Raw genomic sequence first — 72,089 nt, 5'->3', positions numbered from 1 at the left:
AAACACTCTTATAAACATCTAATTTTATTTATTTTTATTTCAACCATACTACTCACTCTACAAGTGAGGAAGCAAAAGTTTTTAGAGTCAGTGATTCAAATGTCTTTGGATGGTAAGAGAGGCTTAAGACAAGATGTTCTCACTAGGTGGAATTCTACCTTTCTTATGATTGAGAATGCTCTTTACTATCGGCGTGCTTTTTGTTACTTAGAATTGACTGACTCTAATTATAAGAATTGTCCTATTGTTGATGAGTGGAGTAAGGTAGAAAAGATTGAAAAATTCTTGGCTATTTTTTATGATGCTACTTGAATTTGGGTTGAAGTGTATGCACTTCTTTTAGAGTGTAAAGAACCTTTTTTTTTTTTTTTTTGGAAATAGGAGTGTAAAGAACTTATTTCTAGATAGATGTTATATTCTTGAATGTGGGATTGAAGACTTGAAGTGTAAGCACTACTTTTAGAATGTAAAAAAAATTATTTATAGATGGATGTTATATTTAATATTATGCAGGTTGAAATGGATTATGTTACATTTGTGTCAACCCAACACGCCTTATTAACAAGTCGGGTTAGGATTGAAGAATCATGACACAATTATTAAATGGGTTGGGTTTGGGTTGAGCCACTTAGTCAAATACCCCTATCTTGACACGACACGAATCGGACATGCTAACCCGAATTGACACCCGAGTTCTATAACTTAGTCCAATCAATACACATGTTATACATAACGCACAATCCATGACCTTGTCTCCAATTTCACACACCGTCACGTTATATATTGTATAATAAAAACTGTATACTACATATTATGGTTGTGTAAAACAAATACCTTATCCACTTTGTATTTTCTCTTTATAATGTTGTCCATTTATTTTACCCTATTTTTTTAATACCAATCACCAAAAGATTTTTCACCACACAATAAATACATTGAATTAATTATTTAGTTAATTGTACTCTAACTAAACCTTTATTACCAAAATTTTAAGAACATTAAGTTACACTTTTTATAAAAAATCTATAAGGTTTGGCTTACCTCTAGTGCTTTTTTAACTGGAATTTCTTTTTGTTTTAATAAGTAACTGTCACATCATCCACTAATCAAATAAAATGTGGAGATTAAAACTCACTACCACTTGTCATTGTGTATTTAAAACAAAATGAGACCTCCAGTTAAAAAAGTACTAGAGGTAAGCTAAACTCAATTCTATAAACTATTTTAAATTATCTAGCATAATACTTAGTTTTCACAACAAAAATAAAAATTACAAGCTAAATTTATGGAAATAATTTCTTTTTCATTAACTATTTAATTATTAATCTTTTATTTAATTTATATTCGAATTTTAATTAACTCCTGATTTTAACATACAAATTTTAAATAGCTTGTGCAAGATTTTTCTTTAAAATGCTTCTTCTTCTTTTTCTTCTTTCTTGGAGACCCTCCTTAACCCCAAATCAAAGTTGTTCTAATCTTGTTTTGCTATTACAAGTTGGGCTTACATGATAAATGATGATATGCTTACCAATATACATTTGCTTCTTGAGTCGATTTTGAAGTGGTCCAAAGTAGGACGTGATTTATAAAGAAAATAGCATCTGACCACGTGCTCACGCGCGTGCTCAAAGACTCTTTTATTTTTTGGTGAAAGTTAATAATTTGCATCCATTATAAATTGAGATTATTACATTTTTCAATCACAAAAATACCTAGTGGTGTGATGAGTGTTATATGTTTGTACCAAATATTAAAATTATAAACCTTTCTCTATGCATAACACTCATCACACCCCTAAGTATTTTTGTGATTGAAAAATGTAGTAATCCCAATTTATAATGGATGCAAATTATTAACTTTTACCAAAAAATATAAGAGCCTCTAAGCACGCGCGTGAGCGCATGGTCAGAGGCTAGTTTTCTTAAAAGGATTTCCATATAGGATTGTTATGGCATTTGAGATAGTAAGTATACAATGCAGACATTTCCCACATGTCATGTCTTCCCCCAAAAAAAAGCTTTGCAAATCTTTCCCTCATCAATCATCATTTGAATCTCCACTTAGGATTTTAATATGGATATAACAAACTTGTATTACTTTCTATGGGAATGATAAGAATTAAAATTGCAGAAATGTGCAAATTCTAAATAGTTTGTGAGATAATCTAATTGTCTATACTACTATTTAAGGGGTTTTTCTTGTTTGGATCAATTTTTTTTTTGGTACCAAAATACCCCTACATCCTATGTTTAAGTAGAGGCAAAACTTGGTAAAAATGCTTCTTTAACTCCCATGACACTATCTACAAAATAGGAACATGCTCCCAGTACACTCACGTTCTCTCCCCCTCACCACCCGCAATCCCAAAGATGTTGAAACCCATGTATAATTCGTAGCACACAACCAACCAATTTCCCAATCTAAATCTTAAACTCTCTCTCAAAATTGTTACTCACAATCAAACAGTTTCTAGAAATGTTTACACCCAGGCAACAACTCTTGCCTAGATCAACCACTGTTTGACGCAACTTTACAGGTCTTTCCTCTAAAATTGTTTGGTTCTTTTTTTTTTTTTTTCTTTTCTTTTTTGGATTTGATTACTGTGTCTAATTGTTTGGAGTTGAAACTGTATATCCAAGGTAGAGCGCGAGAGAGAGAGAGAGAGAGAGAGAGAGTTGGTTTTCCACAACAGAGAGTATTATCAATATTATTCAATAAAGATGGCTGGACGAAATTAGGGAAGGTAGATGAGAATTATGAAGGTGTGTCACATTCCAACTTAATGGTTGCCAAGGTTTTGTCTCGCCCTTTTGAATTAATGCTATTTAAGAATCATCAATTACTCTACTTATTTTTTAATTTCCTTTTTTTTTTTTTCTTTTTTCTTTTTTTTTTCTTTTTTTACATTGCTAGGTTTTGAAATTACGCCTTTTTCTTATGTGTTCTGTTCTGTTATGGCTAAGCGGGATTGAAATTGTGGGGTTTCTAATCTTTGCTCAAAACTGAATGCTTTAAAATTTGTGAAAATACAACATCTATTTAGACCCCCAAATTAAAATTACGGCTCGATAGATTTTACTCTAACTTTTCTAAGTGTGGAAAAGAGTAAATGCGAGTATATAAACAAACAAGCTACTCTAACCCATATTCATAATAACACAGTAGTAAAATGAAAGGTAAAAGAGTAGGGAGGAAAGATGCAAACACAAAGACAACACAACGATATGTTATCGAATAGGAAACCGAAATCCTCGATGTAAAACCTCTCCGCCACCCTCCAAGTGGTAATCGCTTCACTAGACAATCAATTAAGATACATGGGTTAGCAAGATACATGGGTTAGCAAGAGACCCTCCAAGCCTAATCTACTCGATGTACCTAAGCCTTCCAAACTCTTACTCTAACAAGGCTTCTCAGAACTGTGTCTTGTCTAGCTCTCCGAATCCTGCAACAAGCTCCATGTTGCATCCGCCATCCTTGGCTTCTTCCAATGCTTCCCAACAGTACCAAAACCTCACTGAATACTTTGAAAGATTGTGGTAAGTGTTTAGGCTATCAAACTTTCAAGAATATGAAAATGAAGAGGTAGGAGTTGAGAAAATCCACAAGCAATTGTGTAAAATATTGTGGGTATAACAATCTCTAACTATCAAGGTTTATGGTTAGGGTTTTCTCTCAGAAGCACTCCTTAACATTTGTGGGTAATATGGGTATATATAGTGTGGGTACAGAAAGTATGTATCAGATAAGACAGTCTAGTAAAATAGAATGTTTCGTGAATATCTCGCGGGAAGGCCTTACTTGCAAGCTACTCATGAAACACAACTGTCTCCATCCTGTCCTAACTCCTTGCATTCTAGTTATGTGCAAGACACTGCATCATTTCGCGGGATGCTTAGTCGTAAGCTACCCACGAAAACTCTTCGGTCTTCAATTTGCTTGAGTCTTCACTCTCTCTCTCTCTCTCTCACATACAACTCTTACAATTAAATCCCACAATAAATACAGGGTACAAAAGATTGAATAAAATTACAATCAAATTTGGCACGGAATAAAAGCCAACAAAACACATAGTTGTAAATTATAACTTTACAATCTCCCCCTTTGGCTATTCCGTGACAAAACCCCTAAAACAGATTCTAGACTTAAATGTGAATTTGGGAACAGTGGCAAAACTCACTCACAACTCATTTAGAAGTTGTGAAGCACTTGCACGTATATACCTGTAACCTGAAACACTCACACACAAACAAAACTTTGATTAAGCTTATGACAAATTGAATACATGGTACGTATATGAGCCAGTAAAGTGTGATCAAGTTTGTAAACACTATAAAACATATAAGCATATCTTAATCAAACAAAGTCAGTCATTAAAGAATTACTACAATGAACATTTAACAAGTAAATGCTCATCCGGACATGCAATGCAATGAAGACCAATTAAAATGATCAATTGCATGTTCAACACACAACCAATGCAAAATACACGAAGTATATGCATTTAGGATACAAGATCCTACTAGGGTACAAGTGTGAGGTACTTAAGACATATTATCAACATCTAAAAGTACTTAAAAATGCTACAAAGTATTAAGATAAACACAAATACTGATTATTAAACTAAAATATAAATTCAAAGTACTTAAGCTTTAAAAGAAAGCAATAAAGACTGTAAACAGATAACAATTTCTAGCTTCTCCTCTCCCTATCATTACACTCCCCCTATCAACAACACCATCTCCCCATTTTTGTCATGGAATAGTTAGTCATGTTCTTCTAGCTTCCTTTGAATTTGGTCCAACTGAGTCTGAAGAGATGTGAACTTTGTGTCGAAGTGAATGTGTTGGGAATGCATGATGGTAGTTAGTCCGGATATTTTGGTGTTAATCTCTTGAAATGCAGCCATGATGTTGTCTAGCTATTCATTATAAGCATGGAAGGTCGAGCTTGAACTTCCCAAAGTGGCATGACCTTCTTGCTTGGTACTCTTCTTGGTGTGACTCATACTTGCATGGAGAGTACGGATGTTAATTGGACTTGGCTTTGGGTATGGGCGTTCATCTTCCGAGGGATGCACAACTTTAAGCTTCAAATTTTTGAGATAAGGCGGTAGAAAGGAAGACAGTTCCTTGAAGCAGTCCGTTCAACCGTTTTGTCAAGATGTGGAAAATATGAGAACACTCATCAATCTCTTCGTCAGTGATCAGATCATGCAAGAATAATGCTTAACCAAGATTCATGAACCCAGTGCTTGATAATGGATAGAGGTTGCTAAACATGATCATCGTGAGTAGCTTTAATTCGGGAGATAGAGAGGCCACACTAACTGACTTCCCATTGGATGAGAACTCCAAGTTATCTCCTAAGGCTTCCCGAAGAACCTCCTCATCCGGATTCAGTTCATCATATACCGATGGTATAGGTAATATTGGCCGGTTGATGTGTAGGATTTCAGCTAAGTAGACAGGTGTAACTGAGAACCTCTTCCCTCTAACCCAGCACTTGAGCTCCTCTCCTTCAATAATGGCATTGGCATAAAACTCTTTCACCAAGTTCTCGTATGCATTATCAAGATTGCAGAGAAGAAAACTCCAATCCTTGGTGGCAAATCATTTTGGAATATTTGTGTCAAGGAGAGATGGTTGGTCAAAGATTCTTTCAACCAACAGCAAAGCCTCTCGAAAGCAGTTCTCATAGGTCTAAAATGCAGCATAAGATCTGAACTTTTCATGCTCATACACTCCTGTTGAAGATCGAGTCCTCTTTGACCTAGGTGAAGGGTCATCAACATCAATCACAGGCTCTTTTTCTTTGCTATTGCCTCCTTTCACAGCTATTGTCTTAAACGGAGACATCTGCACATGAAAACAGAAAACAAAGAAACAGGTGCACAAACTTCATTAGATTCAAGTTAGTCCAAAAACATAAGTATAAAAACTTAAAACAGAACAAAAACACAAGTAAAACAACATGCTAAAAGTGCTTAACAGTGTAAACATTAGCAAAATGAATTAATATAGCAACTGTGCATGTGTGTGCATGAGGTGATGTATGGTGTGTGCCTAGTGGGTGCCTAGTGTGTGCATATATGATGCATGGCATGACATTGAGGCACAAATTGGGCAAAATGTGTAAAACACACACCCAATGATCAAAACATGTCAAGCATGTTCAATCAAGGGTAAACCCAAACATCGGAACTCATTTGAGTCCAATTCAACACAAAATGCCACTTGAGCATTTTGACAAGCACTTGACATGCACTACACGAATGAACAATGCATGAACACATAGAAAAATGCCTCAATATATGCTTAATAAGCCACAAGGGGCCAACACAGATACACACAGATCAAATGGGACTCAGCCTAATCAAAGATTTGAAAAAAATTTCACAAAATCATGAACCCCAACCCATTTTTGAAAAATCCCCAATTTTTAGAACCCTAACTTAATTTCTACATAATCTAAGACAAAAATGAAGAAAATGTTTTAGAAAACATACCTTGAAGTTGAAAATTCAGAAAACAAGCTTGAAAGTGAAAGGGTTTGAGTGAAAAATGATTTTGGGTTGAGAGGGGTTTGAGAGAGGTGAGGCGAGAGAAATAGAGAGTTTTTGAAAACCTGTCACATTTGCCTTATAAAACTGAAAACACGCATTTTTCACGGGTTAGGCAGTCGTGAGATTAGTCGCGAAAAGCAGCACTGAAGCACAAAAGCTTTCGCAAGAAGCTTATAGTCGCGAAACAGTCATGAGATAGTCACAATAGCCTCTGTATGAAATTGAAAAATTTCCAGTTTTTGCCTAAAAAACATTTCGCGAGAAGGGTTTAGTAGTGAAATACTCGAGAGACAGTAGCGAGACTCTTTGTATGAAATTGAAAAAAATTTATTTCCCTTAAGCTGGTTTCGCGGGAAGCTCTAAGTCGCGAGCTTCTCGCGAAACTACCTTTGAACCAGTTTTTGGAGAAAAACACAAAAATACATTTTAAACAAAATCTAAAAACACAAAAGTATAAAATCACTTTCAAAAACATAGAAAACACTTAAAAATATTTTTGGGTTTAATCGACAAGTAATTAAGCATACACATCACATTTGAACATGTACAATCACAGAAATGAGATAAGTATTAATTAAATCAAAGTCTTGTATGTTGTGGATGATTACCAAATGTGGAATAATCCTTAGACCAGAGTGAAGTTTCAATGATCAATTCAATCAAGTCATACATAACTAGTACTAAGTCAAGTGGTTTATCTCATTTATAGAAATGAACATATATAACCTCTCATAAGAAAATGATTACAAAACTTAGAAGTTTTTCATTTGGCTTCTGCATAATTCATAACATTTGATCCTTTTTGGATACTAAATTTCTTTTTGAGATCGGTGCTTGAAATTTTTTATATTTCAACATTGAGAGTTAGCCTTTGGCTTTTTGAGCACCATACATTTCAATACAAAAGTTGCTTTCCTTTTTTCCTAGTCAAATACTAGTATGTGCGACAGGTTTTTGTAGCTCATAATCTCTTTTTCATTTTGAGATTTACATTTGGAGAGCTCTATTGCAAAAACATAAAAGTAAAGATGGGAAGATATATAGGTACAAGTCTATGCAAGTATTAAAACCATTAAGACTGTTGACCAATCATTCATGACAAGTTTGAAGATCTATTTACAACAATCACACATAGTTTTCAAGATTTCTCCCACAAAGATATATGTGCATACATAACAAGCTAAACTTGTAAATGCATTACGCCATTAGTACGAAGGTACTAGGCCAAACTCACATGTGATATACACAACATAAGTGATCAAACTTTCTGAAGATTTTTCATGGGTTTTTGAATTTTTTGAACACACTATAAAACAGAACAAGTAAAGTAAGATCAACAAAATTTAAAAACACTAAAAGAAAAAAAAAAAAAAAAGCACAATTTTCAACCCATGCTGGAACGATAACAAACAACACACAACCAATCAAAGTCACAAAGCATAAAAAGTATTAATGTATGGACATGTTGTAATACTTATGCATGAGTACACCTCTTCACCCACACGACACGTGCGTTGAGGGTGATATCCCTAAAGGATTGGATACGAGTGTTGTGGCTTTCAAACCTTCTGTTAAAGCTTGCCAAATAGGTGGTGAATGTATCGATCATTTTCATCACATCCATCACTCCGAAATCACCATCTCGACCTCTTGATTACTCAACAGCCCAATTCCTTTTGTCATTTCTTGGTCCTCTTAACCTCTAATCACTTGCATTCTTCAATGCTCTAAGCTTATGACAATTTGGTCTAGTGTGTCCTTGAAGTCCACAATGATGGCAGAAATGTTTTGCTTTCGGACCTCTTTGTGATTTTGGAAGTGATTTCCCTTTGGGTTCAGACCTGACCACTAATTGGTTACGAGGCTTATTCAACACCTGTTGGTCAGTCACATTCCTCTTCTTTTCCAGCTTCACTTTCTCAACCTTTGTGGTAGCTACCATCGGTTTTTTGGCTTTCACAAACTTTACTTCCTTTGAGATATTGACAGCCGAACTACTTTCTCCAATATATCCCAATCCAGTTTTGTCGGAGAAAGGTTTTTTATGAGAAAGGACTTCATCAAACTTCTTGGAGGAGACTCGCTCTACTTTAGCATTGGCTTGAACCACCTCAAACTCAAGAAATTTTATCTTGGAGTAGGCTTTGGTCAGCTCTCCATTCAGCATCTCTATTTCACATTTAGCCTCCTTATATCGCACGAGAAGACTTCTATAATCTTCCTCTGCCCTCTTCATCTTTTTAATGGCTGTTGATGAAGCGTGACCTCGTCAGTCGAGATGAGCGTGCTCAGATGAATCCAAATTCTCGCCTGGATACCTGTGTAGATGACAAGACTACTTCTGTAGGAGTGGTCACTGGTGTGGTGCCTGCCACAACGTCTCCAATGCCAAAGTCAGAACGAAAGAATATAATCTAAGATGAAAAAGAATACTAAAATGGCAATCACTTATCCTTTTTGAGTGTTTGTGTTTTTTTGTACCTTCTGTTGGCAGTGTGGGGGGCTTTATATATGTTGCCTTGGGTTCTAGTCGTTGTGATGTTAATTTCTTCCTTAGGTAACGCCTCCTGCCTTGTAATGGAGCTTTTATTGTGCTCTCAACGGTCTGTACAGATGGTTTTGTAACCGTCCGAGGTATTATTGGTGGCATTGAATGGTTCCGCTATTCTCGTCAGTGATGTGGATGCTTTTTGGGCTCGTCTTAGGGGTGGCCTCGTTTGTCCTGCTGGATTCATCTCCAATTGATTTTGTTAGTCCCGTCAGCTGTGTTAGCCACTTTTGCATATTCACTGGTCTTCTCAAGGAGGGAATTGTAGGTCTCTTACAGTCCCATTGTTCCTTTATCTTCCTCATCATCAGATTCCTCCGTTTTCTCACCCAAGTTGAACTTGCCAATAACCACCTCATTCAACTTGCCATAGAAGAAGTCGAATGACTCGTCTTCACTCATTTTCAGCTCTTCAAACCGAATGGTTAGCATATGCAACTTAGTGTCTTTCACCTTCTTTGTTCTTTCATACGTGGTCTCCAATATTTGCCACGCCTCCTTGGCAATTGTGATGTGAGATATTCTGTGAAACTTATCTGGAGATACACCACAAAAAATATCACTAAGTGCTTTGCTATTTGCATTAGCCGCCGCAAGAGCCGCCTTATCCCATGTGGATTTAGCAGCCTTCGGCCTAGTCCATCCTACATCTACTGCATCCCAAATAGCCTCATCGATTGAACATAGGAATGCCCTCATTCGGACTTTCCAAAAGGCATAGTTGCTACCATCAAAATTTGGTGGAGCATTTAAAGATTGAGACCAGTCCATCTCAAACGGGGTCAAGGATCGCACTAAGGTAATTAAACCACAACTAGTGCACCTGCTCCGATACCAATTGAATGCTTTAAAATGTGTAAAAACACAAGAGCTATTTAGACTCCTAAATTAAAATTACGGTTTGATAGATTTTACTCTAACTTTTACTAAGTGCGGAAAAGAGTAAATGTGAGCGTAAAAATAAACAAGCTACTCTAACCCATATTCATAATAACACAGTAGTAAAATGAAAGGTAAAAGAATAAGGAGGAAATATGCAAACACAAAGACAACACAGCGATGTGTTGTCAAAGAGAAAACCGAAGTCTTCGACGTAAAACCTCTCCGCCGCCCTCTAAGCGAAAATCGATCCACTAGACAATCAGTTGGGATACATGAGTTAATAAGAGACCCTCCAAGCCTAATCTACCCGATGTACCTAAGCCCTTCAAGTTTCTACTCCAACAAGGCTTCTCAGAACCGTGTCTTGTCTAACTCTCTGGATCCTGCAACAAATTCCATGTTGCATCCGCCATCCTTGGCTTCTTCCAATACTTCCCAGCAACACCAAAACCTCATTGAATACTTTGAAAGGGTGTGGTAAGTGTTTGGACTATCAACCTCTCAAGGATATGAAAATGGAGAGGTAGGAGTTGAGGAAAATCTACTAGCAATTATGTAGAAGATTGTGGGTATAACAATCTCTAACTCTCAAGGTTTGTGGTTAGGGTTTTCTCTCAGAAGCACTCCTTAACATTTGTTGGTAATATGGGTATATATAGTGTGGGTACAGATAGTGTGTATCAAATAGGACAGTCTGGCAAAATAGAATGTTTCGCGAGTGTCTCACGGGAAGGCCTTACCCGCGAGTTACTCGCAAAACACAACTGTCTCCATCCTGTCCTGACTCTTTCCAATCATGTGCAGAACACATGCATCATTTCGCGAGATGCTTAGTCGCGAGCTACTCACGAAAACTCTCCAGTCTTCAATTTGCTTAAGTCTTCACACTTTCTCTCTCTCTCACACACAATCCTTACAATTAAATCCCACAATAAATACAAGGTATAAAAAATTGAATAAAATTATAATCAAATTTGGCACAGAATAAAAGCCAACAAAACACATAGTTATAAATTACAACTTTACAAAAACCATATTGGACCTTTAGGAATGTTAAAAAGGGTTGTTGGGAAAGGAAAAAGTACTGTTGATGGGCTATAGTCATAATGTGTTTGATGTGGAGCATTTGGAATGAGGGAAAAAGCTGATCTCTCAAAGGGATTAAGCTGTCCCTCCTGTAGCTTAAGATTATAGATGTCAGATTTTTTTTTTTTTTTTTCCAGCTCTCAGCACGCAATATTTGATTCTCCTATATATTTCTAGAATTTTCTTAGATCAATATATGATTTAGGTGCTTGATGACAAGTAAAGCCGGATTTTTTTTTTCCAAAGAAAACCATGTGTGATATTGAACATTAGCGAACCAAATACTATATTGCAGATTTTTAGTTAAAAACAATTATCAACAACTAGCCTCTGAACACGCGCTCACGCGTATGCTTAAAGGCTCTTCTATTTTTTGGTAAAAGTTAATAATTTGTATCTATTATAAATTGAGATTACTACATTTTTCAATCACAAAAATACCTAGGAGTGTGATGAGTATTATGCGTTTGTACCAAGTATTAAAATTATTAACCTTTCTCCATGCATAACACTCATTACACTCCTAGATATTTTTGTGATTGAAAAATGTAGTAATCCCAATTTATAATGGATACAAATTATTAAATTTTATCAAAAAATAGAAAAGCCTTTGAGCACGTGCATGGACGCTTGCTCAAAGACTAGTTGTTGATAATTGTTTTTAACTAAAAATTTGCAATATAGTACTTGGTTTGCTAATGTTTAATACCACACATGGTTTTCTTTGGAAATAAAAAATCCGGCTTTACTTGTCATCAAGCACCTAAATCATATACGGACTAAGAAAATTTTGGAAATATATAGGAGAATCAAATATTGCGTGCTGAAAAAAAAAAAAAAATAAATAATCTGACATCTACAATCTTAAGCTACGGGAGGGACAGCTTAATCCCTTCGAGAGATCAGCCTTTTCCCAAATTCCAAATGCTCCACATCAAACACATCATGACTGTAGCCCATCAACAGTACTCTTTCCTTTCCCAACAACCCTTTTTAACATTACTAAAGGTCCAATATGGTTTTGAACGTGCAGAACAAAGCAAACATCATAATCTATACTATTTGTATAGAAAAATAATGGTAAATTGTTGATTTTAAAAACAAAGAGAAATAAGTTGTAATTTATGAAAAACCTACCCTTGCTTGGTAAAGTTTCTACATGCCACACATAATTAATAGAGCTTCAAACACACAAAGTTATAAATATCAAACTGATGTGTCCCCTCCTCCATTTAAATAAGTGTTAAATTATGAAAAACTTACACCCATGTCGATCTCAAATGTCCCCTGCTCCATGTCATCATTGTTTTTGCATTGGTTTAGAGCTTCAAACAGGCAAAAGTCACAAATATCAATCCTCACCAGCCAAATTAAATTGCATTGGTTTAGATTGTAGATAAAATATAGAAGGGAGAATGAGAAGTGAGAAAAGAAAGTTGGCATTACGAAGATTGAAGAGATCAAAGGAATTGCCATCCTAAAAAATAAAACGATTCAGTAGATAACATTGCTCAGTTCTAATTTTTTGTGATGAAGTCATGAAATAACTTCTACCAAAAGTTACAACTAACATTTTGTCATTTCTAAAGAAGGATAAACCTTTGTAATAATCATGCAGCACACAGAAAGGAAAAAAATGAAATGAAAAAGTTTGAGCAAAGATTAGAAACCCCACAATTTGAATCCCGCTTACTAATAACAGAACAGAACACATAAAAAAATTAAAAAATTAAAAAATTAAAAAAAAAAGAGGCATAATTTCAAAACCTAGCAACGTAAAAAAAAAAAAAGGAAATTAAAAAATAAGCTGAGTAATTGATAATTCTTAAATAGCATTAATTCAAAAGGGTGAGACAAAACCTTGGCAACCATGCAGTTGGAATGTGACACACCTTCATAATTCTCATCTACCTTCCCCAATTTTGTCCAGCCATCTTTATTGAATAATATTGATAATACTCTCTATTGTGGAAAACCAACTCTCTGTCTCTTGCCTGGGTGTAAACATTTCTAGAAACTGTTTGATTGTGAGTAACATTTTTGAGAGAGAGTTTAAGATTTAAATTTGGGAAACCGGTTGGTTGTGTGCTACGAATTATACGTGGGTTTCAAAATCTTTGGAATCGTGGGTGGCGAGGGGGAGAGAACGTGAGTGTACTGGAAGCATGTTCCTATTTTGTAGATAAATATCATGGGAATTAAAGAAACATTTTTATTAAGTTTTGCCCTTACTTAAACATAAGATATAGGGGTATTTTGGAAGGAAAAAAATCCGGTCAAGAAGCTTTTAAACAGTAGTATAAATAAATCCCATCCAAATCCCAATGATCTGAGCCTTCCGAGAGTTTGAGGTTGATGTGAGCGCGAAAAAGATGTTAGTTTGGCGTAGCGTAAACATAACAGTTCCTAACAACGTTCATTTTTCTCTTGGGAATTTCATCAAACACCTTCCGTCCTCAACAATTTCCTGTCCGTACAGACTCAGCACCAAAACCCTGGTCACTACCAGTGCCCTTAGCTCCTCTTCCTATTTCGAAACCCTAACTTCCCGCCAAAAAGACCAGCTCAATCTCTACGTCCACACTCTTCTAGAATGGAACCAGGTCTCTCTCTTACCTCTCACTGAATTAACTCTCTGTTTGGTTGCTGAGAAAAATGTAGAATTTATTGATTCATGATTTTAGTCTCATTAAATTTTTGTTTTTCAAGTACCCATCAAAGCTTTAATGATTATTACCTTTTGAGTTTGCAGAAATTGAAAAAAAAAATTCACTTTCTCATAAAAGTAGTTTCTTAGTTCTATGAGTTATTCTCAATGTGCAGAGAATGAATCTTACTGCTGTTAGAGAGGTAAATGAAGTCATGGAAAGGCACATTGAGGATTCACTTTCAATACTACCACCTATAAAGAATTCTTATGTCTCTCACTGTAACAATTCAATCAACAACCTTAATCTTGTTGATGTTGGAAGTGGCGCGGGGCTTCCCGGTCTAATTTTAGCTATTGCTTGTCCAGGTGAATATAATGTATGTTACATTAATGTGGGTTGTTATTAATTTTGTGCAATTTACATTAGCTTGTTCTGTTGTAAAATGATTTTTTTGTTAACATGATTTTGGATGCAAAGATTGGAAGGTAACTCTATTAGAGTCAATGAACAAGCGGTGTGTTTTCTTGGAGCATGTGATAGGTCTTACCGGCTTGTCAAATGTCAAAGTTGTAAGAGGAAGAGCGGAGGTATTGCTTCTGTCTTCCTTTTTCTTCTTCAATGTTTTCATTTTAAAATTTGATACTTAATTAGCATGTTTGTAAAGGTCTTTTCATCCCCTGAGATAACTATTGACTATACCTCTATTCCCCTTCCAAATAATAATACTAGCTGGGGTTTTATGGAAAAAGCCAAAACCCCTAATTGGATTTAAGACGGCAACTTACACGTTACCATGGCATTACCTTACAACTGAGTTAAAAGGACCCTTTTTTCTTGAGTGTGTATTGGCTTATTAAACTATGTGTTGGATGTATTGTTTACAATTCACATTGGATTGCGTTTCTAAGGAAGTACCTATCCACATATATTTTGATTTTCTTTCTGAAGTCTGCACATTCAGATTGTTTATGTTGCTAACCAATTACCTTTTCCTGGCTCCAATACACATTACAAACCTTGTTATAGGACAGAATTTGGGGCAGGATCTTTGCTTCAGAGAGCAATTTGATGTAGCAGTGGCCAGGGCAGTTGCAGAAATGAGAATCTTAGGCAATCTTGAAAACTCCTTTTCTTGGTTTCTTCTATGTATTTTCAAGACTTCAAGTGGTTCAACATCATTGATAAAATTGTTCTGGTTTCTTCATTTTCAGCTGAGTACTGTCTTCCTCTGGTTCGTGTTGGTGGTTTGTTTGTAGCTGCAAAGGGTCATGATCCTCAGGTATGTTTCTACTGTTCACTTATGGAACTTCAGCTACCCAATCATTGCCTTTTACTGAAGATTAATATCAATGGAGGTTGTTGGCTGCAGAAAAGTATTCAAGAGATGGCCCATGGGCCTAGATTCTTAGGCTGTAATTGTTAGTGGCCAGATCAAGATCTTGGGCCTGTCTAATGGTTTCTAGTCAGTTGTATCCTAGTCTCTTCCATGGTCTTATTTTTTAGTTCTAGTTACATTGTTGGTCTTTATGTGTGTTTTTTAGTAGTAGAAGGCTTAGTTCATTAGTCAAATTTTTTCTGAACTTGGAATTGCCTAGGTTTTTTTTGTTTCTTTTGGATAGGTAAATACACAACTCACGCTCGCATGGTATTGAACCCATGACCTCACTTTGCACTCCTTACTTATGGGTGGGGATGATTGCCCAGGTTCTTCTTTTATGACGTGATTTTCAGTCTGCAATAAACTGGACCTGAAAAAAATGTCACCTACTTATAAAGTCCTAGATTCCATCCTTATGTTTCAAGCCAAAAGAATATAAGAATGCCTATATCATAAACAAAAAGAGGCAGGGCTCATGAACCAATTATCGGAAAAACATTCTTACACATGGCATTTGAAGGCCTAGTTCAGTCATCTCCAAAGGAGTCACTGCATATTGTCAATATCTCCACAAAAGCACAAGCAAAAAGTATCAGTTGCTTTTCTTGAAAAAATCCTGAAAATGTTTCTATTCATACACTTCTATCAAATTCAATGAGGACAAACGTTGATTTACTTCAGTTTCTGTGTATTATGCAATGTAATGATTGTGACAATTTAGGGTCTGCAAATGCATTCAAGGAAAAACTGCCTTGAAATGTACATGATAAATTGCCATATTTATTCTCATTAGTGTGAACTATTAACTGGCCAATGAGCTCTAGATATGGCATTCCCTCCTCCATAAAGAACGGGGTGGAGGAAGGTCATGGGTTCAAGACCCTCTAGATGTGTAACTTACCAATGAAAAAAGGCTATCAACTGATCTTTTATATGGTACATTTGGCCAGGAAGAAGTTAGGAATGCAGAAAGAGCAATCCAAATGATGGGTGCTTCCCTGTTGCAACTGTGCTCAGGTCTGTTTGTAATGTTTTCAGTTTGGCATATCATGTGCATGTTAATGATCTAGAAACACACTCATGTCTTAGATGATTGCTTTAATGAAATTGGACATTATTGCCAAGGGTTTGTTTTTCCCCAAAAAGTCTTCTTTTTGTTAACTGCTTGAAATCATGCAATGTTATCTCCTGAACTGACCATGAGGAAGATTCCTATGCGTATCGTGAATTCCAATTATCTCAACAAAAGAAGGGGATTTTTTTTGTTATCTGTTTTGTATTTTGACTTGTTTAAAAAGAAATTTTGTCATTGAATTCAACCTTGCTTGAAGTTATTTACTTCATGCCAAGAAAAAGGTATGAATGTGGGAGACCTTTGTCAAGAAAAAAAAAATTGTAAAGATTGAGGAGGGCGAAGAGCTGTGGGCATGAGAGTTTTTTAAAATAAATTAAAAACGGTTGAAGTTGTGCTCAGATATAGTCTTTGCTTGACTACAACTCTGAGATTGGAGTAGGGAATCAACAGTTTTTATGAAGTTAAAAATGGTGTCATGGAATGTTTGAGGATTGAATGACTCTCAGAAACGTTTGGTAGTTAGAAATTTACTAAGAGATTGGAATTGTGATGTAGTTTGTCTCCAAGAAACTAAACTTGCTAGTATGGACAGATGGCTAGTTTGTAGCTTGTGAAGTTGTCCTTATGTAGATTGGGTGGCTTTGGATGCGAATTACACAGTTGGTGGGGTTTTGATGATGTGGGATAGGAGGGCTTTAGAAAAGTTGGAGGTAATGGTGGGTTTTTTTTCCGTATTGGTTTGGTGTCAGGGTGAGGGGGATGGTTTTATTTGGGCTTGTTCTAGGGTTTATGGACCGAATGATAACAACTTAAGGGAGCAGATGTGGGATGAGCTGATTAGAATTCAGCAACTTTGGGATGTTCCATGGTGTTACATAGGGGATTTCAATATCATTCGCTTCCCAAGTGAACGGTTGGGGGGATCACGCCTTACTCCGGCTATAGAGAATTTTTCTGAGTTCATTGAGGAGCTTAATTTGATAGATTTGCCATTGGAAGGAGGGAGTTATACTTGGTCTAGTGGCTCGGATCAGCCTTCGATGTCTAGGATAGATAGGGCTCTGGTTTCTCATGATTGGGAGGATCACTATCCGGATGTGATCTAGCGGGTTTTACCTCGTCCTATTTCAGACCACTTCCCCATATTAGTGGAGGCCAGGAGGATGTTGAGGGAGAAGAGTCCTTTTAGGTTTGAGAACATGTGGTTAATGATAGATGGGTTCAAAGAGAGGGTTCAGTCTTGGTGGAATCAATACTCCTTCTCAGGTAATCCCAATTTTGTGCTTGCCAAGAAGCTAAAGGCTTTGAAAGGAGACATTATTCAGTGGAACCGAAGTGTGTTTGGAAATGTAGGTCGTCAAAAGAAAGTATTGTTGGAAGCCTTGAAATTATTGGATGCTAAGGAAGGGGAGTATGGCCTTTCTGAAGTGGAGATAGGTGAGAGGGCTGTGATGAGATCTCAAATACAAAACCTTCTTTCTTTGGAAGAAGTTTCGTGGAGACAGAAATTGAGGATGCTTTACATTAAGGAAGGAGACAACAATACCAAGTTCTTCCATAAGGTGGCTAATTCCCGGAGAAGGTATAATCATATTAGTATGCTGGAGGTGGATGGGGTATTTATGAGGACGAGTCAGAGGTGGTGGACCAAGTAATTCAGTTTTATAAAAACTTGTACAAGGAGACAAAGGAGTGGAGGCCTTTTGTAGAAGGATTGGAGTTTGATCAGATCGAGGGGCTGGAGAGGGACTAGCTTGAAAGGAGGTTTGAAAAGGAGGAGATTTTTCGAGCTGTCAAAGAGTTGGAAGGAGATAAAACCCTAGGTCCTGATGATTTTTCTATGGCCTTCTATCATCATTGTTCGAGAGTTGTGGAAAGGGATGTTTTAGCTATGTTTGAAGAGTTTTATCAACACAGTAAGTTTGAAAAATCTCTTAATGCAACTTTTATAGCCCTAATCCCCAAGAAGAATGGTGTCTCTAATATTTGAGATTTCAGACCTATTAGCTTGGTGGGGAGTGTATACAAGATCTTAGCTAAGACTCTGGCAAACCGCTTGAAAGAGGTTTTGGATCAATTGATATCTGAGTCTCAAAACAGTTTTTTGGGCAGTAGACAGATACTTGATTCAGTTCTTATTGCCAATGAGTGTGTTGATAGTAGGGTGAATAGCAAGATTCCGGGGGTTATTTGTAAGCTGGGCATTGAAAAAGCCTATGATCATGTAAGTTGGGAGGCTCTTCTAGATTTGTTGAGGAGAATAGGATTTGGGGCGAGGTGGTGTAAGTGGATCCGTACATGTATATCTACAGTCCAGTTCTCAGTCTTGGTTAATAGGTCTCCAGCTGAGTATTTTGGAAGTTCGAGGGGATTGAGACAAGGGGACCCACTATCTCCTATGTTGTTTCTGGTTATGATGGAGGTTTCCAGTAAGATGATAAAAAGAGCTGAAAGTGCTAGTTTACTTTGAGGTTTCAGGGCTGATGGTAGACAGGGTGGAGGGGTTTGTGTCTCGCATATTTTGTTTGCGGATGGTACGATTCTATTTTGTGATGCAAATGTGGAGCATATTCTACATGTTTGGATGCTCCTTCTTTGTTTACAGGCTGTGATAGGATCAAAGGTTAATGTCTTGAAGAGTGAGATGGTTCCCATTGGGGAGGTTCCTAATATCCATGTCTTGGCAGAGATTTTGGGTTGCCGGATTGGGTCTTTGCCTATGACCTATCTTGGTATGCCTCTAGGGGCGTCCCACAAATCCCCTACTATTTGGAATCCTATCTTGGAGAAAATTGAGCGCAAGTTGGTTGGGTGGAAAAAGATGTATTTGTCAAAAGGTGGAAGACTGACTTTGCTTAGAAGCACATTATCTAGTCTACCAACTTACTTTTTATCTCTTTTTACTATCCCTACGCATGTGACCAATAAAATTGAGAGATTGCAAAGGGATTTCTTATGGGGGGAATCCAAGACTCATTTGGTGGGATAGGATAAGGTGTGTGCACCTCTGGAAAATGGTAGGTTAGGAGTAAGGAAATTAACTACTTTTAATAAAGCCTTACTAGGGAAATGGCTATGGCGGTTTGGGGTTGAGAAGACAAGGCTTTGGAGAAGGGTTGTAGCTCTAAAGTTTGGGGAAGAATGGGGGGATGGACCTCCAAGCTAGATAGAGGAGTTCATGGATGTGGTTTGTGGAGAAGCATCCGAATGGGTTGGGAGGTTTTTAGTAAATATATTCGGTTTGAAGTAGGGGTGGGGAATAGAGTGAAGCTCTGGATAGATCAATGGTGTGGTGATTCTCCACTTCAATTAACCTTTCCGGTTGTGTATGGGGTTGCCTCCAATAAAGAGGCATCAGTGGCCTCTCCTCTGGAACAGTTGGGGATAGGAGATTGGAGAAGCTGGGATGTTCATTTCAGTCGGAGACCAAATGATTGGGAAATGGGTGTTGTGGATGAATTTCTCCATACTTTGGGTTCCAATTTACCTCCAACTGAGGATGGAGACCATATGCAATGGAAGATGACGAAGAATGGAGATTTTAATATCCGATCGTTTTATAATAAGTTAAGAGATCCATTGCCCATTATCTTTCCTTGGAAAGGTGTTTGGAAGGTTAAGGCCCCTCGGCGAGTATCTTTTTTTGTGTGGACGGCTGTATGGGATAAGATTTTTACAAGTGACAATTTGAGGGGTAGAGGGATGGTCTTTGTTGACTGGTGCATTATGTGTCATTGTAATGAGGAGATTGTGGATCATCTACTATTGCATTGTGGTAAGGCTTACCGGTTGTGGAGTTTGGTGTTTAGATCATTTGGGATTGCTTGGGTCTTGCCAAGATCAGTGGCTGATACTCTCTTTGGTTGGTGGAATTGGCTTGGAAAGCACTTGTCTAGTATTTGGAATTTAGCTCCACTGTGCTTAATGTGGTGTCTTTGGAGGGGACAAAATTGGAGGACGTTTGAGGATATGGAAAGTTCCGACAACCAGCTTTTGGCATCGTTTAGTGGCACCCTTTTTGACTGGTCTAGGACTTGGGAACTCACCTCTAGTGATTCTCTACCTATGTTTCTTAGTTCTCTCCTTTGTAATTAGTATCTTTTCTTTCTGTTTTTTTATCTTCGTTCTCTGTACTCTTTTATCGCTGCCTTAAGTCTTTTTGCTTGAGGTAGTGTTCTTGAATATACATCTTTATTACTTATCAAAAAAAAAGAAGATGGCTATTAATTTTGGGCTTGCACGGTCACATGGAAAAATATGCATGGTCATGATGAATAAACCACAATTCTGTCCAAAACAAATTTGATAACATTGCCTTGACGTTAAGGTCATGTCTTCCAAATGCCTCTGGAAAAGTGTAGAATCAAGTGTGAGCATGCTTGTGAACCTGTGTGGAGTTGGTTAAGAAAGCATGCTTGTGAACCTGGCTGATTTTCCCAGGATTACAATCAGAACTCTGCAATTTTTGGGCTTTCTCATAATATCATCATTTACTCTTTGTTACTGGCTATCATATTGACTTCAGTTGTCATTTGTCAACTTAATTGGATGATTGCTTTGTGCAAACCTACCTGTAGACCCACAGTCATTACTCATTTTAACTTTAATTCTTTAAATGTATAAATTTTTTTGCTACAATCTTTAAATGTGTAAATGACCTTGCATTATGGATCAGTTAAATATACTACCTTATTGAAGTGATTGTTACTTTTTATATGTGCCCAGTGGAGTCACACAGCCCATATGGACAGCGGACTGCCATCATATGTTTAAAAGATCACTCCACCCCAAGGAAGTATCCTCGCGATCCAGGCACACCAGCGAAAGAACCACTGTAAATAATTCAGATGCACATTCTGCTGTTATTTTTATTGACAGCTTGTACTTTGAGTTGCCACTTCTTACAAGTGGAAATAAATATATGTAACACTAAACAGAAGCGAACTTACATTTTGATCCACCAAAGTGACCTATCGTGCTTAACGTAATGTGAATTCTTTATTCGTTTATGTTTTTAATTGCTTTTCAGTTATGCTTTTGTGTTTAGTGTGCACTCTTTATTTTTAGTTGCAGAGGGAGGTGTTTTTGGAGAAAAGCAAGTTAAATAAAGCAATAAACTTGCTTGCGCAATGACAATAAATTATTGAGTTCCTTATTGGCTTTTATGGAGTGAGCTCTCTGTTTATGTTCGGATGACAAGTGAGTGTTCTGAATCATGTCTCAAGTGATCCTGCTCTGTACAACAAGAAAAAAAAAAGTTCCGAAGAAAGATGTAAAATAATAGGAAAGTATAAAAAATATTTAAACAAAAAAAAAAGCTGCTTTTTTTGGGATTACATGAGAACAATAATATAAATATAGATTTAGCAGTGCGAAGTTTTTTATAGCATTGTTTGTGAATGCTGGAAAATGTGTGAAAACACGAGCTATTTAGACCCCCAAATTAAAGTTACGGCCCGATTGATTTTACTCTAACTTAATACTAAGTGTGGAATAGAGTAAATGCGAGCGGATAAACAAACAAGCTACTCTAACCCATACTTATTATAATACAATAGTAAAATGAAAGGTAAAAGAGTAGGGAAGAATGCAAACACAAGATAACATGCCGATGTGTTATCGAAAAAGAAACCAAAGAACTCGGTGAAAAACCTCTCTGCCGTCCTCCAAGCAGTAATCGATCCACTAAACAATCAGTTGAGATACATGGATTAACAAGAGACCCTCCAAGCTTAATCTACCCGATGTACCTAAGCCCTCCAAACTCCTACTCTAACAAGACTTCTCGGAACCGTGTCTTATCTAACTTTTCGGATCCCGCAATACGCCTGATTGCATCCGCCAAAGCCTGGCTTCTTCCAATACTTCCTAGCAGCACCAAAACCTCACTTGACACTCTAAAAGGGTGTGGTAAGTGTTTGGGCTATCAACCTCTCAATGGTATGGAAATGGAGAGGTAGGAGTTGAGAAAAATCCACAACCAATTATGTAGAGAAATGTGGGTATAACAATCTCTAACTCTCAAGGTTTGTGGTTAGGGTTCTCTCTGAACCACTCCTCAACATCTGTGGGTAATGTGAGTATATATAATGTAGGTACAGAAAGTGTGTATCAAATAGGACAATCTGGCAAAACATAATGTTTCGCGAGTGTCTCGCGGGAAGGCCTTATCTTACCCGCGAGCTATTCGCGAAACATAGCTGTCTCCATCCTGTCCTGACTCTTCACATTTCAATCATGTACAGGGCACATGCATCATTTCGCGAGATGCTTAGTCACGAACTACTCGCGAAAACTCTTCAATCTTCAATTTGCTTAAGTCTTCACCTTCTCTCTCTCTCTCATACACAACACTTACAATTAAATCTCACATTAAATACAGGGTACAAAATATTGAACATAATTACAATCAAATTTGGCACTAAATTAAAGCCAACAAAATATATAGTCGTAAATTACAACTTTACAATTTGGTCTAATTTATAAAGAGAATCAGGTTCAAATCTTTCTTTCCTGCTTGTTGTAAGTTGTAACCATTGAATTCTTTTATAAAAAATGTGAATTTAAGTGGGTGAAATGTCAGAGAAGTGGGTGAAAAAATGAAATTATTAAACTGATATATCAAAAGCAATGCATGTCAAAAGTGAAAGTAGTAGTACCCGTTTTTTATGCCAAGTTTTAAAACATTTTTTAGAATTTTGAACCGGATAAAACATGTACATACTTCGTACTAATTATATTTTTGATTAATCAGGGAATTTACAAGGACTGTATTTAAAAAAGATTAAAAAAAATATAAAAAAATAAAAAAGAAGAAAAGAAGGATTTTTTTTTTTTATAGATAACAAAAAATTTTATTAAGAAACAAAATAGCCAACCCGAGTGCAGGAATGTACTTCAAGCGCAAAAATCAAGAATCAAAATTACAATGATGAAGAAAAGAGGAATTTTAAAGCTTTTATGCTGTTTTGCTTCATACAGGTGTTCAAAAATACTGTGAATCTTTATGTTGTTGTAAATAAACCTAGATTACAGATACAATAATCAGGTATTCAAAGCCTCAAGTATTAGCTAGCAGAAGTGGTAAGCAAAGTTCTGAACTATTTCTTTTCTATTTTGAAAAATTCCTGGTGGCTAAATTAGCAATATTTTTGTCACTTATTGAATGTCATATTATAGTGTATAAAAATACAACATATATCAGAAGCAACTGTTCTCTATTTCAACTTATTGAATGTCATGAATCATGGTGTGATGAGCTAAGCAACTCCTGATAGTAGTGCTTTAACATTTTGTTTTAGTTTAAACTGTCTTGTTAGATGTATAATCAATTGCTAATATTTGTCTTTAAATCTTCTAAATTCTGGTCTGATTGATAGCTTCTTGGTAAGTTTTAAAGTCAGTCTCTGTGGTAACTATTAAGAACATCTCTCACTCTCTCTCTTGCCCCACATATTTCACATCCACTGATCCACATCATGGTTAAAAGATGCATATATTACTTTTACGATCCTCCTTTAGCCAACAAAATCCACTCCTTAGTCATCTTCCATGACAAAGATCAGTCAACTTGAACATCATGACTAGTAACTTGAACATTTTAATAGTTTGCTTAGTCTTTGTTTATTAAAATTCATCAAGAATCTGATTATTTGTAGCATTGACTTGCCTAAACTAAATGTATTTATATCAAACTTAGGCTAGAAGTATTGATCAGGATAACTGCAATTTCACAGGGTTAGACACATGTACAAAAGGTTTCAGAGTTAGGGAAAGTAGGTTTATCTAGGAGATAATCAAAATCATTATGTTATGCTTTTAATGGTCATCTTTGAGAGAAGTAGATTTTTGAAAACAAAGAAAAATATTAGGTTAGAATAGCGTGGCATAATAACAATGACTGGTACCTAACTCAGCCTCCACTTGTCATTAGTTAAATGGGTCCAACAATTAAATCTACTTTTTTTTTTTTTTTAAAGCATCATATAAGGTTAAGATTTTTAGAATGATCTTCTATAATGCCAGATTGACACGTTCATATCGCACAGAATTAATACTAAATTATTGAGAAAGAAACATGTGAGGTAAGTTAATCTTTTGGCACTTCTAGAAATCCATTTTGCTGTATCAACTTTTTTTTTTCCTCCAATGCAATATCGTACTTTAAAGTCTGTTGTTCAAAGGGGAGCATTTAACTGTTCTTTCATGGGCCTATAAAACTTTAATTGTAAATGAAAGTTTTTCTTTTTCTCTCTCTTTTTTTTAGGTTGAGCGTGATGATAAAATAACCTTTTTTTTTTTTTTTTAATGACAAAGAGTAGCTGAATTATCTGATTTATTTGCTCTGTTTTCCTTTTTTCTTTTGATGTGCCAAGTGCCAACTACATCCTTAGACAAGTCACTTCATTTGTATATGATGTATTTGTTTTTTGGGATAATTTTAAAAAGGAGGATGTATCCAACTACCCTATTTGTAATTCACGAGATTGTATATTCTATTTCGAGTTTACATACCGTCTCTTTCATAGCTGGTGTAGGGTCATAATTTGGGGTCCAAATTTAAAATGTATGGAATCTTGGTCCAATGAGCCCAATATAATTAATTTGTAGAGAATGGGTTGGAAACTCGGGCCTAAACGAATCAGACGAGCGACCAATATGTCTAAGTGATTAAAAAAAGAAAGATAACATCAGTTTACTAGGGAGAGTCACCCTCGGATTTTATCTGAGGAGGAGGTTGATTCTTCATATGTTCTCCATCCTCCCCTTGTTACCAGTCCGGTCCTCTATTTTATACTATTTTCTTCACATCTCCACTGTCCACATGTAGATTTAGATTTATGGTGTTGATACTTGTCCCATCAGCCCCTCTCCAAAGTCGTTGGGAGTGGTTGTAAAGGCTAGAAAGCAGGATTTAGTTAATTGCAGAACACTTAATGCATTGACAGTAGCTTTTTCTTAGATATTTTCATACCTCTCTTTGTCCTTTTCTTTTTTAATACTTATCCTCTTTCATGGAGTGGTCCGATACATCACTTTCAGATGGCTGATCGTCCCCTTTCTCCCCAGACTGACCTGTCCAAGGAGGAGTTTTTCCTTGGACTGGGCCCCTGGCCCAACATATACATTAGTATAGGCTTCCCAGTTTATCACCCCCACAACTGGATTTCACAAATGTGTGAGATCTACCTGCTATGAAAGAAATGATATATACACCTGAAACAAGATATAATTTTTCGTAATCCAGGCTATTAAATTGTCAAGCCCATTAAATTCTTAACCCTAGGTTTAGGTTTAGATGGGAATAAATGGGATGGGAGGGAAGAAAAGGATGGTCCATCTCTCTCTTCAAACGTATGTTATATAACATATCCTTAATTCTTTATTTTTCTTTTTTCATCTATGCACTTGTCGTGGTTAAGCTATAGCTAACAGAATATAATTTCTTTTGTGTCTAGACCTCCAGAATTTATGCACTCTTTAAGAAAGTTATTCTACCTTATAGGATGGTCCTCTCCTCCATTGTAGGTCCAAGCATCCATGTGTGTATGATCATAGCAATGTTATTATATATTTAGGGCTGTGAATGAGTTTAGTTTGAGCCAAGTAGTTGCTTGGCTTCATAAGTTGAATTTTAAGAGAAGACAGCCTAAAGACACACAAAATTTGGACTTTTGTTGAAATAGATTATTAATAGTAATTAAAAAAGTGATTTATGTAGTGTGTCTAAATAAGAACCAATGAAATCTTATCAACTCAACAAATAAAATAAAATAAAAATTTTGTCAAATTTTTTTATACTCACATAGCATTACTCTTTCATTTTTCTCTCAAAAATTTCGAAAAATCTCATTAAAATCGGCTTATACTTGAAATATATGAAATTGACTTGGCTCGAGCCCAACAAAATGTTTAACCAAATATTCTATGTAGCCACTTTTAGTAACCCTCTACCAATGAGATTGCCATCCCACTTTGCACGATCCCCCAGACAAATTAATCATGAGCCAAACCTATCTGCCTCTGATTATTTTATACTCTTAATTCTAAACTTTAAGAGAATATCGCCATTTGCTTTTCTTGAGTGAAAAGATACATAGTTATATACATGCACATGTAGAAGAATCATTCTTTACCATAGGTCTCTTTTGGGCCTATGTTAAGCACTATCTAAAAAAGAACTGTCAAGAATCAAGACTCTTAAAATTTTTTTAACCAAAATTATCATATGATTTGGTAATCTGCTTTTGTTAGTGAATGTCACATAGGCTTGATAAGGAGAAATCCAACAAGTTTCGTTATATTGAGAATTAGTAAAAGTACCACATGCAGTCTTGGTGTGGTGGTCACTCTACAAGTATTAAGTTCTTGTGGGGTGTGGGAGGCAAAGGTAGGGATTTAAATTTCTAAGAATGAACTTCACACACATATATTCTTAGATTAGACTAAAGTAAAATTTCTATCATGTATCCAAAAAAAAAAGAGTAAAAGTTAATATATAAATAAATTCCCTTTTAATTTAAAGTTGCTTAACTGCCTCAAAATATCTAGTTGATTATAATAAAATAAACAAATTAGTTGAACCCTTGATAATTTTGTAAAAATACTTTAAATTCCCTTTAAAATTGTTTAATTTAAACTAGAGCTTTAAATAGCTTTAAACCTTGTATTTACGGTTTAGATTCTTTGGTGCATTGTTCTAGTTTTTAATAGAAATAACAAATTTATAAATGCTCATTTTAAAATGACACTAATTTAAGAGAGAGACTAAATAATGATAATGAAAAAAAAATATCATTATTATTATTAAATAGATAAATATTGGTCATTAGTTGAACTGGCTGGGTTGAAGTATGTAAAAACGGAATAATACTTATATTATGTCATATTTTGTCATTTCTCACATTTTAAACTCTTTTTTATTACCATATTTTATCATTGTTGTTTGCCAAATTCTGTTAAAACTTTTTATTGTAAAAATTCTACGGCTAATAAAGCTTTGATTCCTGCCCCAAAATTACCGCACATTTAGAAATTTTGCTAAAGAGCTTTAGGGGCCCTCTTAAAGTTGAAAAAATAGATTGTGTTTAGATTAACTTCTAGCTAAAAGCTTATTTATTCAAAGTTGGCATAAGAATAATTGTACATAGAAAAAGTGCAGCTATTAAAGAGAAAACGAGACTATTCTAATGCTTAATAGTGGGTTCCAGTTAATTCAATTAGTAAAATCTTTGATGGTTGTATAAGAGAATTGAGATTCAATCCCTGCCTACACTAAAAACTAATTGGTGTCTTGGTCTGATATTAAAGAGCTATCATTGGGAGCGGACGCTATAGTTGAAATTCTCTCCAAAAAAAAAACTTTTAATAGAAATTATGAATTGTAAATATTTCTGGAAAGAGAGAAAGAGGTAATAATAATAATAATGACGATAATGATGATAATGAAATAATTAATAACCATTAATCGAACTAAATGGAATCATGAATGAAAATATAATTCACTTTTATTATGTCTCTTTTGTCATTTTTTCACTCTTAAAAGCTTTTTTTTTTTTTTACCAAATAGGAGTAAGGATTTCAAAACACTTCATCAATATATAGTTTGCCAAGCGCTCTAAACAGCAAAGCTCTTTTCAGTAGGAGTATTCATTTTGCTAATTGGCATTGACAACATCGGCTGAAACCACACCGATCGAGCTGACTGGCAATAGTTCGACTATCAACCATGGGTTTTCAAAACCGTTCGATCATTGATAGCTTGACATGCATATGTGTATATAAGGCAATCTTTTCCTTCTCCCATTGTCGATTCATTCCCGTTCTCATCGATTCTTGGTTGATATTGTCACCTTTGATCGATTGTTCCTCAAGCCAACACCATCACTCTCATCATTATTATCCATCACCGACTCAGTCGCACCACATCGCACTAAACCCATAAAATTGCCCCCGTTGTGATTGGCCAATGACCCTTCCACGATGCGGCTTAATGGGGGGTTTTTGATAAACTCCAAGGGGTACCCTATAGTTAAAACTTTAACTCCTAAGATAATAGCAAACCTATCCTTTATTTCATGAAAAATACTTTATCCACAACATTTTTATAATACTTTCACAACAAATTTTAAGTTGTAAATTGTTATGAGTAAGCAAATAAGTAATTTAAACTGTGAATTCAAATTAGAACTAATAATAACTTATCATGTATGATTTGTTGTGAAAATATTGTACACGTAACACTTCTTTTAATTCGTTATATTTTGAGGGATATTGTTTTTGCTTAGCTGTCCCTGTAAGGAAACAATAGTCTTTCTTTTGAAAATTAGTTGTTCTGTCAATTATTTTGTTTATATAGCTTATTTTAGGGCAATGATTGTAGGGATGATCTAAGAAATCCAACTTTAGGATAAAATAAATATTGAGAATGTGGACAAATTTTAGAAAATGGAAGATATTGAATGTGAACTTCACTGATCCAATGCAGACCTCATTGCCCCCTCTCTCATTGAGTCCCATCATCCAACTAATCCTTGAAAAATAAAGAACAAATGGCATATATTCGTCAACACCATACACGGAGGTAAGGTATGAAAGTCTATGTGTGTGTAGGCAAATAGGGTTTCAAGGTGTACCCCCTGTCTCCCTCTGGTTAAAGAAAGCTTCCATAATGATTTCTTAATTATATATATATATATATGATAAACAAATTATAGGTGCTATTGATCTAGAAAGACAAAGTGAAACAACATGTTGCTACTTATGTAACAGCTACCCGAATTTTTCCCTTAATTAAGTGTCCATTAGTTAATAATTTATTATACATTAAAAAAAGAGGCACTTTGACAAAGAAAATTAACTAGCTCCATCATGGGCCATTAGCTTTAAACTTACATGTATAGTAGACCAATACAATCCATGCCATCCAAGGAAGGATGAAAATAAAATAGAGGAACAAAAAGATACGGGAAAAGTAGAAGAGAAAAGAATAAGTACAACACAATCTTTTTGCACTATGTACATAACCCCGGCTAGAAGAAAAAAAGGATTTGTCCACTAAAGACCAACCACGGAGATGGCCTAGTAGTAGGAAGAACTTGTGACTTACAAGAATCCGAAGTTACTTCTTCAAGTAGTAGCAAGTCACACTATTGCGCGGATAATTCCATATTATTCATGGGTAGAGTTTAATTGAGTTGGGGACAGTAACTACGGGCTCTATTTTCTTGTTTACCAAAAAATAAAAGGATTTGTCCACTAAAGAACAGGAACTAAAACCTGCCAAACTTTAATGTCACAGTCCAAACCACCGCTGTAAACAAGGTAAGCTGCTGTATCAGAAGTGTTGCAATTGTCAATTGCAGCAGTCAAGCACTTGACTGGGCCTGTATGCCCTTCCAACACTGCCACACAACCGTAGTTTCTATCAACGCCTCTCCAAATCCTGACACTTCTATCAGCTGAACCACTACAAACCAAATCAGACACAACAGCCAAGCACAAAATGGAGCTAGTGTGACCTCTAAGCGCACCCATAACATCCATGTTGCCACCACCACCATCACTACTACTCTTCTCCCATACCACTATGGATCTGTCACATGCACCAGAGTACAACAAAGACCCATCATTGCTTAGAGCCAATGTATTGACCCCAGAGTTGTGTTTGATAAGCGTGGCAACTAAACGATGTTTCTCACCTGGGTTTTTCTTCCACACCTTGATTTTCTTGTCAGCTGAGCCAGTATAAACATGTCCATCATCGGCTAATGCCAGTGCGTTTATTGCATCATCATGTGCGTTTGTCACGGATTCTAAGCACTTAAAGTCCGTTGTTCGCCAAATCTTGAGTGTCCTATCCCATGAAACGGAGTAGAGAAGTGACTCATCCTGAGACAAAGCAAGAGAAGACACAGCATCAACATGATGTACCCAAGTGCAACTCTTGTGCCTTCGAATCTGAACCTGGTTCTTAGGCATCAGGAGCTTAAAAGCACGGTCACCAAGTGTTGGGAGTGTAGCCAAGTGCGTGTACTTTTGGTGATCATCAAGTTGTTCATGGTCATTGATTTTCCATACCCGGATTTTATGGTCTTGATGAGCACTATAGAGTTTGTCAGCTTGTACCACTAGGGACTTCACGGCACCTTTCCCAGCAACTACAAAGTTGTTTGTTGAACTTTCTTGGTCTAATTGATCAGAGTCAAAAGGTTTGCGTTTCCATGACCTGATTTCTCCGTCAGAAAAGCCTGCATAGAGGAATTTCCCAGCTAGGGTGAGAGAGGATATGTAAGAGGTTTGGCCTTTGAGAGTGGCGAGGCAGTAGTGGTTTGTGTTGGAAAAACAGTGTTGTTGGGATTGTGAGGTGAGTGAAGGAACTGATTGTAGGCTTGGCTGAGAAAGAAGGGACTTTAACTCTAGTTGATAGTGGTTGGACTCAGATTGAGACTCATTGTTTGAGTGGCTAGACTCAGATTGTTCGCATGCCATGATTCCCATGTCATAGAGAAAGGAAATGAAGGAATTGTTAAATATATAGTAGAGAGACAGAATTGGAGGAACTTTTTTCTTTTTTGTTCTTTATCTTGGAGGAGGAGTGGGGTGCAAAAGATATACAGTTGAATTATAGGTTAGTGTTTAGCATAAAGTGAGATGCAAGAATGGTGAATGGCCCAGTTTTAACTTTCAACTTTCAATTTTCAACTATTCTAATAGTAATATAGGTAGGTGTAGTGTAGGAATTGGTCCTACACAGTCAGAGGGCATCAACCTTTGGTTTTTTTGTTTTGTTTTGTGTTTTTCTTTTCAATTTTTTCTTAGAGAGGATCAACGTTATATGCATTCTTCGAAACTAACATGTACATGTACAGAAAACCTGATTATTCTAGGGAATGGTGGAGGTGTGGATAAGTGAGAGAATAGGTAAGGAAAATGGAAACCAAAAAAAAGGGTGAAAATATTTACTGGTTCTAAAATTTTGGGTTGAGCTCTATTTTAGTTTCTGAAATTTGAAAATTCCTTTTTTTAATCTTCAAAAATTTGTAAATATAACAAGATAGTTCATCCATAAGCAAAAATTATAATAATATTGCTATGGAATGACTAACTTACCAGATTTAAAATTTCAAATTTTTGGCACTAAAATAATATCTGATGCAAATTCAAATTCTAGAGGTCACACTCACACTAGACCCCCAACACACATATAATAACAATAATAATAAAAGGAGGGCACAGTAAACATTTTGTCTATATTTCCACAGTAAAGTATCAGCCAAATTTCCGAGCATAGCAAGCTTGGTCCACAACTATATTATAAAAGTAAAATATGTGACAGCTGGATGTGAAATTAACAATACAAAAGAGAGTATGTGCAAATAATGTATATTAACTATTCATATAAAATTTATATAAATACATATTCAGTAAAAAAATAAATAAATAATGCTATCCACTAAAGAAATCTTTATTTTATGAAAGGTTGAAATAAATATTCAAGCTTCTTCTTAGTTGTTTCAATAGCACAAATCGTTATTAATTCATTAGCAATGGCATTCTTTTTGAACCCTTGTATATGTGGTTTAAATCTCACATCTTACTTTTTTTACTATTGAACTATATATATATATATATATATATATTACATACTTAATTTTATTGGTTAAAAAATTACAACAATTACTCAAATAGGCTTGTCAGCCGATAATCCAGTGCCTAACAAGAACAAAAAGTCCTGAGCTAAACAAACTTGTATAGTTGTGCTTAACAAACACTGAAATTGATTAAAAAAATTCAGAGCTATATATGATTGATTCCGACGGCTTTGATTTTCGAATAAGAAGGTACAAGAAAAGGACAGTCTTGGATATCAAAAGCAAGCATTTATAGAATTGGCACCTGGCATGAGATATTTTGTATGTAATCAATATATATACTATGATCAAACGTTAAAAAAAATAATAAAATAATAAAAATAAATAAATAAAAAACTTCCCTGTTTCAACTACTATTCGACGACAAACGTCACAAACCATGCAGCTTATCTTTGAGTGTCTCTTGCACTCATATATTTTACTCATGATCCACATAAAATACCCTTTTTGGGAAGATTTGATTTGGGTGAGCCTTACTAATCAAACCAAGAACAAAATTAAGGATTTTGATTAGACTTAAATGGGTCTTTTAGTGTGTCTGTCTCAAGACTTATACCATAACTGGCCTTTGCTGCGTTATAAAATTCATTTGCTTTCATTACTATTATACAAACTAATACAATAATGATAAAAGATCCTTTTACACTTGTTTGTATTTACTATTTTATATCAGTATTCACAATTAATGTATAAATGTTTACATTTTAAAACGTGAAACTGGACATAATAAACTAATTGTTCTATGTGAAATGTTATCATTTATAGTGGGGAAGGTTTAACAGGAAAAAATCAAAATCAAAATATCATTATTTAGATTAAACCTTAATACCTAGTAAGTTTTATCTTCTCACCTCCCTTAACTGCCCTAGTAAGCTTAATGGTTTGGGATTTTGACCTTGTTGACTCGGTGCAAAAAAATACTCGAAAATTGACCAAGCTGACTAATTTGCATATGAGATTCATAGACCAAGCCGACTGATGTGCATGTGCAGGGCTGGCTCTAGACCTAAACACCACCCCCCCCCCCCAAAAAAAAAAAAAAAAACAAAAAGCAAAAGAAAAGGATATTGATCCCCATTACATAAACAAAAGGCCCCAAATTTGTGCAAAAAAGGTCTTGAAAATTGAAGAATGTTAATCGATTTTTTTTCTTTTAGGAAAAAAATATGAATGGGTTTTTTTCATTCTTTCTCTTACCTTTAAGAAGGTCCTTAAAATATTAAACCAATAGAAATCCAACCCAATTGAAACCCTAAATTGTTTCGTGAAAGCAAAATTATGAGTGTGTCAAATTAGATTGATCATTTCTCAAGAAGATTAATTGGATTAGTTATTATATATTGTAAAAGATATGTTAATAAAACCTAAACATAAAAATTTAATTAATAATTTTGTATCTCAAAAAATTATATATATATATATATATATATATAAAATTAAACAAAAAAAAAATATTTAACTGATTTTTAATTATTAAAAAACACTCACTTAAATCTATTGCCTTAGGTTTCAAAATGTATTGAGTCGGCCGTTTTTACTTACACATAGTCAGATGTACAGGTCTCTCTCCCTTTCCATTTTATTTTTTTGGATAAGTTGCTTCATTTCATTATTTGGTTTTTCTCGAAGGTACAATAATCAGGTGGCCAAAGTAGGACCCTGATTTGAACCTTTGCACCCAATTAACAATGATAATTGCTAGATTTATAGATTTAATTATGTGATACTGGTCTATGTGCGTTAGGCTTTTGCTTACACATAGTTGGAGAGGTCTCTCCCCCTTCCTATTCAAGATCTCTTTCAATTTACTAAAATCACTTTTTAGGCAAATTTGGTTTTTCTTGAAGGTACAACTATTATCAGGTGGCAAAAGTAGGACCCTGATTGGAACCTTAATTTGGATCCAATGAACAATGATAATTGCTTTGGAATCTCTCAATTGGTGTCCAACATGTTCATTATTCCTTTCTGGCTACCACAATATGAAGTAGGTCTAGCTCCTATAGATACTTCTTTGAGTGTGACTTGCATTCTGACCTCAACAATGGCTTTTAGATGGAACTAGGTCTAGAGGTAGAGTTGTCATAAGAAGAATCTGTGAAAACTATTGTCCCTTGATGCAATATGGATGATGATTTTCCTAGAATGCAGAATGCTTTTCAATAAACATGGTAGACCAAAAATGAACAGATTTGAAAGCCAAAGTTGGTATTGGGGACATGTAGGCTGTACCTATGACTATGATGGAATACCTTATTTTGTATGTTTCCAAAGGTCGGCTAAATCTTATCTTGTATCCAATTTCTCCCATGTTTTTGAAGATGTTAAGGAAAAGGGTTTCACAATTTCTCTCTTTTAAATTTGAAAAAGAAACATTTGTGTTAAGTTCAAGAAAAAGACTGTTAAACATGACTTCCTAGCATTGGAATTTCGTAACATGCATGATCCTATTTCATGCTGGCATTAGTTTTCATAAGTTTATTTTCCTTCCAATTAGTTGTGGAGTCCACACCCTGCTTTTCATGAAGCTTAAAGTAATTTCATTCCTTATGCCATCTCGGGTTTTCATTTTCATACTAAACACATTACGATTTGCGAGTCAAAAATCATTGGCTTGTTGATTTTGAGACGTATTGAGACTTTTATAAGATTCCAAGATTCCAAATCAGGCTACCAACCATGCATGAGTTTTTTTTTTTTTTTTTTTTTTTTTTTTTTTTTTTTTTTTTTTTTTTTTTAATTTAGAGAGACTGAGTCATATGTGAGAGAAGTAATAAAAAAAATGGGTTTAGAAAAGAAAAAAAAAATCATTTACATACCATCCAAAATCTCTATACTGGGTGAAATTTAATTAGTAGAACGGACCAGAATTTAGAATGAGATGAAATAGAGAAATGATTCGTACCAATTAACATGACAATTAATAAACCTTTAGAGTTGTAACATTTAATCTACACCATGAAATAGAACCAATTTAAATGGGGAGGATCCATACTCCTTTTCCGATCCCCTTTTATCGATAGGGGAGTTTTTATTTATTCAACAAAGTGGTCAATGTACAACAAAAGGCCACCTGAAACATGGCGTCCCATAAAACGTTATTTTTCCTTTATATTGTGGTGGATTCAAGATTTCTAGTGTGTGAACTTAGTGAAAATTTTGGTAAAATATTAATTGTCTCTAGCATAATTATGTATTAATTGATTTGATTAAGCATCAACCTACCCCTCTCTCTCTCTCTCTCTCTTTCTTTCTCTCTCTCTCTCTCTCTCTATATATATATATATATATATATCTATATGAGTTAGTTTTAAGTTACACCTAGTGTAACTTTAAGCAATGTTACACCACCCAATAATTTATTATTAAATTCATATTTTAAGAATCTCACCGTTGAATTATATGTTCTATATGTGCTTAACATGCATGCTAATTTTCATACTAATCGGATATTATTTACCTTGTGATCCATAAACTCATATTTTATGAATCATTTTAAATTACAAAAATTTGAATTTAAAAAAATAATTGATAACATGACTATTAATCTTTGATCAACGTGAAATTTTGCAAATATGGAGAGTATATGAATATAATATAATCCAACGGTAGATTTGTCAAATTTCGCATATAATAATAAGTTATTAAGTGGTGTAATATTGTTTAGAGTTACACTAGGTATAACTTGAACCTAACTCTATATATATATATATATATATATATATATATATATTTGAAAAGAGTTTAACATCAACCTCCCGGGATCAGTTCACCGTCTTTGTCACTCCAGCTCTCAATGCCCACCTAATATCTCTTCACCGACTTCATCTCTTGATTGCTCCTTTTATTTATTGCAGGCTTTTTTTTTTCTTTTCGACCCTACCAACAAAATTATCTAAAATGAAAGCCAACATAATTGTCATAGGCTCAAATTAAGCCAATTAATTAGTACAAAATTTGCACAGAGATCTTTATATTCGCTCTTTCTTAGTTTCTTTTTTTTTTTTTGGTTGGTAATCAAGTGGTACCCTCAAGGGAACATTATGATTCCATAAGAGAAAGGTCTTAAATTAGACGAGTACGTACGAGAGTACGACATCCTATGCTAGTATAACATATCATATGCGTCTGTATGTTAGTAGATTTTTTTTTCCAACTACAGTTATATTTAACTAACTTTCAATAAACATCTAACACACATTACATATGCTTACTTAAAATAAAAATAAATAAAATAAAAAACCCTCAAGCCTCAAATCAAAAGGAGAGCAATATGAAGTTTTCCGTAAATCTTGTTACACACAACTTATCACACACTGTACACACTCTCTTAAAATCGTTTTTTAGCCTGCGTGACATATATAGAGTGTATAGGTTGTGTGCCATAAGCGATGTACAACTATCTGTCTTCCTATATGCGTGTTGCCTCGTAGCATAGAGTACTCTTTTTTAGGAAGGACTTGTAATGTTACCAAATCAAGAGAGGTGGAAGAGATCCACAACTTATTAATTTCAATTTGATCTTGGACTTGAATCTTCACTGCAAAGAAATTGGTCCATGGACACCTAAAATTGTTTCAAATGTGCCCAAATTGTCTTGAAGGTTAGAATAATCCAATTAAAAACTTGAGGCTATCATCTATAAACTTCTTACATTGTCTCAGATACCTCGCTATCAAGGAATTCATGTTCATTCAAAAAGACTCTCTCTGTCTCTCTCTCTCTCTCTCTCTCTCTCTCTCTCTTGCTTTATGATGTATCAACTATCAATCAGCTATTCGTGGCTTGAAGGGACAATTTTTCTGTAGGGAAATCGAAATCCATTTCATTAATGAAAGCAAGTTGAAAGAGGACTATATCTCATAAAGCACTGTCCCTAGTTCACTATTGCATAAATAATGAAAGAATGGGGTCTTGCAAGCACTAATAAATTCACAACCAGAAAATTAGAAATGTCTCGTCTGTGCAACTTGCATTACCCTATCCGTACATTGTCTGTTGGTCCCATAAAATGGCAATATCAATCAACAAGACATTAATAATTTTATGGATGCTTATGTTTACTCTTAAATCTTTCACTGTTATTAGATGTGTCTTGGTGTTAAAAAAAACCATCTTAGACTCTTGTATTTTAGTGTCCATTATTGAATTGCAGAAACAAAGAGTTTCACATGCCAATGGACAAAAACAATGCTCCAGTTTGCTCAATTTGGTAATCAATTATAACTCCTTCACATGATGATCAGTATGGCCAGATTACTAGACCTTTCTATTACACTCATCACACTGTGAATTCCATCTATAAAAGGGGTAGCCTGGTAGGTATAAACACAGTAATATCATATTCATGTTAGTTGGCAAAAGAATATAATGGAGGCTGTCATATTCATATTCTTTTCAATTACTCTATCTGGCACTACTCTTGATTGCATTCACTATAGTTTACTTTATCAGAATTTTTTATCTTTTTAATAAGTGATACAATGACATAAATCCCATATTACACATTCACACAAGCATTACTTCAGCTGATGTACTTAATTCTTTAAGAATTTTAAACTTTTTAACTGTTTAGTTGTGTTTTGGATAAGCATAAAATTCACCTTATTTTTAATGATGTCAGTGTATGTACAACTCTTTAAATGTTCGTTTCTAAGTAAAGTTATATTTTTTATCTTGTAAGTCAAACAAGCACATAACCTGCTTTCACATATGTATAATTTACAAATGATTATAATAAAGGATAAATTACCATGATTTTAGTCCCTAAAATTTAGTGTAAGTTTAATTTTGATCCCTTAAATTTTAAAAGTTCGGATTTGGTGCCTGAAATTTCAATAAAGGGTACAATTTGGATCCTTTATTAATCTATTTTCTATTTACATGACTAATGATATGCTAAGCCATCCCATTTCTAAGAGACTAAATCAAATCAACCCCATATATGTAAGAGCCAAAACCAAACTTACTCCATATTTCAATAACCAAAATTGAAATTAACCAAAATTTAAACTTGTTAAATTTAAATGACCAAAATCGAACTTATCCTAGATTGCAAAGACAAAAATATAATTTGCCCTATCATAATTAATTAGTGGGAAAGTATAGGACGACAACAAAATGTCATGACACGATTATTACCTGCTCTGCTGAAACAGATGTGCATGAGTTTTTAATATTAACCCCCCCAATTGATTTCATGGGACATGAGGGGAACAATATGTACACACTACACAGTACACCCACAAGGCCACAACTCAATATAAGAGATATGCCTTAATCTAGGCCCAAGGTTCCAAAGCCCATAGAAAATCCATCTGAACTCATTCCAAGCCCAGGCAGGGCTCAAGCTGACCTAACCAATTAACAATTTTTGGGCCGTCCATTAAAAAAAAAAAAAAAAACAACAACAACAACAACAATTTAAAAAAAGAAAAAAGAAATAAAGAGATTATAAACGGCTAAGAATGTGGATTTTGTTGAGGTTTTAAATTGTGATTATTTTATGAATCTGTCCTTAGTTGAAAACTACTAAGTAAGGAGATATTTTGAGATATCTTTTTTTTTTTTTGAGAAACATATTTAGACATATCTAAATTTAGAGTCAATAGCTTGAACAACTTGAAAGTAGGAAGCTTTTTAGATAGTAGTAGTATAGATATAGATAAAAATAATTTTTTTGTTCATTTCAGTTTGCTAAATTCGAAGTCTATTCAATTACAGTCTTTGGGTCAACTTTAGTTAAAATATTTATAAAACAAATTCTAGAAAGTATTTTTTAATCATTAATTGGATGCTTTAATATAAAAAACTTGAAGAAAAAAAAAAAAGATAATTAACTGTGTAAGGGCCCAAAAAAGGCTAAGCCCACTTGGAATGGTGGAGTTAGATTTTATAGGCCTAGTGCAATTAATTTATTAAAGTATGGGCTGGCGAGGTCAATTTTAATGCTCTCTTATGGACCAACTATTAGGTTAGTGGAGATAGGGTTGAGTGAATTGTAAAAAGAAATACTAAATCTGGAAATAACACTATCTCGGGTCTGGCCGAGAAGCAAATATTCATAAAAAGTTTCAAGTTTTTTAGATACAAGGTTTCCTTACACAGTTTTTCTTTTTTCTTTCAATCTCTCGTCCCCCTAATTTGGATGGGTTTCATTTCCTTATATAGTCCTTTAGATTGCATCATAGCCCTCCACTTGTACAATTAGGAGCCTTCTTTTGGATGCTTGTCCTATCAGGGTAATGCTGGAGGTGGTAAAATGTGCTGCAAGTTGTGAAGCCACTGTTCCAGGGTCATTCCTTCATTAATGCAGCTATCTAAGTTGGTACAGTGCATTAAATGTGGAAGTGATGGCTACTTTATCTAGATATTTCATTTATTCTTTACTCACACATTTCTTCCACCTTCTTTGGTTTCTTGTCTTTTGGTACTATTAGCTTGCTTGGTAATTCCCGAGGAATGCTTGCTCCTCGAGAGGTCGGCCTCTTCATCTTTCCTCTTCAAGCTTTAATTCGCGAGTTAGGCCAGGATTGATGTGCAAATGGGCCTGTTTTCCTCCTCAGGCTGGGCCCATAGTTTCCATTATGTAATTAGCCTCACCCCTCCTACAAACTGTAATATATAATAAAGGAATAATTACACATAACCCACCTGTGGTTTGGGCGAAAATCATTTTGCCCACCCATGGTTTGAAAAGTATCACTTAACCCACCTGAGGTGTGTTTCCGTCACTCTCCGTAACCCACCTCGGTCTCTGCCGTTACAAAAACACCTTTTAACTCCAAAACAGAACATAACACGAATCAAAACCCCCAAAACTCAAACACTTTTCGAGAGAGAGACCTAAGGTGCAATCAGGCTTATTCTTCGTGGTTTGGAGCGTGTGGAGAGGGAGAAAACATTTGTTTTGCATCATCGAACCTAGGCAAGGTATGTGTGATTGTTTTTCATCTACATTTGAGTTCTTGATGTCATTTTTTTATGGTGACCCACCCACGTAGTTAGGTTTTGCTGTTCATCTGCACAATAAAATTTTTTTTGTATGTTAAATGTGCATTTTGCTATTTATGTGTAGAATCGCTTAGGATATGCATTTTGCTATGGTTGTTTCTATAATGCATTTGTCCGTGTGGTCCCTAATATGCATTTTGCTATTGTATGTCAATGATTGCACTTGTTTTTGAATTGTGGGTAGTGTGGTCCCTATGAATTTGTTGGGAATCTGGTTTTACATGTGCTTTATGTGGTCCTTTGTCCGTGTGTTGTTGTCAATTTGTTGGCTTGTTGTCTCTTTTGGCTTCTTGTCATTTTCTGCATGTCAATGTGTAAACAAAATACTTATTTTAATTGCAGATGATTGACTTCACATTTGACCTTGAAATTCATGTTGGGAGATGTTTTGTGGAGGAGCCAACCATACAATATATGGGTAGGTCTGTACGTTTATTGACAGAGATTGACCCTGACAAGTTGAGTTACTTTGAAATTCGGGATTTATGCCATCTAGTTGGTGCTCCTAAGGAACACAGTAGATATAAGTAGTTAATTCCTGATGGTGATTTACAGCATGATTTAAGAGACATAGAAACAGATACAGATGTCGTAAACATGACTAACCTTCATAAGGCATGGTATGCTGAAAAAATCATAATCTATACTGACATAGATGTGGAGCCATTGGCAGTTGAGTATCCTAATGCAGGGGGAGTGGCAGATAGTGGTGTAGTTGGTGATGGAGGGGGAGTGGCAGATGGTGTAGGTGGTCATGCAGGTGGTGATGTAAGTGGTGATGCAGCAAGGGTTGAAATAGAATTGGATAGTGATGATGATAAAGATGATAAGAATGATGATGAGAATAATGATGAGAGTGATGATGAAGAAGATGTTGAGGATGTTGACATTGATGCAAGAGATGAAAAACAGAATGTTGAAGGAGATGATGATGATGATGATGATAATGATTGGCTAAATGAAGGCCTAGAGGGGGATGGCTTTGGTGATGATATATTTGCTGCTCAAAACTCAGCTCCACAATGTTCTGCTCCCAATACAAACCCAGAATCAAACAATGCACCCCACACAGCCCCAAAATCAAGCAATGCATTCCATGCAGACCCTGAGTGGGCTGAGCCAGCCCTTGAGGATGACCTGGTAAGTATGGATGGGTCTGATGATGAGCAGGTACCTAAGCAAGTAGAGTTTAATGCTAAGAGTGACATGAGAAATATTGTACTGAAGAAGGAGATGAAGTTCCCTAATACAAAGGTGTTCAGAGCTGCTTTGAGGGAGTATGCAATCAAAAAACCTATTGACATCAAATTCAAGCTTAATGAGAGGACCAAGATATCAGTTCACTGCAAGAATGGGTGTGGGTGGAGATGTTATGCATCTCAAATAAGTGGAGAGCTAACATTTCAAATTAAGACATTGACTGATGACTGTACTTGTCCTAAGTCTTTTAAAAACAGCCAAGCAATATCAACTTATGTTGCTAAGAGGTTCATTGAGAATTTTAGCAAAAATCCAAATTGGGAGATGAGTGGTGTGCACAACCATGTGATGCAAAATTTATCTATTGACCTAAGTGTAAACCAAGTGTATAGGTCAAAGAGAAAGGTAAAGGATTTGATAAATGGAGATGAGCAACTGCAATATGGTGTCCTTAGGGACTATGCACAAATGATAACCACTGTAGACAAGGGGAGTAGGGTTATACTGCAGACAAAAATGGCTGAGGAGACTTCCCAGCCAAAATTTAAGAGGATGTATGTTAGGTTCAATGCTCAGAAAGTAGGATTTTTAGGTGGATGCAAGCCATTTATAGGTTTAGATGGTTGTCACATAAAGCACAGATTTGGTGGGCAAATCTTATCTGCCACTGCCAAGGATGCAAAAGACAACATTTTTCCAGTAGCCATGGCTGTTGTGGAACAAGAAACCAGGGAGTCTTGGATATGATTTTTGGAAATTTTTGCTGATAATATAGGGAGGCTAGAGGAGCTTCAGTTGGTCTTCATTTCTGATAGGCAAAAGGTATGCAAGTTTTGTTTTGTTCAGTTACACTTGAATAGTTGACTTTGTTTGCTGAACTAACTTGTTTTGTTTGTTTGTTTGCTTATTTACAGGGGCTTATACCTACAATAGAGACACTATTCCCTACCGTGGAGCATAGATACTGTGTGAAACACATCTACAACAATTTCAAAGTTGATCACAAGGGATTGGAGCTGAAAGATGCATTGTGGAGGTGTACTGCTGCCACAACAGTAAAGGAGTTTGAGAGATGCATGCAGTACATAAGGGATTTGGATGAAAAGGCATATGAGTATCTTGCAAACATTGCACCTGCACAGTGGACAAGGTCACACTTCACTCCTAGGGCCTTAACAGATTGTTTGGTAAATAATTTGAGTGAGTCTTTTAATGCAATGATATTGAAGTCTAGGGACAAGCCTATCTTGGCAATGTTGGAGTGGATTAGAGTTAGACTTATGACTAGGTTTTACACAAAAAGGGAAGGGATACAGAAGTATGCTGGAAAGTTGTGTCCAAGCATACAATATAGATTAGAGAAATTGAAGGTTGAAAGTAAGGCATTTAGTGCTACCCCAACTGGTAGTTTCCTTTATGAGGTAGGTAGTCAGTATGAAAGGCATGTAGTTGATTTGGTGAAGAAGACATGTAGCTGTAGGTCTTGGGATTTAAATGGTATTCTCTGCAAACATGCCATAACAGCCATTTATACAAACATTGAGACACCAGAAGACTATACCCACCCATGCTACTTCAAAAAAACTTACATGGAGATATACAAGGAGGTACTCCCTCCCATGCCTGGCCAGTCAGAATGGGCTGAGACTGGACAGCCTGCTCCCCTGACACCTCACATATACAAACCACCAGGCAGACCATCCAAGCAAAGAAAGAGGGCTTCTAATGAGCCTAGGAACCCTTACAAAGCAAGTAGACTGAACAGACCTGTAAGATGTGGGAAATGCAAAAAGGAAGGGCATAATTCAAGAGGGTGCAAGGCTAGCATCACTGGGGAGACACCATGGCAGAGGAGACAGAGACTTCAAAGAGAAAAAGCTATAAGTAATTAGGATTTAAATGGCAAAAAAAAAAAAAAATTGTTTTTAAACTTACAATAAACACTGTATTGAAACTGGGTTTTGTTGCAGGCAAGGGAAGGGGTGCCTGCACCTAGATCTGCACCTCAACCTGCACCTCAGCCACCATCCCAACAACCTACCCAGACCTACAACATGATGTCTGCCACTCAGCCTTCATCCTCACAGTAAGAAAATCAACCTAGGCCATCTCACAAGAGAGCAGGATGGTTCTCTTCCTCACAACCAGAGTTTCACACACCTAGGGAGACCTGGGATACCTTACCAAGTTCTTTACAGGTAACTTAGTCCTGAATGGTTGTGTAACTTGGGATATTTTTTAACAAGTGGATCTATTTTTTATTTTGTAGCCTTCACATGCAAATGGGAGCATTGGTGGTGTGAGGACTAGAGGACAGCTTGCTGCACAAAGGCCACCAAAAATGAATCCAGTGGGTGAAAAGAGGAAAGAGTAAAGGCAAGAAATGAATGAAGCTAGTAGGTACGCATGCCAACATTGGGAGTAAAGCTAGTGGGAACATGTGGGCCTTTTTGTTTTTTTTTTTTTGTGAAGACCACTGTTGGCCTTTTGTAATTATCAATTAGTGTAAAAAACAATCACTGCTGGCCTTGGAATGTGTTTTTTTGTAATTAAAGTACAATACACTCCAGGTTGTTATATGGAAGTTGTGATATTACAGTTTGTATGGAACAATATTTGTCCAAACTAGATTATATGAAAGTTTATTTATTACTACTACAAATTGTGTCCAAGTATATTTTTCTAATAGAGTGTATGGAAATTTTTATTGTAGAATGGTTGTTATGGTATGCACAGCCAAATTATATGGAAGTTTATTTATTGCTACTACAAATTGTGTCCAAGTATATTTTTCTAATATAGTGTATGGAAGTTTTTATTGTGGAATGGTTGTTATGGTATGTACAGCCAAATTATATGAAAGTTTATTTATTGCTACTACAAATTGTGTCCAAGTATATTTTTCTAATATAGTGTATGGAAATTTTTATTGTGAAATGGTTGTTATGGTATGCACAGTCAAATTGATAATTGACCATTACTTCTGGTAAGCATGAATGGTTGTTATGATATGCACAATATACTCAATAATTGACCAATTCTTCATTCATTGACACATCAAAACATTACATCAGTAGGTTAGTGTTATTACAATGCAAATTCATTAACACCATTGCCATAACTATCTCTACTAACCAATTAACTACTTCAGGGGCAACAATCTAGGTATCTTCACTCCAGAGAACTCAATTGAACAAAAACACAACAATATAACAATAACAAAAAAAATCCATGACAAAATGCATGCAGACTTTCACATTCTTTGCTTCTCTTCAGCAAGAATGGCTTTTTCCTTAGCTTTTGCACAGACAGCTCGAGCCTTTCTCTCCCTCTCCTTGGCTTTGGCTTCCTCTTCAAGAACCTTTTCTGCCATTTGCCTAGCTTCTTCTGTCGTTTCCAGAGCTGTCATTTCCCTTTCATTCGCAAGTTAGAGAGCAGTCTGAAGCCTAGACATCTTCTCTAGAACCAAAGGTGCAGTTTCATTCCCACGAGGACAGGTTGGGTTATCAATCCAAACAAAGAAAGGACACTTAGGACCAACCTTATAACGGCTACAACCCAAGAACCTCCTCCAAAAATTGTATAAACTCAAACTTGTTCTCAAAACACAAGTCTGCTCATTGCACATATGTCCACACGAACCCGAGAAATTACCACTTAATGAAGACATATCAACATAACACGATTCTTGGGAAGTACAAATTTAGACTTTCACACAGTAAGTTCACACTTGAACAAAATCTGAAACCCTAAATCAAGAACAAACCCAAATGCAGATGAACAGTAGTCACACATACCTTGCCTAGGTTCGATGATGCAAAACAAGTGTTTTCTCCCTCTCCACATGCTCCAAACCACGAAGAACAAACTGATCGCACCCCGGGTCTCTCTCTCGAAAAGTGTTTGAGTTTTGGGGGTTTTGATTCGCGTTATTATCTGTTTTGGGGTTAAAAGGTGTTTTTGTAACGGCAGAGACCAAGGTGGGTTACGGAGAGTGACGGAAACACACCTCAGGTGGGTTAAGTGATACTTTTCAAACCACGGGTGGGCAAAGTAATTTTCGCCCAAACCACAGGTGGGTTATATGTAATTATCCCTATAATAAAAGTTAATAATGATGATTTAATTGAATCTAATTAGATTCTATAATTGAAGTCTAATTTTATGTCATGCGTTCTAAATTATTTATTTTTAGAGAAAGTTTTATTTATTAATTTTGGAGTCAAATATGGAACCACATCATAAATATATATATTCAAGTGAGTTATTGTGTACAAAAACTAAAGAGTTCAGAATTAATAAACATAAAAAAAAAAAAAATGGACAATTTATATTTTCTACTTAACAATATTCTTACAAGACTATTTAAACAGTTAAAAAAAATAAGGATGACTATCAATAATATTTAAATTATATATGTAAAAATTATCTATCTATACTATATATAAGAGAATTCTCCCCTTTCAACTAGATTTTTATGTAGTTCAAAAATACCTTCATTAATGAAAAGTAACTTCATTTAGAAATCATGTCATAAATGTCAAATAACAAATTTCATTTTGAATTCAAAAAAAGAATTCTTAAAATTTTAAAAAAAAATTTCCCTTCACGATTAAAAAAGAAAACTTATCTATAAAGTTTATCATTTTTATTTGTTTAAAAAATAAAAAAAATATATATATATATTTCTAAATTATAATAAAAATAAATTATTAACCATTATCCAAAATAAAATATAAAAAATATAAAAGCCTTTAAGCACGTACGTCAGCGCATTTGGCCAGAATATGTATATCTTTTAATAATATTCACGGTACGGTCACAGCCGGCCTTCAGGCATATGGATGGGTTAGTAGCCATTTTAAGGTAAAGAATGAAAGCAAAGAAGACAGAGCACCGAAATGAATTGCGAAGAAACAGGTACAAACAGACAAAAACAAACCACCATTTCTGATACAGTCACAGACGGCCTTCAAAATTTGTCACAACCTTCATCATCAAAACATTCTCTCTCTCTCTCTCTCTTCAATGATCGTCACCATGCAACATTTCTCTCTCTATATTTATAAACAACCTCCATAACCATAACCTTCCTTTTTCTCTATCTTACTAACAACCATCATGGAGTCTCACTTTCCCGCCATTATTTCTTTCTCTCTCATCTTCGCGCTCTTCAGTTCCTCCTTCGCTCACTCCTCGACGATCGGAGTCGAATACATCTCGCGGATTCTCGAAATCCAGGACCGCGAGCGAGCTCCTCCGGCCGTCCAAGTGACCGCCGCTCGCGGCGTTCTCCGCCGCCTCCTTCCTTCTCACTCTTCTAGCTTCCATTTCGAAATCGTCTCCAAGGTCTTTCATTTTACTGCAATTTCAATTTCTAATTTTCATTATCTTAATCTAGGACCTGAACAATCTGAAACTATCAACTTTATTGCCTTCGTTTAGTTGCCTAGAAAAATTGAAATGAAAATACGTACGTAATCAGCTGGAAATTGATTGTTGATAGTGGAACTAGAAAAAAAAATGCAGAATGTGACTGTTGATTAATGTTACTGTGAAAATTGTACTGTTAGACTGCTCTATAATTTTCGTTAAACAAGTATTTTGAAAAATTACATTGTCTTGTATAATATTCTCCATTCTTGCAAAATAATTTTGCTAGATGATCGGTGATCAATAACTATCTTATCATAAAATGTTTGAATTTCAAGTATTTGTAACCTTATAATTGTATGCAAAAGTATGTGAGTTTATATATCCGATAGTAAATAATATCTGATTGACATCGAATTTGGTAGTTGTTAAGAGCAAAGAGAATATGTAATCCAATGAAATATTAATCCAATGAAAATTATGAGGTGGTGAAACACCACAAAGAGTTATATTAGGTGGAATTATGGGAAGAGATTGGGTTCAGTACACTGGACCGGTTGAGATGATGACACATGTCCACTTTTGGCCATTTGTTGCCATCTCAACGTGTCCAACATACTAGAAGCACTAGACCCAAGTCAAGTCCGTATTATATATTTCATTTTTATTTAAAAAGAGGATCTCACTCATTTATTTCTTTTACTTTCTTAGGAGCAATGTGGTGGTGAGTCTTGCTTTATGATCAAGAACAATCCTTCTTTCAGTGGACATGGGGATCCGGAAATCTTGTACGTTGAGAATGAGATTTCTTCATTAGCTACATAAGGATTTATCTCTGATGAATAGTTTAGTGTCATTATTGGTGTTGACTTGAGCCCTGTATTCAAAATCTTTTGTGGTGTTTTAGTTTACTTGGAAATGAAATTCCTGAATGTTTGCTTTTGTAGAGTGTAATATTTGTGGTGGCATATTGTACTTGCTAACACACAAATATATAAGCACATTCGAATGTGTGGTGTATTACACCCATTGAACATGACTAGATGATAACCGAAATAATGTGGCTGACGCATGTGAATGTGACTTTCATTTCTTGAATAGAATTATGGGGGTCACTGGAGTGGAGATTTCGGCTGGTTTGCACTGGTATCTGAAGTATTGGTGTGGTTCACATATATCTTGGGATAAAACTGGTGGAGCGCAGCTATTTTCAGTACCTAGAGCAGGCTTGCTCCCCTGTGTTCAAGATGCTGGTATCGTGGTTCAGAGACCCATTCCTTGGAACTACTACCAGAATGCTGTTTCATCTAGCTGTAAGATTCCCCTTTCTAATTGCATTTATCTTTCTAGAGTATTTGTGAAAGTGAAACTATTATAACTGCATCTCCAGTGTTTATGGCCTCAAATTCCAATTGTATTCTGATAGATGTTATTACTGTTTTCTTTCATCTGCTTTTGGAAGATTCTTTTGCTTGGTGGGACTGGAAAAGATGGGAAAAGGAAATTGATTGGATGGCTCTGCAAGGCATTAATTTGCCACTAGCATTTACAGGGCAAGAGGCTATTTGGCAAAAGGTTTTCCAGGTAATTTCCTGTGGTTGGCTTTATGCAATTTTCCATGAGTTTGAAAGATTCAATCTTTCAGTCTCTCGGTATAGTTTTGTTTCATTGTGTTTTCCTGTTGGAAAAAATTGGTTAACAGTAACGTGGATACTACAATATTTTTATGATTTTGATTTCATTAAAAAGCTACATGTTTTTTTAAAGGTAAATTGTTTAGTCAGTTCACTATATTCAAATGACAATGCTAGTTCCAGTTACTCATGAGTCATAGATAGAGTAAAAAATAATTTAGCACCTATTGATTTTTGTCTTTTAAAGATGTATTATTAATCCTCTAGCAGAAATTTAATGTAAGCAAAACGGATTTGGACAATTTCTTTGGAGGCCCTGCATTTCTTGCATGGTCACGTATGGGAAATTTGCATGGGTAAGTTTGTAAATTTTGATCAGTTGGTTTTATGTTTGCAGGGCTATATTATTTTCTGACTTGTGAAACTTTTTCTTAATGACCTTCTAGTGTGTGTTTAACAACTTGACATGCCTTTTCCCCCCTAAATTTTTATGTTAAATTCTTGATTGTAACAAATTTCTTGCTGGAGGCCTTTTGATTTTGTAGGCTAATACTTTTCAGCCGGTTGAAATGCTAATAATATCCATGCACCTCATTATTTGAAGCCTTTCACTTTGACATGCCAGTTTGGTATCTGCTGTTATCAAAATCTCTTTTCTCATGAACACTAGTGCAACAATCCATGAAAACGATGGCTATTAGTTGTAACTATTTTAGTTTAGTTTTTTTTTTTTTTTTTAATACTTTTTCTTCTAACTTATAATGTTTTTATCAACAGATGGGGTGGACCACTACCACAAAGTTGGTTGGATCAACAGCTGATTCTACAGAAGAAAATTCTTGCCAGAATGTATGAACTTGGGATGACTCCAGGTATCAATGTCTCTTTAACATTAGTCTTCATTTCCTTACTGATTTTGGAATTTCTATGTATGGTTGCAATGGAAAATTTTATGATAGTAGTAGAACCAGTGAAAGTTTTCAAGGAAATCAAGCATTTCTTTATCTTTATGTTGACATTTCATTTTATTTGGAACTTAACATGTCATTTTATCTGATAAAAGGTGGTTGTTATCTCAGGCTGAACCTCTCATTTTGATTTAGGTCAATCTTCATTGTTAACAAAATTATTTTTTTATTTTTTTAAAAATTTTGATTTATGGATTACTTCCATTTTCCCCATTGTGTGGATAATGCTCCTAATGCATGCAAAGTTTACTTTTCAGTTCTTCCTGCCTTTTCTGGAAATGTTCCTGCAGCATTGACATATATATTTCCATCAGCAAAGATAACACGTTTGGGAAATTGGTAAGTACTGCAATGTGCCAACTTAACATGTGAACCAACTGCAATGTGCCAACTTAACATGTGAACCAACACTTACCTATCAAAAAAAGAAAAAATGTGAACTAACACCTGATGCCTTTGGCTGATGGCTACATAATGCCACAAACACAATACAAGAATTGCTTACTTTCTTAAACTTACTAATGTAGGGGATGATCATGTGTTTCTAGTGACTCTTGCCAATTGGGGTTAGTACTAGTATTTCAAATGGAGTGGAATATGATCAAAAGGATCTATTTGAAGGCATAATCTATAATATCCCTGGCCGTGTAAATTTGGACCATGAAGGTGTTGCACTGGCGTGTACTAAGTTCCACGTCAAGAATGTACTAGGTCAATTTGGATTATTAAGCAATTGCTTGGAGCTTCAATTCTAACTAGTCTTTTTGGGGTATAGCACAAATTTAGTTATTCCTCATGTTGAGACAAGTTGTATTAGATTGAACTTATTAATGTTGTGTGGCTTGGAGGCAATACAACATAACGTAGGTCTTGACAAGGCCTGATGAGAATGTTAAAGATGGTGTATATTTAGTCGCACATCAATTGTGAAACTAGTCCAATATAGGCTACATAAGCAATTGTTGGGAGCTCAATTATGACTAGTCTTTTTGGGTATAGTACAGATAAGGCTAGTATTTTCCTCAGGATTGTTACAAAAACATTTCCAACAAATACCAAAAAACTAAAAAACTTGGTAGATTTACTTTTTTTGTCCTTATGAACAAAAAATGCCAGAAATTTGAATTGGGTCAGGACTTCCAAAGATATAATTGCATGCATATATATTCCAAGTGTCATTTGTAATATACATCACACACCTATGCATTCCACATCTTATAGAAGATGGACCAATTCCTAAACAAAATAGAACTTAAAAGAGCAGTTGCAATGACTCTTGGGTTACCTTCTTTGTGAAGAAAATATATTGTTGGAAGAGTGGAGAGAGCCTTTCCAAGTAAAAATGAAAACAAATAGGAAATGAAGTTGGAATAAAGAAAAATGTAATCATGTACAAAACTTAAAGATCTAAAACCTTCCTAGGTTAGACATGCTTGATGAAAAGAATTTTATAATGTTTCTAAAATTGATACCTTGGAGAACCATGGAAGTCCTAAAGGCCTCAAAGCCCAACATAGAGCTTGAAGAGCTAGGATTTAACTGTTGTACTATTTTATTTTAGTTTCATTAACAAACTTACAGATGCCCAATCCATCTCAATTTATAATTTATATATGAGAACCTTTTATCTTTTTCAGTAAAAGATGAAGACCTCATCTTCCTTTTCTTGATCCTGCTTCAGGTTCTCAGTTAAGAGTGACCCCAAGGTGTGTTGCACATATCTTCTTGATGCAACTGATCCCTTGTTTGTTGAAATTGGGAAAGCATTCATCAATGAACAATTGAAAGGTGCACTTATCTATATACCCATGCCTGTGCATATGAAATGAGTAGGATCTTACATGTATGCCTAATAAAGATTAGTGTTTTTATTTTTTGATGTGCTTGTAATTGCCTTTTTGGTCAGAATATGGAAGGACTGGTCACATATACAACTGGTAAGATATTCTCTCAGTTCGTAATCTTTCATTTCAACCCTTGCTCATTTGAGTGAATATGAAATAAATGTGCAACGTATATATCATGAACTATACAAGCACAAATGTCAGAGGGGGATTCCCAAGAAATGAGTGTGATCTTTAAAGTTCTCTTCTTTTTTGGTCTTGAAATCAACCATAATATGGAACTAAAGGCCTGAGTTACAATTCATCTAAAAGCAATCATCACTTTGTGGATGACTAAATGCACCTGATTGCTCTTACTTTTCAGACGTAAGTTTAAGAGGCTTAAATAAAAAATGTTTCATCCAGATGTTGGAATGTTGAAAGGGCTGATTTAGCAGTCCGTCATCGGTGCATTCCTTCGAAGTGAAAAAGTTCTGTACACAATTAAAATTTTATCCATTGCATGCATTAAACAGTGCATGCTTCTATATTCCTACTGCTTTCTTCAAATTTTTATGTTCTTTCTTCAAATTGGAAATATTTTTCCTTAAGATTATGTTATATCATGTAATGATTTCTGAACCTACTCCAGTGATACTTTTGACGAGAACACCCCACCTGTAGATGACCCAGAGTATATCTCTTCATTAGGGACTGCAATCTTCAGGGGAATGCAAACTGTTGATGATGATGCTGTCTGGCTAATGCAGGTGAAACTATTACTTTTAATTTTAGGTTTTCCTAGGATGCATCCATTTTCCTTGACCTTAGGATTCAATTTTTGCACAACTTTACGTATATTTGTGTGTGTGTGTGTGTGTGTGTGTTTTTTAATTGATATTAGCATACAGATCCACTGTGGCCTTGACTTTCTTATATGTTGTTAAGCTTCAGTTTTGGATCTAACATTCTCCTCCCTACCTTTTTTTTGGCAGGGGTGGCTGTTTTCATATGATCCATTTTGGAGACCTCTGCAAACAAAGGCAATATAGTAATATCTATAAAAGGCTCTTTTTGTGATGCTTTTCTAGTTATTTATGCATGTTCATTTTAAGCATTTTAATCTAACACATTACTTATTTCATGTAAGAATTGGTGTTAAATCATCTGCAGCTCAAACCAAACTCAATAAAGATAAGACGTTTGTTAACTTAACATTGAAGCATTTGATTGGAACTATCAACTTTGAAGTGGCCTTTTTGTTTCTAAAGTTTTTGAGCGATTGGGAAAGAAGAAAACAATTTAGGGAAATTAAAGAGATAAATTTAGGGCAAAAAACCTGCAATGTTAGAAAAATCAATCATGATTTCTTGCCATATATTTTAGAGTAAATTATGCTATAAAGGTTGATCATTTTTTTTTTTTTTTATACAAGATAGAATTCTACTCTAGCCTAATCTAAAGTGTATATGTGTGTAAAACTCTATCCTGGAGACTTGAACCCCGGCTCTTGCCCCCCACACCCCATAAGCACTTATACTTGTGGAGTGATCATGATTCTCGTCTAGTTCACTTTTATGTTGCTTTTGGTTGACAGTAACCTATGCTGGTTTTCAGGCACTTTTAGAGTCTGTTCCTCTGGGGAGGCTGGTCGTCCTTGATCTGTTTGCTGAAGTGAAACCCATACGGATTACTTCAGAGCAGTTTTATGGTGTTCCTTACATATGGTAAGTCATTTCCCCATTTCTAGTTATCAAAGCTATTCAGACAAATATCTAATTGAGAATTACTGTGTTGGATACTTGTTAAATGTGGACACTCAGCAAGTCATGACCACTCATAGAATATGTTTAAATGGGCTGTAGTGTTTTGAAAGCTTCTATATAATTAGTATTCCAATTTATACTTTTTCATTTTTTTTCTTTTCTCCCTTTTGGTGAATAAGAATCAAAATGCATAGCTGGCATTTTCCTGAGCTTGTCCTTGAAGTGTAGAATGATTCCATTTTTCCCATATACATTAAGAATGTATATGGTAATACTGAAAATTGTTACATTGGCAATTGAAATTGGCCCAGCAATGAAGCAAAGCTCTAAAGTTGAGCTGCTTAGCAAGATTTTCAAAGATGTTGTATGGATTGACATGGATGCACACACATATGGCAATGTCCTACTAAGTATCTACCTTATGGTTGGTTTCCTGGGCCAACACCCTACATCCTTGTCGAAATGTGAAACTTGTGTTGGGTCTATACAGTAAGCTGTTAGAAAATTCATTATGTGCTTATAAGAGGGGTTTTTTTTTTTTTTTTTTTTTCCGTTCTGTCTCCTTTCTATGTTCCATTTTTCTTTAGGTTTCTTAGTTAATTTGTTGGTTTACTACTCTACAGGTGTATGTTGCACAATTTTGCAGGGAACAGTGAGATGTATGGAATTTTAGATTCAGTAGCATCTGGACCAGTTGATGCTCGTAAAAGTGAAAACTCAACAATGGCAAGTTTTTCCATTGTGATTTTGTTTGTTCCTTCAAGATATTATCAATTTGCTTGTTAATGTCATAGTGTCTTGCAGCCCCATCATGTCAATTATCTCATGTCATTGTAGTTGTGGCTGCATTTGATATCTGCTGCGACATGTTAGGTTTTTTTTTTTTTTTTGGGTAATATTTCAGCTATGCTATTGAAAGAAAATCCAAGTAGGCAATCAACACTCACAGACTGAGGCTGAACAGACACACAACCCAGCACAGGGGCAACAGGAACCCTAAACCACAACACAAACATTTAAGGCAACCCTCTAAGCCAATTCACATCCCTTTAACTTGCAGAGTTCTGACAAGTAAACAGAAAGTGGCACCCCCCATTAACAACATGGCACCCTTTTGAGGATAGAATTGCAACATATTGGTCTTTTATATCCTTCATACTATTAATGGATAAAGCTGCTTTTATGCTTTTGAATTTTCTTAAGAAAATATTTATGCATTAAATTGCATAGATCAGATACTTTTATGATGGTTGGAAGTAATTATACGTCATGCAACATCGACAAATGGACCAAGATATTGATTGTTTAATTACTGAAGGCTTGAAATTAGAGTGGTAAATTAAATTTTCCAAAATTCTCAGGATGAAAGGTGAGACCTCAGAAATTTTTATTGAGTCTGACAAACTTAATTGTTGTCTAACTGATAAAGCAAAGTCCAAATTTTTTCATGCAGTTTTATATACTAAAAATTTCATCATTTTTAGAATCGTCTCTTTACTCTGAAACAATAAGGATAAATAGAAAAGTGAATGTTAATATATATTGACACAGGCATGCTTTATTTATGAGATATAGTATATGATATTCACACCTTGCATTGTTTTATTTGGAGCCACTTTCCTTGGTCAAAGCACTCCGACAATCATAACTATGATTATTGCAATGCAGCATAAACCCCCCCCCTTTCTCTCTCTCTCTCTCTCTCTCTCTCTCTCTCTCTCTCTTCATACATTAACAGATTATTGCAATGCAGCATAAACCCCCCCCCTTTCTCTCTCTCTCTCTCTCTCTCTCTCTCTCTCTCTCTCTTCATACATTACAGAAGCACATGCAAACACTGATAGTCCTTTTGCACAAGTTCTTTACTATTTTATTTAGATCATGTATCTTACTTTACCTATTTACTTACCTAAAGGTTGGTGTTGGAATGTCAATGGAAGGTATAGAACAGAATCCTGTGGTTTATGACCTCATGTCTGAAATGGCATTTCAACACAACAAAGTTGATGTCAAGGTAATGTTAAAGTTTTATCTCAATTTAAAGAATGTTGCTTATTTTATCCATTTATAGTTTCATTTTACAATTTTCAAGTTAATTCACAAGCAGGATATGGTTAATTAGTTACCCAAGCCTCCCAAATGGGACAAATTTTGTCCTTATGTCATTAAGTAGGTTATGGATTTCATACCATGGATTGCAAGATGTGTTCCTTGGAACTAGTACCTTCTGCCTGAATTGCCTTGAGCAGCATTTGATGTCTGTTATGTTTAAATATCACCCAGAAATTATGGACATTCTTTCTTGGAATACTTTGAGAATTTCATTTCCAGACTTGAACCCATGATATCACATACATCTTTCATTGTTTCTCGATTTTCTTGAGATTTTGTAAATTCACCTCCCACTTACAGTGTATTTAAGTATGTGATTTTAAATCTTCTGTAAATTTGATTCATAAGCCCCTTTAAAACTATGTTTTTGGTTTAAAAACTTTAATCAAATCTGAATTTCTTACCTTTTGCTTTTCCATCTCAGTTTTGGTGTTTGTTTGGAGGGGATATGGATTTATAGGAAAAATTGTGATTTGGAATTAATATCTCCTGATCATCCTTATTTCAGTTATGGATTCATTTATATTCAAAAAGACGCTATGGCCAATCAGTTCCCTTAATACAAGATGCCTGGAATATATTATATCACACTGTCTACAACTGCACAGATGGTGCATATGTAAGTTCCCCTAACTTGCTTCATGTATGTTTGACTGTAAAGTAATATAGCCTTTGTGTCAATAATTCCTGCAGTTAAAGGATTCTGGTATCTTCAATTTTCACAAATATGCATCAGTTTGACCTTTTACCCAAACAGTTCATGCGTTATAGTACTTGTAATTCTTTTAATTTCCAATTTTGATTTAACAGTCTCATATTGCTTCTGCCTGGTTGTATAGAGGTTTACCAAGACTGATATAAAAAAAACTACCTGTATTATTGTCGCAACTTTGGTTAATTATATTTGAGTTGCTATTACCTGTACAGATATGCCTAGCACATTAATGTTTGTTTGAAACTAAATCCTTATGATATGAGAACAGGACAAAAACAGGGATGTAATTGTGGCATTCCCTGATGTTGATCCTTCCTTTATTTCGGTACTGCATGAAAGGTATAATCACCAGAGAAAATCACTATCAAGAAGAGCACCCATAGAGCAAATAACTGATTCATTTGATAAACCCCATCTATGGTATTCAACTTCTGAAGTAATACATGCATTAGAACTTTTTATCGCAAGTGGAGATGAACTATCAGAAAGTAACACTTACAGGTTAGCATTTTTCAGTTTTTAAATACTGTTATATAATAGGTAGTAATGTCTTTCTTTTCTAGTTATTCTTGAACTACTACCAGTGGTACACACTTTTCTATGTATTTCCTGTTGTATCATGTATTTTCCATATTCGCTTACATGTGTCCTCTGTGCTTAGGTATGACCTTGTCGACCTAACTAGACAAGCTGTAGCAAAATATGCAAACCAGCTATTCTTAAAGGTTATAGAAGCCTATCGGTTGAATGATATCCATGGAGTGGCCTGTCATACCCAGAAGTTTTTGGACCTAGTGGAAGATATGGACACACTCTTAGCTTGCCATGAGGGTTTTCTTTTGGGGCCTTGGTTAGAAAGTGCACAAAAGCTTGCTCAAGATGAAGAACAGAAGAAACAGGTGTGGATCCTTTTGACTTGTTACATGTTTCTTTTCGAATAACATCAAAAATCAGTTCATTTTAATTGATGTGATTCAAAATTACAGTTTGAATGGAATGCAAGAACTCAAATAACCATGTGGTTTGACAACACGGAGGAAGAAGCTAGTCTGCTTCATGATTATGGTATGATAACATTTTCTGCCTTGATGTTTATATTCTCTCTACAGTTGGACTTTTAGGGATTCCCATTTGGCTCCGAACAATTGTCCCATCAGGGTCATTAGTCTTTTTCTAAGTTGATAATTGATTATAACAGTAACCTCAGCTGCACTTTCTTTGATTCATCTGACAACTACCTCTTTGCAACCTACATGTTTGTTCTCTACATCCTACAATTGTACATTGTAGAGAGATGAAATTTTTCGCTTGATTATAGCTATACATTAATTTAATTGTTATCTTTTACATATTTTTTAGGAAACAAGTACTGGAGTGGGCTTTTACGAGACTACTATGGCCCTCGAGCAGCCATATATTTCAAATTCTTATTAGAAAGTTTAGAGAAGGGCCATGATTTTCAGTTGAAGGATTGGAGAAGGGAATGGATAAAGCTTACAAATGATTGGCAAAGGAGTAGGAAGGCATTCCCAGTGGAAAGCACCGGAAATGCTTTGAACATATCCCGGTGGCTTTATAACAAGTATTTGCGAAGTTCAGACACTTAAAAATTACCCAATGAAGCCACCATTACATGTATCGTTGTACTTAGTTGAAAATGAATAATCTGTAAACTAGTGCTTAGGCGCAACAATGCCTTTTGTAGTATATCTACCTGTTCTTTCCATGCTTTATTAATCCAGTAATATCGTTCTCTCCTGACTCTCCATTCCATGCTTTACTAGTCTAGTAATCTCTCTCTCTCTCTCTCACAGAGCATCATAATAGTGCAATTATCCGAACACCATTTCCCACATTGGAGATTAAAATTAAGTTCATTACTGACTTGGCAATGCTTTTTTTTTTTTTTTTTTTTTTTTTTTCAATCTACAGATTTAAGGACGAGGCAATGCAGATGAGACAGAGGTAATGTTAAAGCTATGGGCTGAGTTAATAATGAGTGATGGTAGGGGAGGAAAATGGAAATTAATTTTATTGTAAGTAGCTGCCTGCCACACAGACGAACCTTTCAGAAATAATGTTACTGTAATTGGAATGATCTTAGCAGAGGTTTTGTCCAGTGTGTTTAATTTATAACTGAGTTAGAGCATCAAATTGATGGAGCTAATTTTTTTTAGTTAGTTGGCACTACAAAAATGTATTTTATCTATTTTAGCTACTCACTTTACAAAATATCCAACATCAGTGAATCTATTTTAGCTTTCAATACAATAAAATAATATAAATATCACAACAAAATAATATATCTATTACAATAGCAGTATAAACACAAATAAAAAACAATATATAAGAAAAGAAAAAATATAAGAATAAAAGAACAATAGCAGTGTGAATGTACAAACAATATATAGCAGCGTGAACGCTATATAAAAAAAGAAAAAAAAATGAGTAAAAGAAGTGTGAAGGCACAACCAAAGAAAAAAAAAATGAGTAAAAGAAGTATGAAGGCACAACCAATAGTAATGTGAACGCAAAAGAAGAGAAATAAGAATAAAATGTTGGGTTTTGTGGAGCCTAGTTGTGTTTTAATTTGGACTATGACCTGACCCGAAATAATGTTGTTACGGTTTTTAGTGCGAGATTTTTTGAGGCAAATTGCCGACCCACATAAATACTTTCTTGTATGTGATTTTTTTTTTTTTTGTATATTTTTTTATCTATTTTTGCATCTCAAGAGTCTGGGAATTTCATTCATATTCCCATCATAAAAGAAAGAATAAAAATGAATAAAATAATCAAAAGCAACGTAAACACAAATAAAAAATATTAATTTTTTACCTTTCAGCTACAATGCACAACCAAAAATAGTTGTGCACTGTAGCTGTGGAGCAAAAAATTATAGATTTGGCTCCATCATTATAGGGCATATTTTGGTATTTGATAGTATTAAAAATAGTAATACAGCTATTTAGCATCACAAAAGTGGATGCTCTAAAAAAATGCTAATTGTATTGCACATGCCCTTGCTAAATTTGGTTTTTTAGATATTAATATATTATACAAGAACTCTCTTCCTCTTGCTGTTGCTGAGCAATTGAGGGAAAATGTTACTCTTCTTTGTTGAATAATGAAGATTGGGTATTATAAATAAATTAAAACATTTCCAAACGTATAGAATTTTTTTTTTTTTTTTTTTTTTTTGAGAATCCGAAAGTATAGAATTTAATTTAAAATTTGTAGGTTGCAAATTACACCCCTAAATTTGGATGTGTTTAGATTTTACTATGAAGTTTCAGAATTTAGATTTTATACCCTGACATTTTAAAATTTAAATTTTACCCCCTAAATTTATGGATGTTTAGATTTTACACCTCAAAATTCTGAAATTTTAAGATGTAAAATTCAAACACCCTTAAACTCTAAGAAATAAATCCAAACACCCCTAAAATTTATAGAGTAAAATCCAAATTTTAAAACGTCAGGGTGTAAAATCCAATCATCCCAAAACTTTAGGAAGATAAAATTCAAATTCTAAAACTTCATAATGTAAAATCCAAGCACCTCCAAACTTTAGAAGTGTAATTTGCAATTTACCCAAACTTACTTTCATATTATTTTTTAGAAAATACTAACAGATGCCCTTAAGGCATTGGTTAATAATCCATTGATAGTTTTTTCCATTTTCCATAAAAGTGATATCAAAACTTTCCTAAAATGAATTGTTAACCGATGTTCTAAGGATACTCGTTAGCATGACCCTTTTTTTTTTTTAGAGAGAGTTTCAACCTTTTTTTTTTAAGAGAAAATTTCAACCTATAGTGTCCGCTCTTGATGATAGTTATTTATTATCAAACCAAAACACCAATTAGTTTTCAGTGTAAGCGGGGATTAAACTCTAGATCTCTTATTTAATCATTAAATTTGAAGGTTTAACATATATATAATTTACCATTATTTAATGATATTAAGTTAATCAAAGAGGATTCCAACCATGCATGAACCACCTATGACCTAACCTAAGAGCGGGCGTCATTAGCTACAATTATGGACCTTGGTAGATTAGTTGACCATAATAATACAACATTGAGAATTAGTTCTATGATCTACTATCTAGAAGCCCTATAGACATATACCTTTCTTTGTTTACTATTATTCTATTAATGTTTTTTAGTTAAAGCCGCTGTACTTTGACAACGCGTGTGAGAAAAATATGAAAGTTGAAGCTGGACTTCTGGGACAGGAGCCATGTAAAACATAAGGGAGTAGCTTCTAGGAAGATTGACCAATCTCCTATATCCAGCAAATGCAGGCGTGTCACTTGTGACGGTGTGTGAGGCCAATTTGTCAAAAAGTCTTCTGGATAGTTCCAGATCCGTGCTTACCCTATTATAATATTACCTCAGAAGCTCCCAAGAGTACACACGCTTATATAATTTTTACAATACGACCCTTGTTTCCTACAATAATGAATTAATAATGACAGAAAAAATGTTTTAAAAGTTAGTACTAATTTTATAGAGTTACAAAAGCGTATGATAATGAATTTAAATGTGAATAATTTTTTATAGTTAATGACATATTTGATGATTAACTTAGGGGGTTGGCCAAGTTGATTGGACTCTTGGTCTCAAAGTGCTTGTACTAGGTTCGACCAGGTGTGCTCCCTAGTCGAGTCCTACTACCTGCACTTTGAAAAGAATTTCCTGACAGACTCTATGCTAGAAAATTTTCTGTAAAAATAGTTTTTGGTATTTTCCAGTATTTGATAGTATAAAAAAAAAAATCAAAGAAAAACTATCTTTGGTTAACAAAAAAAAAATGTATGGTTTATTTTTAAAAATTGTTTTCCATTAAATTTTTTTAGAAAACAAATCTATCTCATAGCAAATTAAATAAGGAAAGTTGGAAGATTATTTATCAACTCACTTAAGGTAGTTACCAAACATAAAAAATAAATAAATAAATGATATAATTTTACAGAAAATGCATTTTAGAAAATTGCTCATTTTTAGAAAAATATTTTTGTTTAAACAAACAGAGCAAGGAAAAGAAAACACAGCTCTCCTATTTCTGTTTAATATAATTATATAATCTCCCGTTTTAAGCCCAAAATAAATGTGAAAAAAAAAAAAAAAGAAAAAAAAAAGATAAGGACTTTCTTGTCCAGAAAGAAAGAAAAAAAAAAAGAAGGGTGAGATTGTTGACTTATAAACATCGCCCATTCTCACATGTCAAATTCCATAATGGTCCAATCTCTACAGTCGTACAAGTTTCTTCAAGGTTCGGCCACCCAGTCTATAAAAGATTTACATTGACAAAATACAGTTCTATTAATCTTCCAATACCAATTCCCAAGACTCTCACGCCTCTCCCTCCTCTTATCATAAATCATACATCTTTTCCTTGTGCAAAAGGAATTGCAATCTCTGCAAACAATGGAAGGAAACAACACATATGGTGCATCATGGGCTGATCAGTGGGACTACAGCAACCCAGACCCTATTCCTAACGCTGTGGACACAAAGAAAAATGGAGGTACTTCTGCAAAGTACAAGCAAAAGGTTGGTGAAGGGCTTGGAAAGACTAAAGCTGTGGCTTCAACTGGCATGAAGAAGGTGAAGGAAGGGACTACCTTGGGCTTTCACTGGATCAAGGACAAGTATCACAAGACTACCCAGAAGAATAAACAGTCCTCTAATTATTAGTCCTATAGTTTAGATTGGAGATTGGAGATGTCTCTTCTTTTCTTTCTTTCTTTCCTCAGTTTCAGTTTCATGTTGTTCATGACTCTTTTCTGGATTCGTTTATTCATGTGTACCATATACATACACTTTTGAGATTTTCATACGTGGTTAATTTGATTGTTATGGATATTTTTCATCTTTATTTGATTATGAATCTAGTAACTTTTTCTTTTTTCTTTTTCTTTTTTCCTCTGTTTTTTGGGTTTTTAATGATCTTGACTTGATCAATCTTTGCTTTTTTTTTCAATGGATGAAAACAGATTTTTCTATTAGGAAGAAAGTTATATGTAGATACGCATGTAGTGACGTTTGACGGTTTATTTTTATGTGTATACAAAAAAAAAAAAAAAAAAGGAAGACGCATTCAAGTAAAATTGGTCAAATTTTAGGTTTGATAGGAAAATTGTTTATTTATTTTTATTATCAGGTTGAACGCCAGAGGATCTGCGTATGCAAAATGTAATTGTTTAGTTTTGATAAGAAATCTGCTTGTTTCTTATCAGGTTTGAACCCCAGACCCAGAGGATTGTAATTTCCAACTCTCGCCACCCAAACCCACCGGAACTTTAATATATACAAATAAAATAAAATCAACTTTAACAAGTGGCACGTGCAAGGTACAATTTTAATTATATGCAAACTTCTGAAAATTATAACAGTTGAATATTGCCTCAAATTCATAATTAGTTTTGGTTTAGGTTTTCTTGGTATAGAAGATAAGGTTTTTCCTTGGTGTTAAAAGACAATGATTTTCCTTATCATAGAAAGAATAGTATTCCATATTGAAAAAGTAACGAGTATTCTTTATCTAGCAAAGAGTATGGTTGAAGCATTGCTGCGAAGGGTTTAATGGCTTTTGCAGAACTCCCAAGTGGGAAGAAGTGAAAGGCTCTTAGAAGAATATGAGTGGGTTTCTTCGAAGAGCAGTTTGGTGGCTTTTGCCTAAGATTCCTCCCACGTTAGGAGAGGTGAAAGATTATTTGGAGTTAAAAGATTACCCATGATTATGCGTTAAAAGTTGTTTGTTTTGTGAGTATGAGAATTATTGGGTGTATTTTATGTTAGTGAGGTTTGTGAGAGTTGTTTGTGTGAGTTGTGAGTGTTATTTAATGTTGTTGTAATCCATATTGTTGATAGTGGATATTTTTGTTGACGTTGATTGTGGAAGTAGGCATGGAGTTGGCCAAACTATGTTAAATATTTGTTGGTTCTTGTGAATGTTTTATTTTTATTGTTCATCTGAATACACTTCCGCTAGCCTTAAATCACAATAATTGATGTTAGAGTTTCGGTTGTTGCACAGTAATAAATATTATCTTCCAATAATAAGCAATTGAATTTTGCTAATATTTTGTCACAATATTTGAATTTTCACAATAAATGATGTGGGGCCCAATAGTTCGTGGCCCTGGCCCATTTACTCATTAGGGCCTAAGGCCCAAGCCGAGAAGGGTTATAGCCCAGGATCGGTAATACAAGTACAAAATAGCTTTGTGACACAGCCGAGGACAATTCGGTCCTCGGCAGGTCCGAGGTCTCATAGGAAGGAAGGACAAAAACGACATAGAAACAGCTTGGGAAAAGATTTTAAATATCTACGTCACTAGAAAAGGGTACGCTGGGAAATATAACGATCAGGGAAAGCTGCCCTTACTGCCATTCAATACTCTGCACCTGACAGAGCCATATTCTCCAGCTTTTACAACCACCCTCAACCACTCTGGGTATGGGCTGATGGGACAAGTATCAGTCTTGGAAAATCGAACCCCACACGTGGACGTTGGATAAGGAAGACAGGCTAGTATAAAAGGAAAAATAAGCAATCCGGGGAGAGGGGCTGGGAAAAATGGCCAAAAACCAGAGCCTCCCAGCCCGCCTCCAGGAGAAAGACTCTCAGGGCGAACACAATTTAAACCATGTATGAACGTTACGAAAACCCGCCGTCTGGTGACTAAGGCCTAGCCTTTCAAACCCACGCTCTATAAATGATATTGTTTGGGCCTTTTTACGTGCCCTTACAATTGGCACCGTCTATGGGAAAGGCTTGTGTGTTGGCATAGGCGGTAGGTCGGGACAGTTCCCTTGTCATTTCTAGCGGCCGGTTGTTGTGTTCTAGCGTAAAGTTCCACTAGGAGCTATGTTTCTTTACTAGGGGTTACGCTTTGTAGCGTCAGCCGCATAGATGGTTCTAGGGGCTCGGCCGAGGAGATAATTCCCTCAAAACCAAGGTCTCATGCCATAACCGAGGGGTTATATTCCCCCAATTACTTGGAAGAAAAATCTATTTATCAAAATCAAGTTTTGGACAGAACCAAGGTATTGTATGGTCCTCGGACTCAAACCTATGGGGAAACCAACTACTTAGATGAGAAAAATGAGTTTTGGACAGAACCAAGGTATTGTATGGTCATCGGACTCAAACCTATGGGGAAACCAACTACTTATCAGTGTTAATCGAGTTTTGGACAGAACCAAGGTATTGTACGGTCCTTGGACTCAAACCTATGGGAAAACCAACTACTTATCAGTATTAATCAGGTTTTGGACAGAACCAAGGTATTGTATGGTCCTTGGACTCAAACCTATGGGGAAACCAACTACTTATCAGTATTAATCAAGTTTTGGACAGAACCAAGGTATTGTATGGTCCTCGGACTCAAACCTATGGAGAAACCAACTACTTAGATGAGAAAACTGAGTTTTGGACAGAACCAAGATATTGTATAGTCCTTGGACTCAAACCTATGGGGAAACCAACTACTTATCAGTATTAATTAAGTTTTGAACAGAACCAAGGTATTGTATAGTTCTCGGACTCAAACCTATGGGGAAACCAACTACTTAGATGAGAAAACTGAGTTTTTGACAGAACCAAGGTATTGTATGGTCCTTGGACTCAAACCTATGGGGAAACCAACTACTTATCAGTATTAATCAAGTTTTGGACAGAACCAAGGTATTGTATGGTCCTCGGACTCAAACCTATGGGGAAACCAACTACTTATCAGTATTAATCAGGTTTTGGACAGAACCAAGGTATTGTATGGTCCTCGGACTCAAACCTATGGGGAAACCAACTACTTATCAGTGTTAATCAAGTTTTGGACAAAACCAAGGTATTGTACGGTCCTCGGACTCAAACCTATGGGGAAACCAACTACTTATCAGTATTAATCAGGTTTTGGACAGAACCAAGGTATTGTATAGTCCTTAGACTCAAACCTATGGGGAAACCAACTACTTAGATGAGAAAACTGAGTTTTGGACAGAACCAAGGTATTGCATGGTCCTCGGACTCAAACCTATGGGGAAACCAACTACTTAGATGAGAAAATTGAGTTTTAGACAGAACCAAGGTATTGAATGATCTTCAGACTTAAACCTACGGAAAGGTCGGCTACTTAATAAAAATTTCAAATTGCTCAATCCTTGGCTCAAATACCAAAAAAAGGTTAAGGCTATGAAAGTTGTTAGGAAGATGGTGAAACACCCTATTACTCAGCGGCCTGCAGGGGGTGTTCATTTCTGGGTTATATGTCTTCGGATGACTATCTCCTACACCGTACCGAGCATTCAGTTGTCATCTCGGCTATTTTGGGGTAAGTGTTGTTTTCTCAGGTCGGTATTATTGTGCTAAACAACTCTGTTAAATTCGTGATAACATCTTTTCCTTAGCAAGAGTTTTGACCCTAAGTGTCATTTGTTCAACACAGTATTATTGTGCCGAACAGCACTCGTAAGTTCATAATAGCGTCTTTTTCCTTGACAAGGGATTTCGTCCTTAAGTATTGTGTTCTCAGGTCGGCGGTGTTGTGTTAGACCGCCCCAATAAGCTCATCATAATATCCTTTCTTTTTCTTCTCAATATGGGTTTCAGCCCTAAATATTATTTATGCGATTCAGTATTAATTAAGTCGGATAGTTTCTATAAACGCAGAGTAAGATCTTTTTATTAACTAGGATTTCGGTCCTAGACATCGGTCAGAGGGTAAGAATAAAAAGAATTCACAAGATAATATGTCTATTCACTGCGTAATCATTTCAGAAATAAAGAGACAAAACATGTGAAATAAAGTAATAACGACTTTTATTAATATAAAGAGGTATTACAACGTACAAAGAAGGGCTTAAACAAGCCTATACAGAAGGTGGATTACAAAAACAATAAAAAATAAAAATAAAAATAAAACAACAACAATATGACAAATATGTAGTCAAATATCTTTTTAAACTCGTCTCCGAAATCCTTCCAAACTTTGCCCCAGTAGCGCCCATATTGAGAGAAGGACCTTCTTCAGAAGAAGAAGGAGGAGATGAAGAGAAATAAGGAGGAGAAGAAAAGGAAGAAGGAAAAGCACCAGGATGGATCTGGTGGTGGAAAGAAGAAGAAAGAGAGGCAAAAGGAGGAACCAGTGAAGGAAGAAAGGAAGAAGCAGGGGTACTTTGTCCCTGCGTCAGTCCTGACTCCTAACACGCTGGCTCCAGGTTAGATATGCTCGTAAGGGAGCAGCTGGTACTGATAATGGGTGATCCCAGCTCAGCCGCACTAAGAGTTTGGCGCGACGAGCCCCTGCTTCGGATTTTGACTGAAAGGAGGGTGAAAAGTATCTTGAGTCTCTCCCATCCCTGCCCTGACCGAGCCATCTTTAGCTTTGCAAGAACGTAGCATTTCTGGATAAGGCATGGTCTCTTCATTCCTACTCTTATCTTGGACTTGTTACGGTTTGAGATGTAAACAAGCGAATAAGGGAAACTCTGGGGGAGGCTAAGGATTCTCAGATTTTAGAAGGATTGAAAGGATCTCTGTACAGAAGAAATAACCTCTTGCTTTTTCTTCTTATATGAAGGGCGAAACAGAAGGTATTTAATCTGCTCAGATTTCCAAGGAAATCTATAAACAAGAATACACCCGTTCCACTTCCCCACATCGTCAACAAACCGTCAAATTTAAATAGCCTCGTAAATGGGAATTATTAAAGGCGCATTTCGGATAATCAAACGGCAGGAACGCATCGTGAATGAATTCATAGGAATGTCATGTAGTCCGGTATGTTTCCTGGGTAGATGAAGAGACATCAGCATTAATGAAGGACAGGGTTAGACGAGCCATAATAAAGGCTTGGCATCACCAAAACCCTCCTCTCCAACCAAGAGGTCGGACAGTAGGATTTTGAGGGGTTATTGTGAGGCCCAATAGTTAGTGGCCCTGGCCCATTTACTCATTGGGGCCTAAGGCCCGAGCCGAGAAGGGTTATAGCCTAGGATCGGTAATACAAGTACAAAATAGCATTGTGACACAGTCGAGGACAATTCGATCCTCGGCAGGTCCGAGGTCTCACAGGAAGGAAGGACAAAAACGACATAGAAACAGCTTGGGAAAAGATCTAAAATATCTACGTCACTAGAAAAGGGTACGCTGGGAAATATAACGACCAGGGAAAGCTGCCCTTACTGCCATTCAATACTCTGCACCTGACAGAGCCATATTCTCCAGCTTTTACAACCACCCCCAACCACTCTGGGTATGGGCTGATGGGACAAGTATCAGTCTTGGAAAATCGAACCCCACACGTGGACGTTGGATAAGGAAGACAGGCTAGTATAAAAGGAAAAATAAGCAATCCGGGGAGAGGGGCTGGGAAAAATGGCCAAAAACCAGAGCCTCCCAGCTCGCCTCCAGGAGAAAGACTCTCAGGGCGAACACGATTTAAACCATGTATGAACGTTACGAAAACCCGCCGTTTGGTGACTAAGGTCTAGCCTTTCAAACCCACGCTCTATAAATGATATTGTTTGGGCATTTTTACGTGCCCTTACAAATGATATCATTTGCAATTGAAGCTCTTTATCAAATACATGCACAATATTTGAATTTTCACAATAAAATATATCAAATGCAATTAAAACTCTTCATCAAATACCTACAACCATCCAATATAAAGATTTTTATCTACACTTCTTTATTATCTTATATTTTATGCATCTAGCTATGGTATTTAGCCTATTTGGTTTTTAATAAACACCCTTTTAAGCAATAAAATAAATTTAAAAGAAGAAAAGAAAACAAGAATAAGATAACAAAAGGCATATGTGTCATCAAATTATACAATATTATAAGTTTAGAAGATTAAAACCTACAAAATCAGTGTTCTCTAAGTACTAAATAGAACACCTTATCATTCCAAATTTCCAAGTATGACTACAACGTAAAACTCAAAAAAGATAAAGGAAAGTTTTGGGATATTAAAATTTAGTGGGAGTAGATTAGATATTACACAATAGGGGGTGTTCACTTGTTTCCAAAATATAAAAGGACAAATTGCTCAGTTTTAAAGTTTAGGAGAAAAATTGAGAACTAACTCAAACATAAATGGGAAAAGTGGTTTTTTTTTTTTTTTTTTAATAGTAAAACTATGTCAGTGCATAAAAAAAACAAAACAAAAGACCAACGTAAGAAAACTGTGTGGGTTTTTTTTTTTATAAAAAAAAAAAAAAAAAAAAAAAAAAAACTTAAGAAAACTGTGTGCGAAACAAGCTCACCAAAATTGAATAAATCAAAAATGTTTAGGGATGTAATAAAACATCACAATATTTTTACAATAACTTTATTTTTAATTGTGCTCAATCTCAATCTGATAGTTTATTATTTTATTTTGAACTATAAGAAACTTGCACTTTAGTAGTTGTGAAAATATTGTGACAACAATAAAATGTCACAATATTTTCACAATAAATTTATGTTCAGTTGCGGTGGGTCCTGGTCTAATAATTTTTTATTTTATTTTGACCTATAAAGAATTTATACTTCAGCAGTTATGAAAATATTGTGACAAAAACAAAATGTCACATTTTCACAATACTTTTATTTTAAATTGTGGTGTGCTTAGGAATGATATTTTATTATTTTATTTTATTTTAATCTATAAGCTACTAATACCTCAACAGTTGTGAAAATACGGTGACAACAACGAAACCACCATTCATTCTCTTCCTTCATCTTCGAGAAATGCAAAAAGATAATAAAAACTAAATGCACAGCAATAGTGCTTGTGTATATTTGCACAAGTACTATAGTTAAAATGCATTTTACATAATAGATAGGTTGATGTGGGTGAGTTTTGGGGTTGGTTGGGCAAATTTTGGCCCTTATGCCATTTTGCATAAATTGATGTGAATGCTCTAAAAAATTTATGCCTTAGCAATTGTAAAAATCTTATGACAACAACAAAATGTGACATTTCCACAATAACTTTATTTTAAGTTGTGGTACACCCTTATATGATATTTTATTATTTTATTTTGATTAATATGCAAAATTGACACTTTAGCAATTGTAAAATATTGTGACAACATTAAAATGTCATAACATTTTCACAAGAGTTTTATTTTCAGTTGTGATTGGTCTTGGTCTAGGTCTAATAGTTTATTATTTTAGTATACTTTATTTTAACTTATAAGAAACTGACACCTTATTAATTATAAAATATAATGCTAATTTGTTGTGTGGTATAACAACTAGACCAAATCATACTTTAAAAAATAAAAACAGAAATCTCAAAGCAAACTAGCATCAGTATGGCGGCTAGCACGCATGAAACAGTGAGCTTTTGCTCCCCAAATTGACCAAACCAAGCACAGTAGACATCTTTGTTTTGGTCTCTCACGAAAACGTCTGCCTGAAACAATGACTTTTGCTTTTTCACAACAAAACGCACCGTTTTGGCTCACTTTTAAAAGGGAAAAATTTGACTAAACCAATGTACTGTAGAAAGAGCCTTTCAAACATTTTATATAGTTAGTAGAAGTAGGTATGTTAAAAAAAAATACTTCATCAAAATTAAATAATAAAATAGTCAATAAAAAATTACCGGTTGCCTAACGTGTAAAACCAAAGTTTTTTTTTTTTTTTTTTGTAAATAACAAAATAATTTAAAATGAATAATAACTATTCTTTTTTTTTTAATAAAAATTTTAGTAATAAAAATCTAATCAAAATAGTATTTTAACACTTTTGAAACTTGGAAAATAAATTTTCACTTATGATAAAATTAGCTCAATAAAATAGCAATGATGATTTTTCTTGTTATTCATCAATAAAATAGCAATGATGATTTAATTATGAACAAAATTTAGCTACAAAATTGATTATAGTCTAAGGTTGCAACCTTACTCAATAAAATTAACATTATTACATATTTTGAAAATCTAGCCGTTGAATTGCATGTTCTTTACACTCTTAATACACATATTAAATTTTGTTTCAATTGAATATTATTTACTATATGATTTATAAGCTCATATTTTATGCATAATGTTAAACTATAAAAACTTGCAATTTAAACAATTTATTGATGAAATAGTTATTGATCTTTAATTTTCTAAAAATTTTGCAAGAATGAAGAATATATGAAGAAGATGTGATCCAATGGTAGATTTGTCAAGATTCACCTTCAATAAAAAGATATTGAATAAGATTGTAGTCTTAGACTATAACCAATTTTTTAGCTAAACTTTGTCATTTAATTATAAAGTATATAATTTCATTTTATAAATTGAATTCACTTGCTGAGGTTGTTAAATATTTTGGGACATGGCTTAAAGCCCCATCTCTACTAATGCTCAATTTTAGCATATTGTGTGCTTCTCCAAAAAAAAGAATAAACTATAAAGGCAAGGTAAGACATATTTTGCACATCTTTAGGGAACACACTTGAGTATTTATATTTTCTAGAGCTTACATAGGGTAATTTTGAGATTTCACACTCCTTTGAAATCGAGGTCAGATATGTCATCCAATTTCTCTCAGGATGCCTGAGATGAAGTAGGTGAACTATGACACATTGACAATGACACCTTCCTCTTCGGTTTTCCAAACTGTAAAACTAATCACATATTAAGTCCGTGAGCCCATCATGGTTTGGGCCATTGGTACTGGGGGCCTAAATTTTCCTAAACGACAGGCCCGAGGTCTTCTTCACATGGACCACATATATTTCATTATGTTGTGCATAAAAGAGATTGATATATATATATATATATATTTTTTTTTTTTTTGAGAAAACATATAATAACTTCTTTTCTGTTAGTGTATAGCTTGTACTAGCTTAGCCCATTGGGCTTAGCCCAGTTTACTGTACTTGTACTTTACTTCTTTTACTTGTACTGCACACATATCTAGCCTATATAAGGCTCTCTATTGTACATTGTTACACACACATTAATATACAGATTTTTCAGTCTTCCTCATATTTTATATTCTTAACATGGTATCAGAGCCATTCCTCTGACTTTCTGGTTCCTGTGGACATCTCCGGCGTCCTTCCGCTGCCCTCGCCTTCATCCAGCAACCACTGCCAGAAGCGAGTCACCGCCGTCACGACCACAGTCCCAGCAACTCTCGGATCTCGTCGTTCTGCTCATCCAACTGCAAAAGAAAAGGCATTGAGTGATAGAACAGACAATCCCGAGCAAAACCCAACCAAGAACGGCCAGAAAACAGTTCACACTCGCCCCCACGCGCCACCTGAATTTTCTGCCTCACGAACACGCGCCACACGCACCTCCACGCGCCGCCACGCGCCGTCCTTCTTACTCACGCGCCACACGCGCCAGGTAGCAGGCCTCCACGCGCCCTCACGCGCCTTCACGCGCCAGCCTTGCTTCACGGACTGCCACGTCAGCCCTAGTGTGACGTCATCCGTTGACCAGAACGTTGACCGTTGACTTTGACTTTGACCGTTGACCAAGTCAAAAATTTTCAACAGGACCTGTCTTGCTCAGTTTTTCGCGTAGATTCTGATTTTGGGCTCCGTTTCTGCATTTGAGGTCTCTCAATTTCACTTTTTTGTCATTTTCTTTATTATGGCTCAACAAAGTGAACGAGATATCATACGTCCTATCACCATCATGTTGGATGGTCCTACTAGCTATCATGCATGGTCTCAGAATATGACTGTCTTTCTCAAGGGTCGTAAACTATGGCGATATGTGACTGGTTCAATTCCTAAGCCAGTACCAAACCCTAAGTCCAAAGTCACAGATGCTGAAGAGTCTTCCAAGACTGCTGCTACGACAGATGATTATGAAGAACGTCTAGAGGAATGGGAGAGTATTCAGAGTAAGATCTTGTCTTGGTTTATCAATACCTCTATTCCCTCCATTCATAATCTTCTTCCTCGTCTTGAAACTGCTGAGGCTGCTTGGAAATTTTTGGCCGATCGCTATAACTGCACTAATGATTCAAGCTTGGAGTTTCACATTGAATCAAAACTTTATCAAATGCGCCAAGAGACAGGTCAGTCTATTTCTGATTTTTATTCTCAGACTTCTACTATGTGGGAACAACTCTCTGCTGCAGATCCTCCACAGGTGTGTTATAAGGATATTGAGCTCTTTGTCAAATATCGAGATCGCCGTAGATTTATGCACTTCATGATGGGTTTACGTTAGGACTTTGAGCCTACTAGAGCTTCTCTGCTTAGCCGGTCCCCTACTCCTTCTCTTGATGCTGCAGTCAAGGAGCTCATTTCTGAGGAGAATCGTCGGCCTACTTATCACATGACATCATCTGATCATGTATTGGCTACACCCTCACCACAGCCTCCCATTGCTGCATTCACTGCTCCTCCGCGAATAAACTCTGGGCGACCCACCTCTCAGTCTTCCAAAGGTGCTCACTGCAAGTTTTGCCGTGCCAAAGGCCATGACATTTCTGTTTGTCGTAAGCTACAGAAATTTATGCAAGATCAAAATAAAGCCTCTCTTCCTCAGGCAGCTGCTGTGTGTCCTTCAGATCCATCGGTTCCTACAGGTCCATCTTTGACTTCCTCACTTACTACGGCTGATATTGAGGCAATTGTTCAACAGGTTTTATCCCGCACTTCCACTGCTCTTTCTGTCA

General features: G+C 35.4%; 4 protein-coding genes across 7 annotated transcripts; 3 read left to right on the top strand and 1 right to left on the bottom strand.

The window, feature by feature from the left end:
- Window positions 1–13,069: 13,069 nt before the first annotated feature.
- Window positions 13,070–21,206, top strand: LOC115966114 (ribosomal RNA small subunit methyltransferase G). The gene is made up of 7 exons (XM_031085453.1): window positions 13,070–13,687; window positions 13,908–14,100; window positions 14,213–14,322; window positions 14,767–14,845; window positions 14,947–15,014; window positions 16,064–16,130; window positions 20,914–21,206. Exons 1-7 carry the CDS (start codon window positions 13,457–13,459, stop codon window positions 21,024–21,026), a joined length of 861 nt encoding a protein of 286 aa, XP_030941313.1. The 5' UTR covers window positions 13,070–13,456; the 3' UTR covers window positions 21,027–21,206.
- A 7,851-nt stretch (window positions 21,207–29,057) lies between these two features.
- On the bottom strand, window positions 29,058–30,798 carry LOC115965850 (protein JINGUBANG). Its single transcript, XM_031085139.1, has one exon. The coding sequence runs from the start codon at window positions 30,685–30,687 to the stop codon at window positions 29,446–29,448; it is 1,242 nt and encodes a 413-aa protein (XP_030940999.1). The 5' UTR covers window positions 30,688–30,798; the 3' UTR covers window positions 29,058–29,445.
- A 15,077-nt stretch (window positions 30,799–45,875) lies between these two features.
- Window positions 45,876–57,237, top strand: LOC115963959 (alpha-N-acetylglucosaminidase-like). Of its 4 annotated transcripts, none has more exons than XM_031083222.1 (19): window positions 45,876–46,403; window positions 47,139–47,215; window positions 47,529–47,740; window positions 47,890–48,011; window positions 48,332–48,417; window positions 48,839–48,933; window positions 49,287–49,368; window positions 50,711–50,817; window positions 50,936–50,966; window positions 51,505–51,622; window positions 51,848–51,895; window positions 52,470–52,579; window positions 53,242–53,344; window positions 54,534–54,632; window positions 55,239–55,349; window positions 55,714–55,946; window positions 56,107–56,344; window positions 56,432–56,510; window positions 56,805–57,237. In XM_031083222.1, the coding sequence occupies exons 1-19, from the start codon at window positions 46,176–46,178 to the stop codon at window positions 57,050–57,052; spliced, it is 2,427 nt and encodes an 808-aa protein (XP_030939082.1). In that variant the 5' UTR covers window positions 45,876–46,175; the 3' UTR covers window positions 57,053–57,237. The 4 variants fall into 4 exon arrangements, with proteins under 4 accessions (XP_030939082.1, XP_030939083.1, XP_030939084.1 ...); XM_031083223.1 differs by having other exon boundaries at window positions 45,880–45,974; XM_031083225.1 differs by having other exon boundaries at window positions 46,324–46,403; window positions 47,139–47,151.
- Window positions 57,238–60,709: 3,472 nt separating this feature from the next.
- LOC115963960 lies at window positions 60,710–61,269 on the top strand. The gene has a single exon (XM_031083226.1). It carries the CDS (start codon window positions 60,881–60,883, stop codon window positions 61,148–61,150), a length of 270 nt encoding a protein of 89 aa, XP_030939086.1. The 5' UTR covers window positions 60,710–60,880; the 3' UTR covers window positions 61,151–61,269.
- The last annotated feature ends 10,820 nt before the right edge of the window (window positions 61,270–72,089 follow it).

This window comes from Quercus lobata, chromosome 10 (assembly GCF_001633185.2).
Source record: "Quercus lobata isolate SW786 chromosome 10, ValleyOak3.0 Primary Assembly, whole genome shotgun sequence".
Classification (NCBI taxonomy): Eukaryota; Viridiplantae; Streptophyta; class Magnoliopsida; order Fagales; family Fagaceae; genus Quercus; species Quercus lobata.
This window is presented reverse-complemented; position numbering and strand designations above follow the sequence as displayed.

Excerpts from the sequence above, each read along its gene's own strand:
- LOC115966114 (XM_031085453.1), top strand. The coding sequence starts at position 13,457 with ATGTTAGTTTGGCGTAGCGTAAACATAACAGTTCCTAACAACGTTCAT. Across the intron at positions 14,101-14,212 it reads TTTAGCTATTGCTTGTCCAG|ATTGGAAGGTAACTCTATTA; the intron begins GTGAATATAATG and ends TTGGATGCAAAG. Across the intron at positions 15,015-16,063 it reads CAAAGGGTCATGATCCTCAG|GAAGAAGTTAGGAATGCAGA; the intron begins GTATGTTTCTAC and ends ACATTTGGCCAG.
- LOC115963959 (XM_031083222.1), top strand. The coding sequence starts at position 46,176 with ATGGAGTCTCACTTTCCCGCCATTATTTCTTTCTCTCTCATCTTCGCG. Across the intron at positions 47,216-47,528 it reads CATGGGGATCCGGAAATCTT|AATTATGGGGGTCACTGGAG; the intron begins GTACGTTGAGAA and ends TTTCTTGAATAG. Across the intron at positions 47,741-47,889 it reads GAATGCTGTTTCATCTAGCT|ATTCTTTTGCTTGGTGGGAC; the intron begins GTAAGATTCCCC and ends TGCTTTTGGAAG.
- LOC115963960 (XM_031083226.1), top strand. The coding sequence starts at position 60,881 with ATGGAAGGAAACAACACATATGGTGCATCATGGGCTGATCAGTGGGAC.
- LOC115965850 (XM_031085139.1), bottom strand. The coding sequence starts at position 30,687 with ATGGGAATCATGGCATGCGAACAATCTGAGTCTAGCCACTCAAACAAT.